The 70,639-nt window shown below is 46.6% G+C and overlaps 5 protein-coding genes across 5 annotated transcripts in view; 3 read left to right on the top strand and 2 right to left on the bottom strand.

The window, feature by feature from the left end:
- LOC142905380 (uncharacterized) overlaps positions 1 to 1,146 on the top strand; it is a 2,578-nt gene extending 1,432 nt beyond the window's left edge. Inside the window, exon 3 of the mRNA XM_076051938.1 lies at positions 567 to 1,146. Within this exon, the coding sequence (XP_075908053.1) occupies positions 567 to 970 (404 nt within the window). The 3' untranslated portion in view covers positions 971 to 1,146. The remainder of the gene's footprint in view (positions 1 to 566) is intronic.
- Positions 1,147 to 13,317: 12,171 nt separating this feature from the next.
- Positions 13,318 to 26,749, top strand: LOC116953831 (tRNA methyltransferase 6 non-catalytic subunit). The gene is made up of 12 exons (XM_032974081.2): positions 13,318 to 13,705; positions 15,568 to 15,698; positions 17,207 to 17,319; positions 17,750 to 17,841; positions 19,154 to 19,237; positions 20,210 to 20,334; positions 20,765 to 21,318; positions 21,565 to 21,641; positions 22,599 to 22,701; positions 24,192 to 24,278; positions 25,069 to 25,132; positions 26,009 to 26,749. The coding sequence occupies exons 1-12, from the start codon at positions 13,602 to 13,604 to the stop codon at positions 26,377 to 26,379; spliced, it is 1,905 nt and encodes a 634-aa protein (XP_032829972.2). The 5' UTR covers positions 13,318 to 13,601; the 3' UTR covers positions 26,380 to 26,749.
- A 1,913-nt stretch (positions 26,750 to 28,662) lies between these two features.
- LOC116953968 (thioredoxin-related transmembrane protein 1) lies at positions 28,663 to 44,935 on the bottom strand. The gene is made up of 8 exons (XM_076051937.1): positions 44,629 to 44,935; positions 40,853 to 40,968; positions 36,612 to 36,657; positions 36,323 to 36,451; positions 34,707 to 34,752; positions 33,260 to 33,361; positions 32,132 to 32,192; positions 28,663 to 31,282 (listed from the first exon to the last, which is right to left on the bottom strand). The coding sequence occupies exons 1-8, from the start codon at positions 44,775 to 44,777 to the stop codon at positions 31,098 to 31,100; spliced, it is 834 nt and encodes a 277-aa protein (XP_075908052.1). The 5' UTR covers positions 44,778 to 44,935; the 3' UTR covers positions 28,663 to 31,097.
- Positions 44,936 to 49,213: 4,278 nt separating this feature from the next.
- STYX (serine/threonine/tyrosine interacting protein) lies at positions 49,214 to 62,238 on the bottom strand. Its single transcript, XM_032974312.2, has 12 exons — positions 61,983 to 62,238; positions 60,735 to 60,767; positions 59,211 to 59,264; positions 59,019 to 59,116; positions 58,328 to 58,388; positions 57,035 to 57,071; positions 56,712 to 56,751; positions 55,947 to 55,997; positions 54,770 to 54,842; positions 54,440 to 54,518; positions 53,248 to 53,308; positions 49,214 to 49,836 (listed from the first exon to the last, which is right to left on the bottom strand). Exons 1-12 carry the CDS (start codon positions 62,040 to 62,042, stop codon positions 49,812 to 49,814), a joined length of 672 nt encoding a protein of 223 aa, XP_032830203.1. The 5' UTR covers positions 62,043 to 62,238; the 3' UTR covers positions 49,214 to 49,811.
- A 563-nt stretch (positions 62,239 to 62,801) lies between these two features.
- Positions 62,802 to 70,319, top strand: NDUFAF1 (NADH:ubiquinone oxidoreductase complex assembly factor 1). Its single transcript, XM_032974210.2, has 5 exons — positions 62,802 to 63,696; positions 65,772 to 65,942; positions 67,369 to 67,554; positions 68,230 to 68,304; positions 69,326 to 70,319. Exons 1-5 carry the CDS (start codon positions 63,352 to 63,354, stop codon positions 69,470 to 69,472), a joined length of 924 nt encoding a protein of 307 aa, XP_032830101.2. The 5' UTR covers positions 62,802 to 63,351; the 3' UTR covers positions 69,473 to 70,319.
- Positions 70,320 to 70,639: the final 320 nt, after the last annotated feature.

Raw genomic sequence — 70,639 nt, 5'->3', positions numbered from 1 at the left:
GAAAAGCACAGTGACGAAGAGTATAACCCTTCCCATGACTTTCGTGGCATGGGGGAGGTATTTTTCAATAAGTAATGGATTGACAAAGGGCTGTATATTTCTTATTACTTATCTTACAACACTTAAGCACAAGATCATAAGATAGTGCAACAGAGTGTGCAAAGAAGGATGAAGGTAGTTTGTCCTCTAATATGATGAGTGTGTATGGTCGAGCTCAGGAAACGGTCAACCAAGTAAATTGAGTCCTTGACATTAGCAGATGTATCCAGATGTAACATTTATGACAACTATGGCCGTGGTAATAACTATGCATTAGTGATGAGGAAGCCAATGAATGACAGGATGGCTTGCATGAATCAATGAGTGCCGCAGCATCAATCACTCAATCAAAGTGCTTCATGGTGGATCCATTGAGCAGGGTTGTGTAGGAATTAGGTAACCTTACCAAAGAAAATTCCAACGTTTACCAAAAGCTATTTTGAACATCGATGCAATCAACGCTCGGCGCTTGTGTTTCCAATATTGACCCCTGTCGGTTTCTTCCCTCTCTGCTCTGTCTACCACAGTGCCCGCTGTGAAGCTGTACGCACCAACCAGCAGGTGGACTCTCCAAAGCCACCTACTGTACAAGAGCAGCCGTGCAGTCCTCGAGCAACAGGATCTCAAAGAATATGCACAGTGGCAATATCAGCAGCAGCAGGAGCATATTCAGCGCAGCTCTTTGAGACAGGAGCGGGCACAGGAGCGGGCGCAGGAGCGGGCGCAGGAGCGGGCGCAGGAGCGGGCACAGGAGCGGGCGCAGGAGCCGGCGCAGGAGCCGTCGCAGGAGCGGACACAGGAGCGGACACAGGAGCGGGCGCAGGAGCCGGCGCAGGAGCCGGCGCAGGAGCGGGCACAGGAGCCGATCGCCGCCAAGATCCACAAGAAGAGAGGCCTCTGGAAGCGACTTAGGACATTCTTCTGCTGTTGAATATAATTTTTTACAGAGACCTCTTCGCATCTGAAATGGATGTGGATACAGCCACATTTGTCGATGTGATTTGTAAATATTTTTCATAATGTATCAAGAGTTAAGATTATAATGTACATTTTTTTATTGAGGTACTGTTTGTTGCGAATGTAAATAAATATTCTGATTCTGACTTACCGTGAGTCCTGATGCTGGCTTTATTGTCGGAAGGGGTGCAATCAGTCAACACAATTGTACACACGGGGCAGGCATGCACACGCACACATAAAGAGATACACGGGGCACGCGCGTACAAATACCCGCCATTCGCCACTAAGTGACGGTGATGTCACCACGCTGCCTGTGGTATGCCAGGTGCATTTTGAGTCCACGTGAAGTGTCGAAGGCTCACTAACAGTGGGTCATGGTATAGACTCAGGTACAATGGGTTGACTGAGATGACTGGCAGATGCACCACCTGTGCCCCCTGCTGTGCCATCTTTCTGTGCTTTAGCCGCCTGGCTCTCCGCTCGTCGTGAGCGTCGCTCCTTTTCCCTCTCTTGTTGTTGGAAGGCGACTGCATCCAACTGCCCGGTGGCGTCCTTCACGAGTCTCCTCCAGAGGCCGATCTTGACACCACTCGTAGCAGTCTGGCAAGTCCACTCAGCTCCATAACCTCCTGTACTGCATCGGTCCATCTCTTCTCTAACCCGTACCATGACCGTTAATCCCCCTTTATCCAGCAAAAAGAAGCCTGGTTAAGCCCATGATGGATCATAGGCAGGCCAGCCTGAATCTTTCTAATCGGCGCAGATGTTCCATTAGAGGGGTCCACGTTTCACAAGCATAGAAAAGGGATGGAATGACTGGCAGAGAAGACGGGAAGCTTCGTGTGTAGCGACAGATCAGGGTTGTGATCAAATCCACGACCTCCTTGCATCGCAGATGAGGTAGTTGGCATCTCGTCACCAGAGCTGGCATTGCTAAACACCACTTAACGGTTTTGTTTTTCACGCTGTGAGACGTTTCATGATTAATGTTATCTTCGCAATCATAATTGTTGCCTGTACGAGTACCTGCTTCTGTAAAACCTAATAAAAGTGGGTGTCACCCCGCTCCACGTGTACCAAGCCTACGCCTTGTTTATTTTACTTAAAATGTAGCGTATTCATGTAGTGGTGTAGAAAATACACATGGGTGAATTGGCCATATACAGTACATACAAACAGTGTGGGTCATGTAAGGTCGGGCAGGTGATGAAGTCATGGGTGGCGTAAACAAGCCAAAGTAATTAAGGGAGTCAAGGGACGAGGGCTGTGATTGGTCGAGAGGCTGTTAGCGTTAAGTGGCGGCGTCACGGAGTCTGGGCCGTTGGATAGGTGCGGAGCTGGCGGGAAAATGCCAGCGAGGCACGTGGCAATTAAGGCTGATTGGAAAAGGGATAAAAACGCTAGGTGATTTGGTCGGCGAGGGAGTTGGCGAGAATTGGAGACAGCAGCGGGTAGAGAGAGATGCGAAGAGTGGAAGCCGGTAAGTGTTAGTGGGAAATAGATTGAGAGCCGAACCCAGAGGACAATAAATAGCGATAGCGAGAGTTAGCGTTAGCAGAGTGGAGATTACGGTATAGGTAGGTGCAGGGAGAGTTAGCGATAGACAAGTCACTGTGTAAATTTTGATTTAAAGCTTTCGTGACTGCAGTAATTCATATTCTTAGTTTTTTCGGTAAAGTCACGTTGAAGAGAAACAACAAAATAACAAAATATATATAAAACAATAAAAAATTCTCACGACGTTTCGACCATAACTCAAACGGTCATCATCAGGTGTGTTGGTTTGCATACATTTATTTTTAAACGGCACATTTATTTATTTAAAAAATTTCGTCTCCCCCCTCCTCTTTTCAAAAAAAATAGATGGACTAGTCCTGGGCAAACTGCCAATCGCTGCGCGTGACGCCAACGTTTTTTTAATAAATAAATAAATGTGCCGTTTAAAAATACATTTATGCAAACCAACACACCTGATGATGACCGTTTGAGTTATGGTCGAAACGTCGTGAGAATTTTTTATTGTTTTATATATATTTTGTTATTTTGTTGTTTCTCTTCAACGTGACTTTACCGAAAAAACTAAGAATATGAATAAGTCACTGTGTGTGACGAGATAGACAAGTCACTGTGTGTGAAGAGACAGACAAGTCACTGTATGTGACGAGATAGACAAGTCACTGTGTGTGAAGAGACAGAGAAGAAGAGACTGTGTGGGGAGACAAGGAATATGAGCGGACGGTGCTGAGGGGAATTCGAGTGTTCGAGTTGGCGCAGTGCGGAGAGGAGAAATTATATAGTGTGTGTGTGTGAAATTATATATAGTGTGTGTGTGTGTGCAGAACGATGGAAATAAAAGTGACGGTGGAAGAGAGGCGATTGTCGTTCGAGTGAATCCAAGGCACTACATTCACATAAAACTTGTAAAATGCACCAATTCCGTTATGAACGCTTTGTCATGGAATTTATTGGGCCAACATTTTTGGTCAACAGTGCCACAAAGTGTTCCATTGGTCCGTTTATTACATCGCGTTTTTGAAAACGTATTTATTGACAGAATTGTCAGGACAGATCATCAGGAAAACATTGTTAAGAAACATTTAATTTACATGCGTTCACAGCGCAGGATTGTGATGAGGGTTCAAGCAACTAAAAAGTTTATGGCCCCAAACAGCTCGAGGGGTCCTGGATGCATCATGGAAAAAAAATTACAGCAGAGCTGTGCCAAATATCTCAATTCACATCCTGATAGCAATTCAAAAGCTCACCATTACAATGGCAGCCTTTGTTTCGTGCAAATTTGTACTATTCTGTAAACTGAGTTAATATTAATTTAAATGTATAAAGCGCACCTTAATCAATCGTTCTCAGGGCGCTATGCATGGGAAGTTGGAAAACAGTTTAACGTCAACCAAGGAAAAGAAGTGAGAAAGACGTTTCAAAATAACCAAATCGTTTTTAGCCCAAATTTGAAGATTTTTGTCTAGGAAGTCCTGACCTCAAAGGGGCAACGAGTTCCAGAGTTTAGGTGCCGCAATTGCCAAGGCACCGTCACCACCCAAGTGTGACGCCTAGACCGTGGGACAATGAGCAATGCACAGTCTGAGAATTTTAATGATCTTGATTAAATGTCTGAAGGAGGTCCTGAATGTGGGGAGGAGAAAGTCAATTTCAACTGCTCCGCTTGTAGTCACGTGATGCACCCAAAAGAAATGTGTCCGCTTAGGGCCCCCAATGGACCCGCACCGCCGCTGCCCATTCCACATTCTCAGTATCGTGGTGTGCTCCGGTGTGGGTAGCTTGTAGGGAGCATCGCAACATGCAGGCACACCGGCGTCAGCAAGCAGCAAGCTTCCTAGGTTGAAGCTTAGGGTTAGTACAGTTGCAACACCACAGAGGCTATCAGATGTTTACTCCCTCGCCTGGTATACGGGAGGTCATGGGTTCGATCCCGACGCTGACGCCTGCTGTATATTTGGAGTTTGTACATTCTCCCCGTGGTCGCTTGGATTTTTGTCCGGTTTTTCCCTCCACATTTAAATTCTGGCGTTTAGAGTATTTGACTTCTATCAATTTCCGCGTGATAAGCCACTTTGTTGTTGAGCTATCATTTATGGCCAGGTCGCTTCTAAAAATGAGTTCTAATAATAGTTCAGTGAGGCCTTACCTGGTGAAATCATTTAGCTTTTAGAGTTTAGTTAGTTAATAGGGCAGACGAGACATCATCCCAGCGTCGCCACGACGCTTCTGAAAACGCTTCTCCTCGTCTACGTTGGGCTGTGGGACAAATTCGCACTCGACTTGTCCGGGCGTATTGTCTGGACAATGTGCATTGTTGATTGACGTATTAAATCTGCAACACTCTTAAAAAGGATTTGACGAGGCACTCTCTCCTCATTATCTCAAATGCCCCTTTGTTTTGGCGCCTCGAGATGTTCTTCAGAGGAAGCCTAGGCGTATGAAGAATACATTATGATGATGATCATGATGTATGATGATAATGGCCCCATCGCCATCATCACGATAGTTATAAGAACTTGGGAACATAGATGATGGGAGGCGATTACAAAACTGAGCAGTGTGAGTGTAGAAGTGCCAAGAGAAGTGCTGTGACCTACAGGAACGGTGATTGGAATATGATGTCCCTAACTTGCGTTTGCTCTCCGATCCTTGCATTGCTCTCTCCGTGTAGATCTAAATTCCCATAATTATAGGTACAAACAACAACAAACAACAACTCAAAATCGTTCACCAATAATGCCGCCGTAAAAAAAGAGCAAAAAATATGGCCAGTGATGTTTCGGGCAATAGCCCTTCTTCATTGATTGATGTGTTATGAAGAAATTTCGCCAATGATATATTCGTCATAAAGTTAGCGGCGTTATTGAGGAACAAAGACGGCCACTGCATCGCACGCTTTCAGATGGGCTTCGCCGGCCGTCTGGAACGCTCTTCCTTGCGACATTACTCATTATCTTTAGAACTGCCCCCCCCCGCCTCAGCTTGGTTGCCTACGTACATTGCGAAAGAAGATCAACAGACATACTGTCACAACGCAGCAGCATCAACCACTAAATAATTTGTCAAATTCCGTACGGCGCAGCACCGGACAGAGAGTGCGCGCTCGTAACGCACCGATGGAGGCGGTAACGGGTGGCGAAGTGAGTGGGCCAAACGGGATCGGGCAGACGTTGTCATGACGCGTGAGTCACGGGAAATTACAACCCGAGCTGTCAGACCGCACGGGGCTTCTCAGGGTGGAGTGGGTGCTGAATGGCGTCTGAATGGCGCAAGATATAGATGTGCCATGAGAGATGTGAGCACCCGCGCTCCTAGCCCAACAACACGTACAACCTGCCGATCGACTTAACTGTGGTTGTACTGGGGCTAAACGATGAATCGATTTCAAATCGCAATTTGAAACAATGCCGTTAGCAAATCGCAAAGGCTGCCATTGTTTGCGATTTCAAAAGTCCTATTGCTTTCTTATTGGAATTGGTTATTATAACTTTATTTATTTAACTTAACAATTGTTCTATGCTTGATTGTTCTATTTCAGTTCAAACATTTTAATAAATACATGTTGGAAGCAATTAATATATTTTAAGTTCTCATCCTTGCATTAGAATATATAGAGCAGTTCGTATTTTGATGGTATCAAGTTGTAATGCTCCATCCATCACATGTTTTAAATCTATTACACAGTGAATATTGAACTGAAGCTTGACTTAAACATGTTTTATCGCAAATCAAATCGCAATCGCAATATCTGTCAGAAAAATCGCAATTAGATATTTTCCCCAAATCGCTCAGCCCTAGGTTGTACCCATCTCTACTCCTGGTGAGCAGAGACAAAGAGGAATTCACAAACTTGCATTGCTTTAACTGCTGCACCGCAAGATGGACTCGAACTGGGCCCGCTCTGGATTGCAAGATCCCTGTGCTAACCATGAAACCACATCAGCTTCACTTTATTGGCCGACTGAGAACGGCTGGAATTCATTTGTATTTAACACACAGCCTTACACCCATGATCCGGCATATGCTTGTTATTAAATAACGGATCTGGAGAGAAGAAACAATGAATGAGTGTAAGTGGAATTCGAAGGCACGGTTGCAAACATCACAACAGGGCGATTGTTTGTGCTGCAGCAGCAACAGCAGTTTCTCGCTTGGATCATAGCGCATTTATTGAACTCCTGTATGGAAACACGCTTTCACTATGCAGTGGCTTAATGTGCTCAAACATATCCCCGAACGACGAGAGTACACTGGGGCAATAACAATGATTTTAACTTGTACAGCGCGCAGTATTCACTCGGCTCTCAAAGAGAATGACTCAGACGCGCGAGGTATCAGACACGCGGGAATGTTTACACATGTGGGAGGAACAAACCAAAAGACTCGGAGAAAGCCCACGCGTGCTAGGGGGAAACACTCTATCCCATACAGAGGGAACAGATGGAAGTCACATGTTCAATCCCAAATTCTGCTGACGAGCCAGGGTATGTATGGCTTTATCTTCGACGCCCACGGGAAGGGAATTTAATTACATTTGTGCATACTCTTTGGTTCTTTCGGTAAAGTCACGCAGGTATCAAATAAAATGAATCACGACGTTTCGGGCGCAGCACAAGCGTCCGTCATCAGGTGGGAAAGCATGGTCTGCTGCTGAGGCAGACTGTTTTAAAGGGTTTGAAATGGGTGTAGCCCAAGGGTCATAAAGAAGTGTCCGGGGCAAGTGATGTTAATGTGAGGAATTAGCGTGTCACTGTAAGATAGGAGAGCGGCCTCCTGGACGAGGGAGTGCAACCCAACGGGTGCAATCCAAGGGGCATGCGAGTATGAGAGTGATTGCGCCCGAAACGTCGTCAGTTATTTTATTTTATACCTACGTGATTTTACCGCAAGAACCAACGAGTATGGATTCCTGCAGTCACGAAAGCTTAAAATCTACATTTGTGCAGTGATCCACTAACCCTCACCTCCACAGAGCAGGATCACAGGCATAGGCGGGGTCATGCCGGGCTGTCTCCAAATATTGTTAATGTTCAACTGCCTCCAATGCTGTATTAATAACATGAATGGCAGAATAGCAGTGTGGTGCTACAAATGATATGTTACGCTACTCGTACATTATAGAAGAAACGATCAAGGATTAACTTATTTGAACTTATTTGAAGGCCAATGTAGACAAATTATTATCGAGGCTTCACTCCCCACCCCCCGTTTCCTATGCGTACGTACATTGTCAGTAGACCCCCCCATACACAAGCGTACGCATTTGGGTTAACCCTCCCCCCTCTATGCGTACGTACTAAATGGATGTCCCCTAAAGGGATGTGAGGGGTAGGATTGTATATGGACGGTGGGTTAAGGGGCATGGAGAGGATTCCGGCTAAAAGGAGGGGGGCAGTCGAGCGGGAACAGTGGAAGGGGGTGGGGGGCTGGCGAGGAGATATAGGAGGAGGGTATTGGGGGGCATTGTGGCGTGGACGGATTGCGAGAGGGCTGTGGGAAAGTGTGGACTGGGGGGATGTAAAGGACTGCCCCCCCCCACCCCGCCGAACCTCGTGTCGGCTCTTCCGAATACTGCAACAGATTTCTCCTATCTCTTAAGTCTCTGAATGCATACCCCGTATCATATAATTTTTCCGAATAATCTCCCGTCTCCTTCATATATATACGTATAAGAATCAGAATATGTATTATACTGGAGGAATCCGATGAGCTATGAAGCTCTTTGACACTAATGTCCAGTAGTTGTTTTTTACAGATGTCCACAGATGCCTCGGTTAACATCATGTCTCTCTCCTATATACATCAAATACGTATCATATATATGTCTATGTGTTTTCTATTGTCATGGATAACGCCTGCTCTTTGTATCGACACGTCGGCTGGGTCCCATCAGCTCGCTCTCTCTCTCTCTCGCGCTGTCCACGTGAGAGCCACTTTGGGTCCTGAGAGCACGCGGAAAGCGCTCCCTACTGTTCAGTTTCAGTTTCATTTATTTTGGTAGAGCCCCTGTGAGCCATTCGGCTCTTGAATCGAGTGCAACCGTAACAAACAAACAAAAAAACAAAAACACGAACAAGAAAACAACTTAAAGTGACTATGTGTGACTGTGCAAAACAGAAAATCCAGGAAAAAACATCAAAATATTCCTGAAAAAGCACCGTACACCAACGCTGTGTGCAAAAAATCCCAGTGGGATGCAAGTCAAACAACAACCACAAGACAACTTTAGATTAAGGCCATCAGTCTAACTCCATACTACAACAAACAAAAACATGGCCAAACAAAAAACGTCTTCGAAATCACCAAAATAAAGCCATAATGCAATGTAACAGTGATCATTCGGGACTGTGACCGAATTTTTAACAATAAACTACACAAATAACATGTAACACCAAACCCTAGAGCCATAGCTGGCTGCATGAGTCACTCCACAACAACAGGAGCATCAGTCGGAGTATCACATTTTTCAATGCACCTTTAAGATCAGCACACTAAATCAAAATACAGATAATACTTTGCAGCGGTCATCCAGAGCGAAACATTTTATTTTATTTTAGGCCACTGAATAGAGCAGTAGATCTCATAGGTAGTGATTCAAGTTGCAGTTTATTGGCAATAGCATTCCAGACCCTGGGGGCATCAATAACAAAGGCCCTTCCTCCGGTTTTTGTACGGCAATAGGGAATGTGAAACTGGTAAATGAGCGAAGACCTGAGGTCAAATTTGTTCTTTGAAACAGAGAGGAGATCCAGCAGGTAGTCTGCGGATTTTTTTGTAAGTACATCGTGAATAAATAAGATCTGGTGCACAAGCCGTCGGACATTTAGAGATGTTAAGTTTGACCCAATGTAGAGATCACAGTGGTGAGTCCTATATGGCAGTTCAATGCAAACGTTAAGGCCGAGTGATAGATGGAATCAAACTTCTTCAGTACAGTACTTGGGGCTGATTTATACACGATATCACAGTAATCAAGTAGAGGCAGTATGGTAGCTTTTATCAATTCTAAACGGAACATACTGGATCCGGGTGTGGATCCCGAACCCCGCTCAGACACCAGCGCTCTCTCGCTTCTTGTTCTTCTTCTGCTGCTGCTTTTGTACGGCACGCCGATGTAGACGCAGGGACAACGACTGCAATTTCACATTCAGGGGTGGGGTGAAACCCTGCAGATGACCGCAAGCGGAGTTAGTCGTATCGCCGCTGTGATATCTACTTATTGGTATTTGTGAATCGGGGCAATGCGTTGTTACACGTTGTTACCGGTCTCTGTCCTGGATGACCCACAGTCGCACATTCCTGGAGAGGTTTTTTTTTTAAAGATTCCATTTGTGCATCAGGTATCCGCATCTACTGCTGCCACGGTCTGCGTAGTGGATGCGGTTTAGGGGTGGACCGTGAGCTTCGTGGAAGATGAAACCGAGGGATCTTTCTGTGTTGGGCGGTGTTTGTTCTCGAGTTCTCTTGAACGCCACTCAGCTCTCCGAGCCTAGTCGGGGTTGAACTCGCATCGTTGAAGGTGAAGCGCACGGGTCCTAAAGGGTGGTCATGTGACTTTAAGCGATGACGAAGGGATGTTATTACTTCACCAGCGCGGTGACGTACGGACGCCCCAGTCACCAGCGCGGTGACGCACGGGCGCTCCAGTCACCAGCGCTGTGACGTATGGGCGCTCCAGTCACCAGCGCGGTGACGTACGGACACCCCAGTCACCAGCGCGGTGACGTACTGACACTCCAGTCACCAGCACGGTGACGTACGGACACCCCAGTCACCAGCGCGGTGACGTACGGACGCCCCAGTCACCAGCGCGGTGACGTACGGACACTCCAGTCACCAGCGCGGTGACGTACGGACGCCCCAGTCACCAGCGCGGTGACGTACGGACACCCCAGTCACCAGCGCGGTGACGTACGGACGCTCCAGTCACCAGCGCGGTGACGTACGGACACCCCAGTCACCAGCGCGGTGACGTACGGACGCCCCAGTCACCAGCGCGGTGACGCACGGGCGCTCCAGTCACCAGCGCGGTGACGTACAGGCGCTCCAGTCACCAGCGCAGTGACGTACGGGCGCTCCAGTCACCAGCGCTGTGACGTACGGGCGCTCCAGTCACTAGCGCGGTGACGTACGGACACCCCAGTCACCAGCGCGGTGACGTACTGACACTCCAGTCACCAGCACGGTGATGTACGGACACTCCAGTCACCAGCGCGGTGACGTACGGGCGCTCCAGTCACCAGCGCGGTGACGTACGGGCGCTCCAGTCACCAGCGCGGTGACGTACAGGCGCTCCAGTCACCAGCGCAGTGACGTACGGGCGCTCCAGTCACCAGCGCTGTGACGTACGGGCGCTCCAGTCACTAGCGCGGTGACGTACGGACACCCCAGTCACCAGCGCGGTGACGTACTGACACTCCAGTCACCAGCACGGTGATGTACGGACACTCCAGTCACCAGCGCGGTGACGTACGGGCGCTCCAGTCACCAGCGCGGTGACGTACGGGCGCTCCAGTCACCAGCGCGGTGACGTACGGGCGCTCCAGTCACCAGCGCGGTGACGTACGGGCGCTCCAGTCACTAGCGCGGTGAAGTACGGGCACTCCAGTGACCAGCGCGGTGACGTACGGGCGCTCCAGTCACCAGCGCGGTGACGTACGGGTGCTCCAGTCACCAGCGCGGTGACGTACGGGTGCTCCAGTCACCAGCGCGGTGAAGTGCGGGCGCTCCAGTCACCAGCGTGGTGACGTACGGGCGCTCCAGTCACCAGCGCGGTGACGTACGGGCGCTCCAGTCACCAGCGCGGTGACGTACTGACGCTCCAGTCACCAGCGCGGTGACGTACGGACACTCCAGTCACCAGTGCGGTGACGTACGGGCGCTCCAGTCACCGCGGTGACGTATGGGCACTCCAGTCACCAGCGCGGTGACGTACGGACGCTCCAGTCACCAGCGTGGTGACGTGCGGACATCCAGCAGTGGATTGGCAAAGTGCTGCAAATTTGCCCATTCGGTTGCGATCACAATCCGCGATTGCAGAGCCCCAAAAAGCACATCACGGTAACATTGACTTGACATTGATCGTCTTCTCCGGATTATATGACGCACCTTATAGGCCATTTCTTGCCAGTATCAAAATATAATAATAGGTTTTTAGCCTTTCTGGCAATAAAACAGTTTGTGTTAAGACGTTGAAACACCAAACATAAACCTTTTGTCAGGAATCGTGTCTCCATTAACCACACGTGCTTGTGGTGAACACGCTAGCAAAAAACATTATCTGGTAATATAAGGGGCATTGTCTTTGAAACGTCCTCTGGTCTCACACTGGTAGTGAGACTCGGCTCTAAAGAAAGCTGTCTCTGGTGTGGACCAATCCGTTTCAAAGACAGTGCCATATATAATTATCAGAGCGTGTTTTAAGTTTGCATGTTCACAAGTACGTGTGGTTAATGTAGACTTTAATCCTTGCAAAATGTTTCTATTTTGTGATTGCACATCCTAACACAACTGTGTTTTTTTTTGCCAGAAAGGGTAAAAGCTATTTTTATTTATTCTATGGGTCTTCTTTATGCATCTTGGGGAGACCATAGAATCTAGGGGGTCTTGCAGCAGAAGGTTTTAGGGAGGGATGTTTAGTTAGTTCGATTAGGGAGGTCGAACTTGTGATGATCTTGTTGGTTTTTATAGTTAGGCTATTAGTAGGGTCATTTTTAATTTTTGAGTGACTTCCAAAAAAAGAAGGCACCCCACTACGACCAATCGTATCCACGATCAACTCCCTTACCTATAAGCTAGCACGTTTTCTGTCAGATACCTTGCTACCTTTCACTGGTAAGACCTCTTCAGCAGTACTTAACTCAGTCCAATTGGTCTCTATGGTCAAAGACGTTGTACTGTCCCCCGACGATATCCTTGTCAGCTTCGACGTGGTCTCTCTGTTTACCAAGGTCCCAGTACCTGATACCATTGAAATAATTGAAAATTTGGTACAACATGGACTAGACCCTGATTCACCTGCGCTGGTTAGACACTGCCTCACCAATACCTACTTTACTTGGAATGGCTCCTTCTACAAACAAAATGAGGGTACCCCCATGGGATCCCCCTTGTCACCAGTGATTGCCAATATTTTCATGGAGAAATTTGAATCAGACGCCATCCAGACTTCCACCCTCAGACCTTCCCTGTGGAAGAGATATGTAGACGACACTTTCGTCATTTGGCCACATGGCCTCCCAGCTTTGAACCTCTTCCTACACCACATCAATTCCAGACATCCCGCCATCAAATTCACCATGGAAGTGGAGAAAGATGGCAAGTTGCCGTTCTTGGATGTTCTGTTTGAGAGGAGACCTGATGGCTCATTGGGACATTCTGTCTACAGGAAACCCACCCACACAGATTCCTAGTGGTATTCCAAACTCCCAGGGTGGTGGATTATCATCTTGTGCTAATTCCAAGCTTTGTCAGTGGTGCGTTTCATGCTAATTTCCTTTGTAGGGCGTTTGCTGTTTGCCCCCTTCACAGCTTAAAGGGAGGCGACCAGCGCTTGGCTTTCTTCACTCCAACGCTGTCCGCAGGACAGGTTGGTCCCTTCACCTGATGAAGGCCGCTTGTGTTGTGGCCGAAACGTCGTGATTTTTGTTGTTTTATTTTTTTACCTACGTGACTTTACCGAATAGAACCAAAGAGTATGGATCCTTGCAGTCACGAAAGATTCAACTCCAGAATCTAATTGACAATTTTCGCTACGCGGTTTTTTTCTCCCCCCGCACTGCACTTTGCCGGCGCAGTGTCCGCAGCCGCGACCCGTAACACGAGGGCGGAAGTCGTTAGCCACGTGCGTTTTTTTTTTTGGCGCGCCTCAAGTTGCCATTGAAACCCGCGGTGACAGCAGTCGCATTAGCGACAGAAGCAGCAGCAGCAGAAACAGCTGCAGCAGGAGAGACAGCAGCAGTAGGAACAGTAGGAGAGACAGCAGCAGTAGGAACAGCAGCTACACTGACAATCAAACAACCACGGTGGCTTTAGCGACACTCATTGCACACTCTGGCGGCGCCGTCGTCAGCGGTGGCGACATCATGCAGGCGGACACCACCACCACCACCGTCATCATCCGGGAGGGCGACCGCGTCGTGCTGAAGCGAGAAGACGTGCTGAAGGCCGTGCGAGTGGAGAGACACCGGTACGGTGTGCGGCCTTCACACACACCACCTCTCCCCCCTCTCGTCTCTACCACGCCTCTCATCTCTCCCCCCTCTCATCTCCCCCCCCCTCATCTCCCCCCCCCTCATCTCCCCCCCCCTCATCTCCCCCCCCCCCTCATCTCCCCCCCCACCTCTCATCTCGCCCCCCTCTCATCTCGCCCCCTTCTCATCTCCCCCCCTCTCATCTCCCCTCTCATCTCGCCCCCCTCTCATCTCGCCCCCTCTCATCTCCCCCTCCTCTCATCTCGCCCCCCCCCTCTCATCTCCCCCCCCTCATCTCCCCCCCCTCTCATCTCGCCCCCCTCTCATCTCCCCCCTCTCATCTCCCCACCCCCCTCTCATCTCGCCTCCCCCCTCTCATCTCGCCCCCTCTCATCTCCCCCCCTCTCATCTCCCCCCCCCTCTCATCTCGCCCCCCCCCTCTCATCTCCCCTCCCCCCTCTCATCTCCCTTCCCCCCTCTCATCTCCCTCCCCCCTCTCATCTCCCCCCCCCTCTCATCTCGCCCCCCTCTCGTCTCCCCCCCTCTCATCTCGCCCCCCTCTCATCTCCCCCCCCCCCTCTCGTCTCCCAAAGCCGAGCGACATTTTAACTGACAGATGTTAACAGTGGTCCCGCCACAGGAATGTGGAATTTCCCACATTGGCTTTTAGGGCCCTGGTTTAGAGATGAATTGCTATTTTATCGACGTTCTCACAAAAACCAAACTCATTCGACTGAATCCCTTTCAAAGATTTTGTACAACGTGCATTTCAGACGCGCTTTATAGTTTCCGGTAATCGTCGGTATCGGATCTGACTGCGGCGTTTTCTTGAGCACCGCCTTGTCAACTGATATTGTCACGGCAATTCAAATATAAATAAAAACCGGCGTGTCGGACTCACTCGGGCGAGCTGACGTTTTCCCGGCATGGCGATGGTGCATTCTGTTGTCGAGTGTGTGTGTGTACATTTCGATTTAAAGCTTTCCTGACTGCAGGGATTCATATTCTTGGTTCTTTCGGTAAAGTCACGTAGAAGGGAAATAATAAAATAATAAAAATACAACTATAAAATTCTCACGACGTTTCGGCCACAACGCAAGCAGCCGTCCTCAGGTGAAGAACGGAGCTCTCCTCTCACCCAGCTTAAAATACGCTGCCAAGCTTAGCAGTGTTCATTAGGACGCTGTCTTTCCGACAGCTCTGTTCTTCACCTGAGGACGGCTGCTTGCGTTGTGGCCGAAACGTCGTGAGAATTTTATTTTATTATGTTTCATTATTTCCCTTCTACGTGACTTTACCGAAAGAACCAAGAAAAATTAGAGTGTGTGTGTGTGCACAAAGGAAAACCATTCACTTATCCCATACACAAGCCATATTTACAAAACAAGACACCCCGTAATGCAGTATATTATTCTGATTATGTTAAAATGATGGCTTTAAGGTGGCCGAATTTGTGAAACCGCCCCACAGCGAATGGGCAAGTCGCTGAACTGGCGAGATGTTAGCTACCTCGCCAGGTATACAGGAGGTCGTGGGTTCGATCCCTACCCTGACGCCTGCTGCTGTATATTTGGAGTTTGCGTGTCTCTCTCCTCGTGGTTGTGTGAATTGTTCTCCCGGTCCTCCGGTTTTCCCCTCCACATATGGAAACACGCGTTTAGAGTATTTATTTTTGCCTGCTGTACATTTCCACATGATAAGCCGCTTTGCTGAGCTATCATTTGTGGCCAGGTAGCTTCTGGAAAAGAGCTATATAGCTTTGTGGGCCTTACCGGGTAAAATAAAATACGGTAAAATGGTAACACGAAATGGGCAGATCGCTGTACTGACAGGCAAGGTCGTGCGATGCATCCCTCAGGAAGGTGAACTTCGAGAAGAAGTGGTTCTTCGTGGACAGTTTGATCGGCGCGAGGTACGGCACAACGTTTGACATCACGGGTGGAGGCGACCTACAGCCCCTGTGTCCGAGCAATGCGCTCAAGGCTGAAGGTGAGACGTTGTCACCCGATGTCAAGACGTTGTCAGGAGGGTCCACAATTGGGATGTTTGGCCACTTTCTTACCTGGTGTTAGTTCATCCTTTGCAGTACTTTGTACTCTTATGCTGGGCCTTCTTCACAGTCATTATCATCAACATTAGCCACCTTATTCTTTGGGTCTTTCGGTAAAGTTACGTAGATAGGTTCAAAGAAAATAACAACAAAAATGTAAGTGGTGTGCATTACCATTGGCTGCTGACATTTTGGCTATGCCCATTTCAAACCTTTATAAACAGTTTACCTTTAGAAGCTAACCCCCTCTTCTTGATGGAGGGTTCTGCTTTGGCCAATTTCATTCAAGATCGTTGGGATTCATGTCGATCGAAACGTTTTTTGTATTTTTTTGTAATTTTCTTTGAACCTACCTACGTGACTTTACCGAAAGACCCAAATAATATTTAATTCCTGCAGTCACAAAAGCTTTAAGTTAAGATTTAACATTAGCCACCGCTTGATGAAGGGCTTCGAAAGCCACTGCCGCCTCTGGACATCTGTGAAAAAGGGCTGCATAGCTCATCGGATTTCTCCAGGATAAATAAAGGTTCTGATCATCATTATTCTTAGATGCAAGATTCTGTCTGGCTCCTGCACGCAAGCTAATCTCATCGTTCAATATCCTCGGTGGATGTGCTTTTGTGCGTTTCCTCCCTGGGTAGCCGTTGTCCTTAGTCTGAACCGCTGACCATGACCCCTTCAAGTTACGTGTCCTGCCCAAGCCCACTTGTTTTCCTCCGCACTTTGTATGGTGGCTGGGGGAATTGGCCACTTCCAACCAAAGGATTTTCGCACTTTATAGCAAGAACAATTTGGCAGCCCCGACTGGAGGATGGTCTGACCATCCATCACCACCACCATACCTTAGCTGCTTTTGTCTCCACACAGTGCTGATATTTGCAAACTGTAGCATGTACTCAATTAAGGCTGTATCGATCACGCCTCAAATGAGGCTCCGATAAGAACGGTTGGCTATGTACAGTGCGAAAGAAGAAGTTCAACATACGGTACATACGTACGGTGCTGCTCAGAGATGCCTGCCCAATTGTTCTAAGGCAGGGGTCAGTTCAACACATGGATTATTAAATCCATCTGATGCAGAGCTTTGTGTGTTGTCCCCTTTTGTGTCGGTAATGGATATGCTCCGGGTACTCTGCTTACCTCCGACATGAATCCCAACGATCTTGAGTGAAATTGACCAAAGCAGAACCCTCCAGAAAACAGTCTCGAGTGTCAACGGGGCTTTGGGGCATTGGTATATAGCATTGGTATATACCACCACCACCACGAGAAATTCCTATGTCAGTCTCGTGTCCCAAACAATACAATTGCACAAGATAATTGTACGATAGAGTTTGGACTTGTAGGGTGTCTATGTGCAATCGCTTCTCGAAATGTCGCACCATCCTTTTTCCCCGTTGTGCCCCACACGGGTCGCCGTGCTGCTTGGTTGTCTCCCCGCCAGTCGCGGTGGCGGAGTCCGGAGTCGACAACCGCAACATCCAGAGCGACGGTTCGGCACAGAAGCTCACGCGGGACGACATCTCGGCTCTCAAGGAACAGGGCCTCAGGGGCACGGTAGGGCCCAGCTCCTCGCTAGCCCATCCCCAGGGGCACGGTAGGGCCCAGCTCCTTTACTGCCCCCCAGCCTCAGGGACACGGTAGGGCCCAGTTCCTCACTGGCCTAGCACGGAGAGATAGGGGCTGCATGTAAACGTTGAGCCCTGCAATTAAACTCAACTGTAAACAATTTTTTTTGTTTTACCCAGTAAAGCCCACTGAGCTATATAGCTCGTTTTCAGGAGCGACCTGGCCACAATTGTATGCATGTATGTTGTACATATTTTGTACCGTACGTAGCCAACCGTGCTAATCGATTGCTCGACAAACAACATCAAGCAAACCATGACGCCCTGCTTGATGAGAGGCTCTTAATGAATGGTATTATTTTGTTATTCGTATCGGAGGATTCCGTTGATTTTTCTCATCGGTGATTTGCGTTGAGCAGGAGATTGTGAGCCAGCTGGTGGAGAACAGCAGCACGTTCAAAGAAAAGACGGAGTTTTCTCAAGAGAAGTACATCAAGAGGAAGAAGAAGAAGTGAGTGGATCCGCAGTATGCGGAACAGCACCGCTGTCAGTCCGGTAGTGTGGTGGTTCACGCGTTGCGCTACGAACCTGGCGACCCGAGTTCGATTCTCGCTCACGGCCAACACCGGTGACGATTATCGAAACCGGTCCTGGGCCTCCCCTAGGTCGCCTCAAATGAGCACCTGGTGCGGTGTGTAAAAAACATTGCCACTGGGGAGACAAAGGCGTTCGGGCATGGTGCTGGGCACCGACTCTCTTGTGTGCCTTCTTACCCTTCATAGGTGCTCGCTTTATATGTTGAACTTATTTTGCACGGTACGTAGCCAGCCGTGCTCATCGGTGGTGCGGGGAAGAACAACAAACTCAACACAAAAAGTAGTTCTAAAGAAATTAGTTTTCAATCTAGATGATTTCAAAGTGCATGGCTCCAGTGGCTTTTTAATATCGGAAGGAAGAGTGTTCCAGACGGCCGCAGAAGCGCATCTCAAAGCATGCAATGCGGTGACAGTCTTTGTTCAATGGCGAGCCAAAAGCCGATGCTTAAAGGATGACCGGAGTTCACATGATGGTTTATGCTCCCCCGATGAGATCAGCCTGGTATTGTGGTTCATTTCTGGCAAGCACTTTGTGTACAACGAGTGCGACCTTGTAATGGACGAGGGCTTCCCTAGGCCGTGCGGGTCGTTTGACTATACTTCACCACTCGGTGAGAATTAACGATGGCAGAGAAGCATATTCTCATCTGAAGTGATATGTTCAGGAGCTAAATTCCGCTTTTGAGGTCCGCTAGCCACGACGAGAGGGTTTTAGGATGGAGTTTTGTGTAGTTTTGCTTGGGGAAGCAAGGACGTTGAAGTATCGTACAACAATTTAGTTTGTTTGCACGGTCCTCTTCACCTACATGGGTTTTTTTTTGTCCCAGGACTGTGGGACATTTGTTCTCCAGTATTACAACGATAACATAAATAATCTGCACGGTGTGTCCGCTCGCTCTCGACTCGGACGCGTGAGGAGGAACCACGGACAAGCGGGCAGGCAGCGGCTAGACCGCGTGAGCTGGCGCCAACGATCGGCCAAGCTCTGCGGTCCTCCGTATATATGCGAAGAGACGTCTTCGGACCATTGCACGTGCGAGAGGGAAAACGGGGGCCAAGGACTCGTCGGTCACGGCGGTTATTCGACCATACTTTGCCGCGCTGGTCAGCACGGGTTGGTTTAAGCCCCGGGAGCGTAGAAGTAGCGTTACGATTCATCGGTAGGGACGGCGGGGGAGTGCTGCGGTGACGCTGCGGTCACTGACGAAGGGCCGCGTGTGCGCGCAGGTACGAATCCCACATCACGGTGCTGAAGCCGAACGCACGCCTCCTGGCTACAATGTACCACTCGCGCGAGCCGGCCAAGATCTGGTAAGCGCTGCTCCTCCAAGAGCATGTGGCCCACCACTTTTGTCGCGAGAGCACCCTCCTCCGATTGTCGCGGTTGGCCGCGTGCGGTGCGAAAGAAGTTCAACGTACATGCGTGCATTTACCTGACAATGCCTGAGAGCAGCGGTCTGCCATATTGAATCAATTGTCTTAACGTAAAATTGTGTTTTAAGATTACATTTTTTGTTGTTAAAACGGTTGCTCGCAAAGGGGGGCAGCCAAAGAGCCGCATGCGGCTCCGGAGCTGCAGTTTGGCCGATGACCCCTGCCTTAGAACAATTGGGCAGGCATCTCTGAGCAGCACCGTACGTATGTACCGTATGTTGAACTTCTTCTTTCGCACCGTACGTAGCCAACCGTGCTTATCGGAGCCTCATTTGAGGCTGTGATCGACACAGCCTTAATTGAGTACATGCTACAGTTTGCAAACTTCAGCACTGTGTGGAGACAAAGGCAGCTAGGTGTGGTGGTGATGGATGGTCAGATCATCCTCCAGTTGGGGCTGCCAAATTGTTTTTGCTAATAAGTGCCCGAAATTTTTTGGTTGGGAAGTGGCCGAAAGTGGCCAAAAGTGCCCAATTTGAGCTTACAAAAATTGACATTTTACTGTAATTTTTTTGTTTAAATATTTCAAATGAATGTGTGCCCAGGTGTAAAATTTAATGATTTAGAGACAGTTGATGGTGTATGTACGTATGCTGAACTTCTTTCACACACCATACGTAGCCAACCGTGCTCATCGGAGGTGCGGGGGGAGAAGGACGACGAACTAATACACAAAAATCAGAATGAGTTTTCAATCTCGACAGAGATCCGGTGAGGTTGTCCGTGCGCGCGAGAAGCGGGGCGAGGGGGGGGGGATGGGTGCTGACCCCCCCCACCCCCCCCGGCTCCGGGTGCTGCCGGCGGGGTTTTTGTGCTGTAACCCCACGACGCCCCGCTCGCTCGTGCCAGCCACCTCCGCGTGGACTCGCTGTCGCAGCTGCTGGCGTCCGGGAACGTGCGCGCCAGCGGCAAGACGATCGTCGTGGAGAGCTGCTCGGGGCTTGTGCTGGGCGCCGTCATGGAGCGCATGGGAGGTGAGCGCGGCCGGCACGCGCGTACGTGCGGGCAGCGGTGGCGCAGCGGGTTAGCGCGCCATGCCACGAACCCCGGCAACCCCGGTTCGATTCCCGTTCGCGGTCGACACGGGTGACGGTTATATGAACCGCGTCTCGTCTAGGTGGACTCTCGTGCGGTGCGTAAACATCGCCACTCGAGACGCGAAGACGGTCAAGTGTGGTGCTAGCCACCCACCGCCCCCTTGGCAGGCAATCGGTAACAGCACTTGCCCAAACAATCTGTTAAGACTATACAGGGGGGGGGGGGGGTCGTCTTTGTGTGTGATGGTGCTCGTGCGATCTTTGCATCCGTCCGTCTGTTGCCCCCCCCCCCCAACCCCGTTTCGTCCATCTGGCCGTCCATTCTCCCGTGAGTAACCCGTCCGTCCGTCTGTCCACGCCTCCACAGGGCACGGCACGATCCTAAACGTCCACGCTGGCGCCATGGCCAACACCACGGCCACGGAGCACTTCGGCTTCCCCGAGCGCTTCTTCGCGCGCGTCTTCTCCGTCCCCCTCGACCGGATCGGCGCCATCGCCCAGCAGTGCTGCGACGGCGCTGCCGCTAGCAACACAGACGCTGTTGTCATTAGCAACACCGACGCGGTCGTCGTTAGCAACACCGGAGCCGCCGCTAACAACACCGCCGCCGCTAGCAACAACACCGCCGCCGCTAGCAACAACACCACCGCCGCTAGCAACAACGCCGTCGTCGCTAGCAACACCGCCACCGTGGTCTCCGCAGAGCGCGCTGGCCTCCCAGAGGGATGCTCGGACGGATGTGCGGACGACTCTGGTATGGGCACGGAGGCGCCAGCTGCCGGGAATGTGGAGCAACCGGAGCAGGATTCTCAGCAGGCGGAACTGGATTCCATTGCGGGAGAGCAGGCTGGCAAGAGGCAAGGAGATGTCTGGACCGAGAGTGAGACTGGCATGGCCAACGTCAAGGACCTCAAATCTCAGGTGAAGGGAATATATGTTTTTGGCGAAAGTAATTTTTCTGCTTACATTTTTTTATTCTATACCGCTAGCAAGAAACACGTTTTCAACACTTTTCTATACTGAGGTTGGAAAAGCGTTGATGCGTTGGCTCGGCGATCGTTGGACTGATGCGGTCGGATCTTGCGGTAACCGTCGCGACTCGTGCCAGAGAATTGTGTACACGCCACAGCTGAGCGTCGGTGCGTTGCCTGCCGCCGCTGTCCACAGAAGGAGGCGCGGCAGGAGGAAAGGAAGCGGTGCGCAGACATTGGCGCAACGGAGCTCGCGCGGAGAGATGCCGATGGGTGAGTCTTCCCATCAAGTTATTGCCTCAATTGTGTAAACAGCGTTACTCGCACATAATGCGCTGACAGTGATCTTGGTTATGCACGAGTTATTAAATTCGTTAACTTGCGCGAGTTATTAAATGTGTTTACTTGAAACATGAACACCGTTGCGGCCTAGTGCCGCCCCCAGCCTGCCTCGCTTGGTTTTGGTGCCCAGGTCCTTAGCCCCTTGCCTGGCAAGGCAGGCCAGACTGGGGGGGGTTAGACTCATGTCACTCATCAGGGTGTGACATCGTTGGCCATTGCACGTGTAATCACGCAATGGCTTTAGCGTACGCTTTAGGCCTGGGTGTAGCTGTAAGTCCTGTGTAACTTGGGAGGGGCCGGTCGATGGAGGAAGCCGGTTACTGGCACGGCCATTGGGGAGGTCTCTACAAGAGTCCGGTGACAATGGGGTACGAGAAGGCCGAGGAGCAGCAGACGGTGGTGGGGGGGAGTCTGTTAGGGGCAGACCTCGAAGGCCGCTGTGCTTGTACGGCGCAGCAGCTGCGGGATCTCTGGTGGGTTGTGGGGTGGTGACAACAGCTTTGGCCCGGCGGACGACATTGATTGTTTTTTTGTTAGTATGCATTTAGGATTGAGCATAATTTCCGGTTGAGTATGTATGCATGTTAAACGTCTTTCTCACGTACATAGCCAACCGTGCTAATCGGAGGTGCGGCGGGATAACTCGACATTTACTACAACTTTAGGTTTTGCATACGCTGCAACTTCAGCTTGGGGGCTGCTCATCGCCATCTCCGCGGCAGTTTCATTCCGCCTTTTAAATCCCCGCAGAAGTCGCTGGGTTGGTGAGGAGCATGACGACCGTGGAAGGTCACGATACGTACTTCGTGGCGTGACGTTGCCGGCGCAACGGCTTTAACCCCCCACCAACCCCCCCCCCCCAACCTCGCTCGCCTGCTGTCTCGTCAGCCTGATCATCGCCTGCAAGTTCCAGCCGTGGCCGATTCTCGAGGGGCTCCTCGACTTCGTCTCCCCCTCGCGACCTTTCGTCGTCTTTTGCCAGCACAGGGAGGTGCGTGTGTACCTGTGCATGTGCGTGCATGTGCGTGTGCTTTCATACCGGCACGTGTACCTATGTGGCTGGGTCATGTAGCCCGCATGCCCAGCCACCGCATGCCTAAGGAGCTTTTGTTCGGCCGGATAGAGGGTGCTAAACGGGCGCGGCACGGGCTCGAGAAGAGATGGAGTGATGTGGTACAAGAGGATGTGGAGCAGAGTGGACTTGCCGATGACTGGTACCAGCGGTGTCAAGATCGGCCTCTGTGGAGGAGGCTCGTGAAGGATGCTACTGGGCAGTTGGGAGGCAGTCGCCCTCCAACAACGGAGGGCGGAGGAGCGACGCTCACAACAATGAGCGGAGCGCCGGGTGGCACAGTAGGGGGCACAGGTGGTGCATCAGCCAGTCATCTCAGTCGACCCGTGGCACCTGGGTCTGCCCCGTGACCTGCCAGCGGGCGTTCGACACTTCACGTGGCCTCAACGTGCACATAGCCTGGCACAAGCGCAAATGTTGTTGTTTGTGCATGTACCTGCGTGTGCACGTCTGCCTAGGTCTGTACCTTCGTGTATACCTGCGTGCGTACCCGCGTGCGTGCGTTTGCACAGGTGCGTACGGTGCGAAAAAACTTCAACATACATGTGTGGATATATATACACGATGCGTGTGCACGATGCGTGTACCCGGTGTGTGTGTGTGTGATGTGTTTGCAGTGTGTGTATATGCGACATGTGCACGGTGTGTGTGTAATGTGATGTGTGCGCGGTGTGCATGCTGTGTGTGTACATGCGATGTGTGTGTACCCGGTGTGTGATGTGTTTGTATGTGCGCTCTTGTGTGTGTGTATATATATGCGATGTGTGTGTGTATATATGCGACATGTGCACAGTTGGTGTGTGTGTAATGTGATGTACGCGTGGTGTGTGTACACGCTGTGTGTGTACATGCGATGCGTGTGATGTTTGTATGTGTGCTGTGTGTTTGTATATATGCGATGTGTGTGTGTATATATGCGACAAGTGCACAGTTGGTGTGTGTGTAATGTGATGTACGCGCGGTGTGTGTACACGCTGTGTGTGTACATGCGATGCGTGTGATGTTTGTATGTGCGCTCTGTGTGTGTGTGTGTATATGCGATGTGTGTGCACGATGCGTGCGATGCGTGTCATGTGTTTGTATGTGTGCTGTGTGTGTGTGTATATGCGATGTGTGTGCACGATGCGTGCGATGCGTGTCATGTGTTTGTATGTGTGCTGTGTGTGTGTGTATATGCGATGTGTGTGCACGATGCGTGCGATGCGTGTCATGTGTTTGTATGTGTGCTGTGTGTGTGTATATGCGATGTGTGTGCACGATGCGTGCAATGCGTGTGATGTGTTTGTATGTGTGCTGTGTGTGTGTATATGCGATGTGTGTGCACGATGCGTGCAATGCGTGTGATGTGTTTGTATGTGTGCTGTGTGTGTGTATATGCGATGTGTGTGCACGATGCGTGTCGTGTGCAGCCGCTGCTGGAATGCTACACCAACCTGAAGGAGCGCGGGAACGCGGTGAGCCTCCACCTCACAGAGTCCTGGCTCCGCTTCTACCAGGTGAGGCTCGTCATCATCTATGATCTATCCACTGCTGGATGAAGATCTCGCCAAGCCGCCAGCATCTCGCGCTCCTATGATGCAGCAATATGTCTGGCGCCTGGGTGCGAACTTTATGGCTCCATCTCCACGGTTAGCGGCCTCTTGGGTGTTTTCTCCCCTTTGGCAGCCGCTCCGTCATCATCATCACCATCATGAGCCATGGATAGATCTAGACTGATGATGATGGTGATGATTAGATTGGTAGACAGTCTCTTTGTCATTCCATTGATGGGCTAAAGTGTCCACATGCCATGTCAGTCTTGGGGGTCATTTGACCATACTTCACTCTTCCGGTCAATGCAGGTTGGTGATGGATAGAGGTTGATGGGGTGAGGGTGGGTAGCAAGATGACTACCTCGCCTGGTATACAGGAGGTCGTGGGTTCGATCCCGACTGACACCTGTATATTTGTTCTCCCTGTGGCCGTGTGGATTTTTCTCCAAGTCCTCCTGTTTTTCCATCCACATTTAGAATCAACGTGCTATACATTGTTGAAAGAGGTCGTTTCTGAAAGAGCTATATAGCTAAGTGGGCCTTACTTGGTAAAATGAAAATATTTAAATAGTTCGGGTGGGGCGGGGGGGGGTAAAGGGGGAAGACTCGGGACCGGTTCACGTATCGACTGCCACCGATGTTGGCACCGGTCGGGAATCAAACTGATGTTGCGAGATTGAGGGAGAGAGCGCGGCGTGCTAACCGCTGCGCCGCTGGTGCGTGCATGTGTGTGCATTTTTATTTTGTCGTCGAGGTTTTGCCGAACCGCACTCATCCGCTCATGAGCACAAGCGCCTCCGGGGGATACCTGCTCGCAGGTAAGAGGCTGCTCCCCCCTCCCCCGTAGCGGCAGGGACCGGTGCAGCTGAACTCCGTAGTCTTGTCGGTGGCGAGATCTTAACCACCTCGCCTGGTGTACAGGATGCCGTGGGTTCGATCCCGACCCTGACGCCTGCTGTATATTTGGAGTTTGCGTGTCTCTCTCTCTCTCCGTGGTCACGTGGGTTTTTCTCGGGGTCCTCCGGTTTTTCACTCCATATTTAGAAACACGCCGTTTGAGTATTTTCCTGGTGTACATTTCCACGTGGTTAGTCACTTCTTGAGCTATCATTTGTGGCCAGGTCACTTCTGCAAAACAGCTACATAGCTCATTGGGGTCTTACCTGGCAAAATAAAATGTTTCGTTTTTACAGTTTATAGTTTAGTCCCAGCACGACCTCTCCTCCTCAACCGCCGCCACCTCCACCACGCACTTTCTACTCCCAGCTTGCGTCGCCTTGGCCGAGCCGCGAAAGGGGAATTTCTCCAGTAGAAATAAATACAGTAATACCTTGGATTGCGATCCGTCGATTTTCCTTTCGTCGTTACCTTCAGCCTCCTCTTGCGCAAGGCGCCGTCGCCACCTCTTGCGGACTCGTGCCGCAACGGTCCGTCGGGCTCCTTGCACGCGAGTTTATCTCCTTTGGCTGCCTCTCCACCCTTAGTCTCGGCCACTGGGCTATCGTTCCGTCCAGATAATGTGTCCCGTCTGATCCAGACTTAACTCACTCCTCTGGGCATGTTTCCTCTTCCAGTTTCCAAGTGGCTTACGTGAAGTTTGAAATAAAATAAACTCGAAACGGTGTCGATTGACGGTGGATTACCTTTTGATGGCATTATGATTTACAACGGGGGATGGATTGTCCCTATTGCAGGCATTACGGTGGCGCCTGATGCTGGCTCTGCGGCGCGGCCTGTGGCGGAGAAGCCCACGACGGAGCAACCTGTGGCGGAGAAGCCCACGGCGGAGCAACCTGTGGCGGAGAAGCCCACGGCGGAGCGACCTGTGGCGGAGAAGCCCACGGCGGAGCGACCTGTGGCGGAGAAGCCCACGGCGGAGGGACTCTTGTTGGAGAAGCCTGTGGCAGAGGAGGAGTCCTCAGCAGATGGGCCCGTGACGGAGGAGGAGCCCATGGCGATGCAGGAGCCTGTGACTGAGAAGCCCACGACAGCCGCGGAGGAACGTGAAGAGGAGGAAGGGCCGAAAGCCAAGCGAGCCAAGACTGACGGGGATCGGGATTCCTAGGTTGTGCCCGCAGAGCTGGGCAAAGCACGATCGCTCACTCGGTAGTGGTCGTGATTCACAGCAAGAAGGGGCCTGGGTTCGATTACAAACTCGGGTGCTCTTCTGTGTGGGGTTTGTTACCCCTGTTGTGCACGGGTTCTCCCGAGTATCGCACGCAGTACTCGCACTATAAGACGTTGTCCCAAGTCCAGCCGCTTCGCCGCATGTGGACTGAATTCAATACGCGTAACGTCACGAGTCTTGGGTATAGGTTCGCCGCATATACGGCGTGAAATCGCGCAAACTGAAACCGCGTCAAGCGATGGGAAACCTGTACAGCGAGACTAACGATGCACCGATTAATCGATTAAAAGACTTGTTAGGCTCCTGATGTATTCGTTGATTTTCCGGAAAGGATTGGTTATTTAATAATGGCGTTTCCGGGCCGTACCGCGAGTTGCTGAGGCACGCGTTGTCAGCTTGGCTCAACATGCTCGGGCGTTTCTTCAGCAACGCAAATTCAATTCTGAAAGACGGCTTCCAACAGGAGTGAAACGTCAAACATCGTGCCGAAAAACGCAAACACAAAGCTCTAAATCAGTGTTCTTCATTGCAAGGCCCACAGGTGGCCCCTGATGGCCTTTAGTGCGGACCCCGACAATACACAAATTTGAAGACGCCCCTCCATATCATCATCGTGCTGCTGTAAAAACCCTTAATGGTTTCAAATGTGGTGGCCCTCAACACATTGATGATGTCATATCGGAGAAAGTGGCCCCCCTCTGAAGAACACTGGTCTAAAAATATATTTTTTAAATTGTGCAACTCAAAATGTGGTTACATTCAGTTGCCGGAGTTGAACCATATAGTTAGTTTTTATTGTGGCTGTAGGAATTAGGTTGAACCACTCGCAACACAGCACGCCGTCACTATCGCCAGCCACAAAGCGGAAACGGTTAAACTTTCATTCAAAGTTAAGGATTTCTTTTAATCGGTTAGTTGATGCATTGTTATATGCCAATTTTTTTGTATTGTCGCGCTGCCACAGGATACCTTTGCAAAGTATTCATTTTGACCGTGTCTGGCCTTTAAAGCACAATGGTAACATCCACTGCGTCTCATGAATGGGCAGTGGCGATTAGAAAATTTTATTATTTGCTAATATATACGCGTGAGTATTGGACACTGATTAATGATAAATTCTGAGTGCTGTACGCAGGGCCGGATGTAAGGGGGGGGGGAAGTAGATAGGATATTTGTCAAGGTCCTAAACCTTACAAATGGGCCCAAGGACATAAATAACGAATAAGAACGTTTGCATTGTATAACCGTGTATTCGTATCCTTTTAACACGACTCGTATCATTCGTAGGAGCTTCCGTGATGTCATGTCGAGCACGCTCGACTTACAATCCGGAGGTGATAAGTTCAATTCCATCTCTCGGCACGGCCAAATACCATTTAAGAGCCCCCTCGAGTGGAGGCCCTTCCGCCAGCAGTCGCATGCAGTTGCAGGGCTGCACCTATACTACCTCGTAATAAGAGGAAATATTTCCTTTGTTGGTGTCACAGGTGCAAAAAAAAACATCTTCAATCCGGCGCCAGTCGTGCGTCGAGGTAAACGCTTGTGCCTTACGCGATGTTCACACCCCAGGTATTCACTCGACAGGGTGGTCCAGATGTCTTGACCTCCCCCCCCCCCCCCCAATTCCATTCTGTAATAAAACTTAATATTTTTTAAGGTTTATTTAAAACAAATAAATATGCAAGGTGGTATGTTAATTTGGTGAGGGGTCACGACATCTTGCCCACCCTGTAAATACTTTCCACCCCTGCGATTGATGTGTGCACTCCCACTGTGGAGTCGGGGTCGGCCACGCTGGATTACAAGACGCTTTGCTGTGCCTCGAGTGTGAACGCGGTGGCCGTCGGCGTAAACATTCAGAGTTCAAATCACAACGTGGCGCGTGGTTACGTTGTGGGCAGTGCAGGGCAGCAGAATCTACAGCTCCCACTGCTCCCATTGCTCAAGCTCTTTTGTTTCCTAAGGGTAGCCCCCTCACTGGGATGTGGACGGGCTAGTGAAAGGAGGATTCCGAAAAGCGAAACCTTGAAAGTCGAAAATGGAAGAGCTCTCCGTGTTCACCAAGCTGCGCTGACCAGCATGGTGAAGTATGGTTAAACAACCACCCCCACGGAGGCATACGGTGCGGGAGAGGACCCTCGGCCAAGCAGTGGCCCGACCACAGGACGATACTTGTACACTCTGCGTTCTTAAAACGTCCAAACATCGGGAAGAACGGCATTCGATGTGACAGCACACCCACGCGCGCCAGCCGTTTTATTTGGTTTGAACGCTTGCTTCGTCACCCCTTCCAAACAGCAGCAATGTCAAAGGGAAACGAGCAATCGCCATGATTAATCAAGTGCAAGGAAGAAGTGTAAATGCATTGTTCCATCAGCTGCATAGTCAAGTGTTCCCCCGCAACAACAAAAAACACATTTATTTTTCACCCCATGTGTGGGTTTGCAGTGACCCCTTGCCCCACTTGGAGTGATCCACGTACAGAACCTCCACTAAAAAAAAAATATCTGGGGTACATTGAGAAAGTAACCTTTCATTCACACCTCCCAAACTCAATACAACTCATTCAGCCTTTTAGCACTCACTCCTTTCTCAAGATATGGAGGGGTGGATTGAACATTCAATCGGGCGTTGTGGGAGGGGGGGGGGTGTTAAATATCAAGTTGTGTAAACAAGGATCACCATTTTAACACGTAGGCTTTCGCGACCAATATCCATAACAGGTTTTTTGGGGGGGTTAGATCAAATCTGGCTGCCACCTAATGATGCCGGTTGTAATTACCGGTGAAACGGCGTACTCTTGATTGTAAATGGTGTGGATTTGCTCTCCCAACACACCAGTGGTGTTGTACGAGTAACGAATTGGCATGTTACGTTTACGCTGCATACTTTATTAATTGGCTATCGGGCACTGGGTGCTTTAACGAGACATTAAGATTTACACGATCCAACCTAAAAAGAAATCTGTTATGAAGGATCACCCTGTATACATTGTAATGAACATGATTGCTTTTAGGCACATTAAGCATTTCAACCACACCTATATTATAACATGGTCGCAGGTTCCGTATGCTACCTTTGTGGCAATAAAATAAAAATCAGAGGCTGCGTAACTTCGTGTGAGTTTCCCCCTCCCCCCCCCCCATCGTAAAGGTGTGCAGGATGGGAGCAGAGGATCATTAAAGTGACAGGAAAACGAGCTCAACTGGATCTGTTCATCAGTGAGAATGTTCTCTGCAATTAATGTATTGAAATCCACAACAACCCCTCTCCCGTTCCAGACCGCACCAATATTACCCACGCTAAACACCCTGGGTCTGTCATTAGCTCCACGGCATGAAGGAACGCGAGCAGAACAGCATTCCAAAGTTTATTTTAAACTTTTGCTGCCGATAACATTACCAGCGGTGTATTGGCACAAAAAAGCCACAACTCAAAAGTTTGTCAACAACACCGCCTTAAAAGAAAGACATTTCAAGCAATGGCCATTCTCAATTTGGCCCTTCGATAAAGGGCCACTGCCCGAACATCGCCTATTATATCAGCCCCCCACCCCTTTTTTGGGCAGTCTCATTGACGGATGCGTTGAATTTAAGTTTACTTTGGACTAAACAAAAACCCCGAAGCAAATTAATTTCAATCGGGATCACAACTGGCTCTTGTGTGCAGATGTTACGTGCTGCTTTGCGTTACCGCTAAAATTGGCGGTGGCTTGGGGAGGCGCTTCATCCAGCATGGGCCCCGACCCCCCCCACACCCATGCTGGATGTTGGCCATGGTTGACAAAAGGCGATGATGGAGAATATGAAAATGTGGGATTTTAACGGACGAGATGAGCGGGAATGCCGTATGACACGTGCACAGCATTCCTCCCGTTCCACAGACACTCATTCCCTGCGAGCGTGTTTTTTTTTTGTCAGGCCGAGTTTTTTGCGCTGTCAAGTTAAAAGAACCCCATCGACACGAAGGGTAAACGCAAAACGACACGGTGAAAATTCCTGCAACTAAAGAATAGAAAAAAAGACGGCACAAACAAAGCAAAACGATCCTTTGAAGAAAAACAGACACCGCAATGGTTATGTTTTCTGCGTAATTGGAAATGTTAGCATGCTGCTAGAAAGGAGCGCATTGTGTAACCAGTGCAAGACCACCCCCCACCCCCCCCCCCCCCCCACAAGTATAACTTTAGACGGGGGGACACTGGGTCGTCATTTGGATTGTTCGGCGAAATGTGCCGAGCTCGCGCACGGTGCGATGCAGTGGAATTACGTTTGATGGAACACATCGGCGGCATAAATAATTCATCCAAAAGGCTGGGTTTCCCCATTGACAAACAAAAGGTCATATTCTTGGTTATTTCGGTAAAGTCACGTTGAAGGGATAACAATAAAATATATATAACAATATTTTATTGTTATCCCTTCAACGTGACTTTACCGAAAGAAGCAAGAATATGAATCGCTGCAGTCACGAAAGCTTTAAATCAAAACAAAAGGTCATTAAACGTAAAGTGACCGATAATAAAAAAAAAACAACATTCCAAACTGAAAGAACTTATAAAAAAAAAATCAAGAGTGACAGAAATTGCTGTATTTTCCCACAAAGTGAAAACAATTCACAGAGACTCTCTCTCTCTCGCGCTGTGGGATGCTACTTCAGCCCTCCTCCGTCGGGTGGACTTGCCGTTGACGGAGCTCGCTTCCGTCCGTAAACAACGCGTCCGAGATTCTCCCCACAGGCTCCGTCTCCTCTGCGCTTGTCCCCACTTCTGGCCGTCCCTGCGCCTGCCCTACGGTGGCCCTGGCAGGTGCGGGCGCGTGACGGCCGCCCAGGGCCTCCACTGCAAACAGACGGGGGGAGGAGCACAGAGAGGAGGAGCAAGAAGCGAAAGAAGAGCGAGAATGATTGGTTTTTACACGAAATGCTGTTTTGTCACTTAAGGATAACGCGATTTGCGTTCATTCGGGCGTTTAAATGCCTCGGCTACTCGACGTGCCTTGCACAGCAAAATGTCGTCGGGGAGCATAAACCATCATCGCGGTCATCATCACAGCAGCAGAGGCTTTTGGCTAGCCATCGAACAAAGATGGTAACGCATAGCGTGCTTTCAGATGTGCTTCTGCAGCCGTCTGGAACGCTCTTCCAATATTAGGAAGCCACTGGGGAGCTATGCACTTATAAATCTCGATTGAAAACTGCTTTTTGCGTTTAGTTTGTTGTCCTTCCCCCGCACCTCCGATTAGCACGGTGGCTATTGTACGGTGCGAAATAATTTCGACGCACATACTGATGTAGTCTAGCGAAGGGCACACTCAGTGGCAGCTGTCCCTGTGCAGCACAAGGTGAACGTAGCACCCGGCTTGCAAGTGGGAATTACTCTGCCACAGGAGAGGAAGGGGGGAGGATGTTGCTACAGGACTTTTTCCCCAATTAAAACAAGTTGCGAGTAATGTATCAAAACTTGCACCGTTCTTTTTTCAATCCCGTGCGTTAACAGGACAAGTAAAATTACAAAAAGCAAGTATCGTGATTTGTGGGTCTGTGTCCAGGGATGTCCAAAGGGAGTTTGAATCTTCGTCAGTTGACCAGACTTTAAGCCGACTCTAAGGATGACAACTTTAGTTACGTGGATCAATGGACATGCAGTAAATAGTGGGCCTCATGTTACAATGGCATAAATGCTTCGTACCTAGCTTGACAGACGGATGTCGTTTTGGAGGACACACGCGGTCAATCACCAGCACAAAGACCTGCAAGAGAGCACGCCACGTGTGGGTTAAAGTGAAGTCTACAGCTGGGCTTGCGCAGATGAGGCTGAAGCACTTAACAACACATTCCTGCAGAGGGAGCTGGTAGGAACGTTGGGTTGCTCGGTCAATGGCCAGGGTCAACGGCGGCGTGGTGTAGTCTGCAAATATGCCGACTGCGAGGGCGGGCACAAGCCGGCGTGAGTAGGTTAAACGTTGAGTTTTATAAGGGCACCACGGGGTGACCAGCCCCTCCCTACCCAGCCTCACCCAACCCCTCCCCACCCTCCCCACCCAGCCCCTCCCCACCCCTCCCATTTTTGGATGCACGACGGACGGACGGACACAATAATCCCCTGTGGGCTTGTTTAACCAGAGGTTCCTACCAGTAAAATATACTTCCTAAACTAACTTTTTATTTTGCCAGGTAAGGCCCACTGAGCTATATAGCTCTTTTTCAGAAGTGACCTGGTCACAAATCAAAGCTCAACTTCGTGGCTTATAATGTTGAAATGTATAGCAGCCAAATGCTCTAAACGCATGTTTCAAAATGTGGAGGAAAAAATCGGAGGACCAGGAGAAAAATCCACGAGACCATGGGGTGAACACGCACACTCCAAATATACAAGCATCGGGGGTCTGGATCGAACTCAGAGCCTCCTACATACCGGGCGAAGTAGTCTAACATCTCACCACCGTGGTGCCCCAATCTGAAGACCGTGTATTAAACGTTTAACTGAGAAGTCGACTGGGCACCCCATGAAACCGGGGGATGATAAAATAACTCCACAATTTTAAAGAAAGACAGTAAGTGGTAATAAATACTGCAATTTCAGCCATCTGTCCCTTAGGCTTCTCACGCGAGCGATCTCGCTCCAATAACCAGGTCCGTTCGTCAGGTCACGCTCTTCGAGGAACAAAATTAGCGTTTCTGAAAGGCGTTTTCTTTGCAGAGTTTTTACGCCTTGCTCATTCTTGAACTACTTTCGATTATTGAGAAAACCCCCACGCATGCAGAGCAGGAGGGGGGGGAGGGGTGATGTGTAAGAGTGGGAGACGTGTGAACATACCGCTCCGAGGAGAAGGCCCACGAGGATGGTTGCCAGAGAGAAGAGCAGGTAAGAGACCCACACAGGGATGCCGAGCTGCTCAGTGAGGTAGGCATGGGTGTTCTGGGAAATGGTCGGAGGGGGGGGAAGGGTGGGAAATTCAGTCATCTGTCATTAGACACGGAATGACGGTGGCTGAAATGCAGCTTAAACAATCAGGGGCGGAGCCAGGGGGGTGACAGGGTAGACAATTGTCACCCCCGAAAAAAAATAAAAAAATCGAAAATCTGAAACATTCTGCATATAAGTGTACGACACTCGGTCTGGCGGACTCCGTGCAACTGCATTGTCAGAGTGTGTCGCCAACCGATGGCGTCTAGTTCAACAGCTTGACTCTCTAATCATTCTTGAAATTAAAATTTGGTGAATGTCACCCCGGGCTGAAAATCCTGGCTCCGCCCCTGTAAACAATTGTTTTAATCTTTTAGTGTTTAGTTTGCCATCCTTCCCCACACCTCCGATTAGCACGGTTGGCTTTGTCGGTTGGCTACGTAGTTCAACATACATATGAAAAGGCAGAGAACGTGCAAATGCGTTTCACGTTCTGAAAGCTCCTTCTTTAGCCCGAGGGCAAAACGCGCGCGCTGAAAATACAGCCTTGTAGTTTCTCGCTGCTGACGTTACAAAGTGGAGCGTGTCCTCTGCTCTGCAGAACCCGTGATACGTGTCCGTCTAGTGTAGCACAGCAAGTGGGTTTATGAAGGCTGTCTTGCTCCGAGTTTAAGCGTTCTCCTCTCTGTTACTTATGGATGTTCTCCAGTCACTTGTTTCATTTTACATACAAAATTACTGAAAAAATAATAAATCAATTATTAAATGGCAGGACTCAAAAGATCTTCCAGCGATTTAACAATTCGTCAATTCGAATAAGATTAATCCTTCCAATAAAATGGAACAAAAGGAAGTGGCACTTTGTCAATCCACTGCTCGATGAGGCACTCTGCACACTACGCTGGTCAGGGGGGGGAATCGTAATGCTACATTTTTTTAAATTAACGATTTTCCAATTGTGCACCACGATAGACTCTAGGTTCATACTGCGAGGGTCACGGTTACAGACTATAGCCTCCGTCTCATGAGATGGTGGACATCTCATAGCCTCTTCCAGAAGCTGTCTGCTGCCACCAGAAGACTCTTACACGTCGACTTCTATCTAGAGGCAATGGCTGTCAACGTGATTGATTTACTTACTCTATGCATTTATTTATTTATTATATCTCTGCCGTCTATTCCAGGACTACTAAAGCTAAACTCTTTTTTATTTTACCAAGTTAAAGCCCACCGAGCGATTACCTTATTTTTCAGACGCGTCCTAGGCCACAAATGATAGCTCAACGAAGTGGCTTAACACGTGCGTACATATATAGCAGCCAAATAATCTAAATAAACGCAGTAAAACCGGACCTACCTTGATCCAGTGAGAGAAGTCCATCAACGCAGACATCCCAGACATCCTGATAAAAAAAAAACAAGCACCAGCAGTGAGGCACGACGATTAGACAGTGACACACCGTAGCTAGTGACACAAATATACAAAGAAAACATTAATCCTTATTCGGGTCGGTACGAATAGGATGGTCTGACCATCCATCACCACCACACCTAGCTGCATTCATCTCCACAGTGCTGATGTTTGCACATTAGTGTATGTACAGCGACACCTTGACTTTCGTCGCTTCGCTCTTTCGGACGTTTGCAATTATAACCACATTTCAAATTTCGTCCACGCGGCTTTCCTCTTTCATGCGATTTCATCCCAAACCTTCCACGACGTTCGGGCCACGCGCCGTCTTTTTCATTCAGTCTTTGAAGAGAAGTCGTTCAGTGAGCATCTCTTATATTTTTGTTTATTCATGTATTATTAATACTGTACTTATTTATGTGATTATACTGTTAACAATTCAGTTATTTTCGCGATAACAATATAATACTACAGTGTTTACTTACGCAATAATAAAAAAAAGATTTCAAGATATCATTGTTGATTTAGTTAGTTGTTTATTTTTTTCTTCTATTTCTGTTTATTTAAGGTTTCCGCGCATGCATTATATAGTTATTGTAGTTATTTCCATGTACGGTTTTTTTGCCGGCCAAAATTAATTTGCAAGCTAAATAAAGGCTCTGCTTTGAAATTCGTCCATTTTTGACATTCGTCCATGCTTTGGTCCCTAACCAGACGAAAGTGAAAGGTATTCCTGTACTCATTTAAGGCTGTGTTGATCACAGCCTCAAACGAGGCTGATTAGCACGGTTGGATACGTATGGTGCGAAATAAGTTCAACATGCATACATAGACGACCTGTTCAGTGTCGCCTGCCACTGATGTTAGCTGTGGCCAGGAATCGAACTCAGGTTGCTGGGTTCAGCGCGGGGTGCAAAGCACGATGCCACTGCTCCCCGAACATACTGTCCTCCCGCACCTCTGGTTAGCATGGTTGGCTACGGACGGTGCGAAAGAAGTTCAACATATATACTTAAAAACATCCCCCGTTTAGACTTCAGACTGATGGGATAAAGTGATATGCGTAAGAACCAATTAAGCCTTGCAGTGCACACAAGGAGTGCTGTAGCCAGCACTATCACATTTAACCCACACACTTACAAACTTAAGCACACGCACACACCACAAACACCCATAACACAGCAAACACACACACACACACATTTAGACACTCACAGCCCATAAAAAAATACAAACACCCCGCATATCCATTGACAGACTGTTGTCCGGGACAAGTGCTATTAGCGAGCACCTATGAAGGCCAGCACGGCGCATAATAGGGTGGGAGGCCAACACCAACAAACCTTCGTCTCCCCAGCACTGATGTTTTACACACCACACCAGGTCATCATTTAAGGTTGAGTCGACCTTGGGGAGGCCCAAAGTCGGGTCAAACATTCACACCAGGTATTGGTCATGAGCGGGAATTGAACTAATTTGTCGCCGGATTCGTGGCCGCTCCCCACACAGACCATAACACAATGCTATACTCGTTTGCTCGCGCACACCCAATGGATTCTTACGCGAGCGAGTTGGGGTCCACCCAGGAGGAGACTGGCTTCACCCCCAGCCATTTCTTATCCTCGATGAAGCTCAGGAAGTCCTTCTCGAGACGCGATCCCTCGTACTGGCGGAACACCCCCTCGTGTATGCTGTTGCAGAGAGAGAGAGAGAGTGGAGGGCCGTGTTACACGGAGGAAAGCGTTCGGCCTCCGCTTAGCGATTGGGTTGGGGTTTTTTTGGAAGTTAAATCCAGCGCGGTGAAGTCACGGTCAACGCACGAACGGCTTGCCGAGTGCCGGGGGTACTCACTGGTAAATCGTAGGCAGGGAGGTAATTAGGAATCGACCACTGAGACCTGAAAGAAGAAGTAGAGTGGTGTTGGTGTCAGCACCTGTGCAAGCTACAACACGAAACAGCGTAGGGGGCATGTGGCTAGGGCTAATCCGGTCATGCCCCCCCCTCAAAACCAATTCACCCCTCCCCCCCCCCCCCCCCCCGGCAAGCTGCGATTACAAATGTTTATTTCTAAGTTGGCGCTCAGTTACTTCCGCAGTATTTAAAATGTACATATGACAATATGATACACTTTAAGCATTTGCAGGTGTGGAGTTTGAATGGCAATATCTCAAAGCATATCTAACAAATACATTGCATATTCTCAGCTCTTTCGGTAAAGTCACGTTGAAGGGAAACAATAAAATAATAAAATATATATAAAACAATAACATTCTCACGACGTTTCGACCATAACACAAACGGTCGTCATCACACCATAACACAAACGGTCGTCATCACACCTGATGACGACCGTTTGTGTTATGGTCGAAACGTCGTGAGAATTTTTATTGTTTTATATATATTTTATTATTTCCCTTCAATGTGACTTTACCGAAATAGCTAAGAATATGAATTACTGCAGTCACGAAAGCTTTAAATCAAAATACATTGCACCTCAGAGTGAGATTTCATTGCAAAAATGCAAAAGTCGATTTCCAAACCAAGTGGCAAAACTTAGTTCTGCTTTTAAAGTCTACACTGGAATTTCTGCCTGGGCAATAACGGTCATCACTGTACACAGAGGAATCTGACTGGAGAATATAACACCAGCCCTGCCTCTCACCGATTTACAAGATGCCATTCATTCTTAATTATTAACTACTATAAGCATTGGGGGTTGAGTGGTGGTGCAGTGGTTAGCGCACTGCACTATGAACCCAGAAGCATGAGACTGTTTCCCGGCCACGGCAAAAATCGTTGGCGAGCGATGTCTCAATAGGTTCAGTTAATTTCAGTTCATTTATATGGTATAGCCCTGTGAGCCATTCGGCTCTTGAATCGGGTGCAACCACAACAAACAAAAAACATGAACAAGAAAACATCTTAAAGTGACTATGTGACTGTGCAAAACATAAAATCCAGGAAAAAACATCAAAATATTACTGAAAAAGCACCGTACACCAACGCTGTGTTTAAAAATCCCAGTGCGATGCAAGTCAAACAACACCACCACAAGACAACTTAGATTAAGGCCATCAGTCTAACTCCGTACTACAACAAACTAAAACATGGGCAAACTAATTTTTTTTTCGAAATCACCAAAATAAAGCCATATATGCAATGTAGGGACTGTGACCGAATTTTTAACAATAAACTACATAAATAACATGTAACACCAAACCCGAGAGCCATAGCTGGTGCTTACTTCACTAACTCACACTGGCCAGAACGGTGAAGTATGGTCAAATAACCCCCCATTCACCAACTTGACACAGCACTGGCAGGCACTTCAACCAGCAGTGGCTTGACAAAGCCACGTCATTCACGATTATTATTTGCTATTATTAAGCACCAGCGAGCCTGTAGACTATGCACATAGTGTGACAACACCCCTAAAATTATATACCAAGCACAAATCTCCCACCACAAGCTCATGCTATGGTCAGGCTTCCGGCCGCAGTTAAAATATTTTTATATTTTATTCCTCCTCCCGTGAATGCATAAGCGTGTGCTTCCCCGTGGTTCGAAGGCAATAATAAGGGCGAATCGTCCCCCTATGCAAGTTGAACTTTCGCACCGTACATAGCCAACCGTGCTAATCAGAGATGTGTGTATAGCTGCATCTATGAAGATGCAGCAACAGAAATCAGCTACCCTCCCCCTTATTAATGTTTCACTTTCCTTGCTCGTTATGTATATACATTGAACTTCTTTCACCACTGTACGTAGCCGTCCATGCTAATAGTTCAGCCGTTTTTTTGCTAAAGACAAAAATGGCTAAACAATACCCCAAAACGGTAAAATGTACATACAGTGAGGGAAAAAGTATTTGATCCCCTGCTGATTTTGTACGTTTGCCCACTGATAAAAAAAATGATCAGTCTATAATTTTAATGGTAGGTATATTTGAAAAGTGAGAGACAGAATAACAACAACAAAATCCAGAAAAACGCATGTCAAAAATGTAATAAATTGATTTGCATTTAAATGAGGGAAATAAGTATGTGACCCCCTCTGAATCAGAAAGATTTCTGGCTTCCAGGTGTCTTTTATACAGGTAACGAGCTGAGATTAGGAGCACTCTTAAAGGGAGTGCTCCTAATCTCAGCTTGTTACCTGTATAAAAGACACCTGTCCACAGAAGCAATCAATCAGATTCCAAACTCTCCACTATGGCCAAGACCAAACAGCTCTGCAAGGATGTTAGGGACTAGATTGTCGACCTACACAAGGCTGGAATGGGCTACAAGACCATTGCCAAGCAGCTTGGTGCGAAGGTGACAACAGTTGGTGTGATTATTCGCAAATGGAAGAAACACAAAAAACTGTCAATCTCCCTCGGCCTGGGGCTCCATGTGGAGTTGCAATGATCATGATAACGGTGAGGAATCAGCCCAGAACTACACGAGAGGATCTTGTCAATGATCTCAAGGCAGCTGGGAACATAGGCACCAAGAAAACTATTGGTAACACACTACGCCGTGAAGGACTGAAATCCTGCAGCGCCCGCAAGGTCCCCCTGGTCAAGAAAGCCCATATTCATGCCCGTCTGAAGTTTGCCAATTAACATCTGAATGATTCAGAGGACAACTGGGTGAAAGTGTTGTGGTCAGATGAGACCAAAATGGAGCTCTTTGGCATCAACTCAAATTGCCGTGTTTGGAGGAGGAGGAATGCTGCCTATGACCCCAAGAACACAATCCCCACCGTCAAACTTGGAGGTGGAAACATCATGCTTTGGGGGTGTTTTTCTGCTAAGGGGACAGGACAACTTCACCGCATCAAAGGGATGATGGACGGGGCCATGTACCGTCAAATCTTGGGTGAGAACCTCCTTCCCTCAGCCAGGGCATTGAAAATGGGTCGTGGATGGGTATTCCAGCATGACAATGACCCAAAACACACGGCCAAGGCAACAAAGGAGTGGCTCAAGAAGAAGCACATTAAGGTCCTGGAGTGGCCTAGCCAGTCTCCAGACCTTAATCCCATAGAAAATCTGTGGAGGGAGCTGAAGGTTCGAGTTGCCAAACGTCAGCCTCGAAACCTTAATGACTTGGAGAAGATCTGCAAAGAGGAGTGGGACAAAATCTCTCCTGAGATGTGTGCAAACCTGGTGGCCAACTACAAGAAACGTCTGACCTCTGTGATTGCCAACAAGGTTTTGCCAAGTTCTAAGTCATGTTTTGCAGAGGGGTCAAATATTTATTTTTCTGGATTTTGTTGTTGTTATTCTGTCTCTCACTGTTCAAATAAACCCACCATTAAAATTATAGACTGATCATTTCTTTATTCTTAGTTCTTTCGGTAAAGTCACGTTGAAGGGAAACAACAAAATAATAAAATATATAACAATAAAAAATAAATATATTTTATTATTTTGTTGTTTCCCTTCAACGTGACTTTACCGAAAGAACTAAGAATATGAATTACTGCAGTCACGAAAGCTCTAAATCAAAATTTGATCATTTCTTTGTCAGTGGGCAAACGTACAAGATCTGCAGGGGATCAAATACTTTTTTTCCCTCACTGTACCTACATTATGTATGTTGATTAACTGTGAATAACCCCACCAATAATAGATATCTAATGTAATTTATATGACTTTAACCCCCCCTACCCCCCTATGGTCTTCACACCTGATTGGCTCACAAGTGACGACATCACATTTACCCCCTCTATTTAAGACCGAAACCGCACGAGGATTTCTCCACAATTCTGGGTGTTGCCTGACGGGGCTGGTTATTAACGGCGAAACATCGTACTCGAATTGTAAATGTTGTGGGTTTACTCTTCCAACACACCGGTGTGCTGAATTAGTAACGAATTGGCCACGTTTTCTTTACGTGCCAAACCTTGCTTATTGACTGCGTCCGGTGGTGGCGGGTTTAACGACACCTTTACACTTGCAAAGTTTTAAGTCAAAATTTACATTTACGTGATCCAACCCCCCCCCCAAAAAAACCTCTACTTTGGATAATACCCCGGGGGGGGGGCGTGGGGGGGGGGGGGGACGACAACGACAGTGGGTTCTCCTGTGTCGTGCGACGTGGCACCTGTCTGTAACGTGATGTCCACCTTGCCAACCCTGATGTTCAGGTCCTTGCTCCAGCCGGCCAACTTCACCCACTCGGGCTGCAGCTGTTGGCAGGCCGGACACCATGGCGCGTAGCTGCAAGGGATAAACACGCACGTGCACCGTCGTCCGTGTGTTCACACGGAGAACATTGCCTCCGATTCAAACACGATCAAACGTATGTACGTACGTACACAGGAACTTCTTCTGCGCCGTACGTAGCCGACCTCGCGAATTGGAGGTGCGGGAAATGGTCAAGGCGGCGGAGGTCATCACGGCCCGCTCGCCATCAATTGTGGAATCCCCTTCCTCTGTCCATTAGGGATTTCTGAGTCGGTTTCACTTTTAAATCACGTCTTAAGACTCACCTAATTTGTACTGCAGGCCTTCCCCGTAGCTTAATATAACAAAAAAAATTGTCCGATTGGATTACTCTGCAATTATTATTATTCGTTTGTATCACAGTTCTTCATTTTATTGGAATTTTTAGAGTAGTTATCGAGATTGCTATTGTCATCTTTCTATTTCGTTTAGATTGTATCTACGCTTATGAATGTCGTACGGCGCTTTGATAGGCGCTTTATAAAATAGGTGATTATTATTATAAATGTGACCACCAACATCGCCATGCTATCATCACCACTACGTGGCTAAGTCTTCCCTTTCTTACATGGTCAACATGTCCTTCAAGGACCACTCTTGCAGTCTCCATCACCACCACATTAGGAAGCCACTGGAGCTATGCCCTTTTAAATCTAAATTGAACAATAATTTCTTTAAAACTGCTTTTTTGTTTTCAGTTTTGTTGTTTTTATCCCCCACACCACCTCCGATTAGCGCGGCTGGCTACGTACGGTTTTGAAAAAAAGTTCAACATACATACACCATCTCCTAGCTCTAAATAAAAAAAAAATGTGGAAGAAATACACGTGGGCTCACATTCATTTGAAATATAAAAAAAAGTGTCCACTTTTTGTAAGCTCGAATTTTGTCCACTTCCAGCCCAAACTGTTTTTTTTGCCACTTCACAGCAAAAACTATTCGGCAGCCCCGACCGCACTGCACTTGGTCACACAATGTAGCTGGACCCCAGGTCGTCTCCTTCTCCACAAAGAGTGACTGCAAACATGCACTACTTGTACTGTGTGCAGTACTTGTAGATTGTGCACTACTTGTACTGTGTGCACTGCTTGTACTGTGTGCACTACTTGTACTGTGTGCACTACTTGTACTGTGTGCACTACTTGTACTGTGTGCAGTACTGTGTACTGTGTGCAGTACTGTGTACTGTGTGCAGTACTTGTACTGTGTGCAGTACTTGTACTGTGTGCACTGCTTGTACTGTGTGCAGTGCTTGTACTGTGTGCACTGCTTGTACTGTGTGCACAACTTGTACTGTGTGCAGTACTTGTACTGTGTGCAGTACTTGTACTGTGTGCAGTACTTGTACTGTGTGCACTGCTTGTACTGTGTGCACTACTGTGTACTGTGTGCAGTACTGTGTACTGTGTGCAGTACTTGTACTGTGTGCACTGCTTGTACTGTGTGCACTACTTGTACTGTGTGCAGTACTGTGCACGTGAGCAGTACTGTGCATGTGAACACTACTTGTACTGTGTGCACTACTTGTACTGTGTGCACTACTTGTACTGTGTGCACTGCTTGTACTGTGTGCACTACTTGTACTGTGTGCACTACTTGTACTGTGTGCACTACTTGTACTGTGTGCAGTACTGTGCACAGTACTGTGCTGTATAGTGCAGCACTGTATACAGTGTGGTACTGTGCACAGTACTGTGCTGCACAGTGCAGCACTGTATACAGTGCAGTACAGTGTACAGTGCTGTGTACAGAACGGGGCAGCGTACAGTCGTGTACAGTGCAGTACCGCGAGTAGCTGGCGCTGTACGGTGTACAGTGCAGTGATAATTTTATTGTGTTATTTTATTAACTTATTATTTTATTCTCATTCTACGTGACTTTACCGAAAGAACCAAAGAAGAAAAAAGTGCAGTACTTGTCCAGTGTAATACAGTGTACAGTACTTCACTGTACACAGCGCAGTACTGTACAGAGTGCTGTGTACGGGGCAGCATGCAGTAGTGTACAGTGCAGCACTACGAGTAGCTGGCGGTGTACAGTGCAGTACTTGTACAGTGTAATACTGTATACAGTACAGTCTACAGCGCAGAGTGCAGCGCTGCGCTTGGGTACGGCGTACAGTGCACTGTACCCGCGCCATATACTGTACTGCACACTGTACTGTACAGCGTATGGCAAAAACGTTTTTTTTGCCGAGATAAACAAAGTCTCCCTTTTTTTAAGTAGCGACAATAAAATGTCATCGTCACACTCGCACGAACAGCGTGAGTTCACAGGCGGGCAAATCTCATCAATCCACCGCTGGATGAAGGCCCTCAATCAACATTCCGTGCTGGTCCAGAATGCGGTTATTACATTCGAACACACTTCACGTTTCGTTTTAAAGCTTTCGTGACCGCAGGGATTCGTGTTAGTTGGTTCTTTCGGTAAAGTCACCACCACGTAGAAGGGAAACAATAAAATAATAAAAATATATTTTTAAATATTTTTTTATTATTTTTATAAAATTTAAAATAATTTTATTGTTTTATATTTTTATTGTTTCCCTTCTACGTGACTTTACCGAAAGAACCAAAGGACATACTTCAAGTTGGTCAATCGGTGAGTGTTGGTGACGGGGGGGGGGCAGCATAGATGTACAGTCCAACAAATGAATTCTGATGCTGTGCAAGGTTAATAATGTCTCGTGTAGCACCATCACAGCTGTCTCAACCCATACGGTGTAACCCCGGATTATTAAAAGACATGGAAATTGAGTTAAGGTCCATACGGGCGCACAAATCGTCTTATTTTTGTGTTGCGTTTCTCCCCTTTGTTGATGCGATTTATAAGGGGGGCACGGGGTGACCAATAAAGGTCTGTATTAGTCTGTAATAAGGCACTGATAAGTGGTTGACAAGTTTGTATTGCAATGTATTTACACTACGATGTATAATTAAACGTCTGTACGAAACGTTGGTCATTGTGCGTTGTATCGCAGAAGGCACGGTAACGTGGTAACGCCGTGTTTAATTTTACGACTTAAAAAGAAGGCTATAACAAGGCCTTAAAGACCAATGTCATAATGAATCCTGGATTACAAATTATTCCATCAATTACAAACAAACAAAAAACCACACACAACATTCATCCGACGCTAGTGCACAGTACAAGACACATCTTCAGCACAAATGTTAGGGCTGCCCGTGACACCATCAATAAGCCACGGCCCAAATCCACTGCTGGATTAAATTGTTTTTTTTTATTTTTAATAAATAAATCCCCCAAAGTCACCGCCACCTTACGACGATTTTGTCCGCTTAATTTCCTTCCGCGGGTTGTCTCGGTCCAGCAGTGGATCGAACATGATAATTTCATTGTCCGGCCACTGCCACCATTGCTCTCCGTTGCCTTTCGTCAATCCATCATCTTCATCGTCATCATCATCGTCGTCGTCATCATCATCGTCGTCGTCGTCGTCATCATCGTCGTCGTCGTCAAATCCACTGCTGGCTGACCTCCCCGACGTGCAGATTACGAGTTCTCGCTTACACCACACTGCACCATGCATCGCTCGCTACAGCACAACAAGACAACCACCATCATCACCACCACCATCATCAGAGAGAGAGAGAGCAGCAGCAGCAGCTCCGTCCACCCATAAACCGCACTCACAATTCCACCATCCACTCCCCTTCCAGGATCTTCCTCCAGTCGCCATCTGCCACCACCTCCACGCCGCCCTTCGTTGCGACCGCCGCCGCCGCCACAAGCAGCAGCAGCAGCAGCGTGCCCAGAGACGCCACCGAACGCCGGCTCGCCATCACTGCCACGATTTTGTTCGTGGCAGGAGATTGTTAAGTTATTGCTTTGTTGAAACCCCACCGCCACGGCCACGGCAAGACTGTGCCAAGGGATAGCTGCTGCTGCTTACTTGCTGCAGGAAGTGATGGCGTGGTGGTGGGGGGTGGTGGTGGTGCTCTTATCGTGGTCAACGCCACCCAGTGGATCACAGCGGCATTGCTGTGACGGCAGTGGATTGGTGATGTGGGCAGATATGATTGGTAACATGTACAGATGTGTGATTGATTTGTAACATGTACAGATATGATTGGTAACATGTACAGATGTGTGATTGATTTGTAACATGTACAGATATGATTGGTAACATGTACAGATGTGTGATGTGTACAGATATGATTGGTAACATGTACAGATGTGTGATTGATTTGTAACATGTACAGATGGGTGATTGATTGGTAACATGCACAGATGTGTGATTGATTGGTAACATGTACAGATGTGTGATATGTACAGATATGATTGGTAACATGTACAGATGTGTGATTGATTTGTAACATGTACAGATATGATTGGTAACATTTACAGATGTGTGATGTGTACAGATATGATTGGTAACATGTACAGCTCTGTGATTGATTGGTAACGTGTACAGATGTGTGATGTGTACAGATATGATTGGTAACATGTACAGATGTGTGATTGATTGGTAACATGTACAGATGTGTGATTGATTGGTAACATGCACAGATGTGTGATTGATTGGTAACATGTACAGATGTGTGATATGTACAGATACGATTGGTAACATGTACAGCTGTGACTTGATTTGAAGCTTTCGTGACTGCAGGAATTACTCTTTGTTTTTTTCGGTAAAGTCACGTATAAATAAGAAATAATAAAATAACATAGCGTACGACGTTTCGGTTGCAACACAAGCAGCCATCATCAGGTACAGAAGAGCTAAATTTATGAGAGAGGGGAAACACATAACCCCAGATGTATATACAGACACCCAAGTAGGGGGAACTAACACATACACAACAGGGGACACAGAGAGAGAAGCATACCAGACAAACAGGGTTTAGCAAAATTTTGGAAGCCATGTAAAGCAACACAGACGGTCGGTCAAAACACAACGCATAGTCCAAAAATTTGCTAAACCCTGTTTGTCTGGTATGCTTCTCTCTCTGTGTCCCCTGTTGTATCTGTGTTAGTTCCACATACTTGGGTGTCTGTAGAACATCTGAGGTTATATGTTTCCCCTCTCTCATAAATTTAGCTCTTCTGTACCTGATGATGGCTGCTTGTGTTGCCACCGAAACGTCGTACGCTATTATGTTATTTTATTATTTCTTATTTATACGTGACTTTACCGAAAAAAACAAAGAGGAATGTACAGCTGTGTAATTGATTGGTAACATGTGCAGATGTGTGATGTGTACAGATATGATTGGTAACATGTACAGATGTGTGATTGATTGGGAACGTGTACAGATGTGTGATGTGTACAGATATGATTGGTAACATGTACAGATGTGTGATTGATTGGTAACATGTGCAGATGTGTGATGTGTACAGATATGATTGGTAACATGTACAGGTGTGATTGGGAACGTGCACATATATGTCATTGGTGATATGTACAGATATGTCATTGGTAGTATTACAAATGTGCGATTGGTGATATATACAGATGTGATTGGTGATGTGTACATATTATTGATTGTTGATATGTACAGGTATGCGCTTGATTAGTAACTTGTACAGATACCAGCGTGGCATTGGTGAAATGTGCAAATATGTAATTGGTAATATCCAAATTATTGATTGGTTATATGCACATGTCATCGGTGATACGTACGGATATGCCATTGGTGATGTACAAATTGATTGGTGAAATGTAATTGCTGGTATGTAGAGATGTGAACATATCACCAATCAAATGCTCTCACTGCAGAGCATCTTGAAATACCATTAAACATATGCACTCCCTTTGTCAATCCACAGCTGGAGAAGAGACTCTCCCAACACCATGCAAGCTGTCGGGTTATTCCTCCATACTTCACCATTTTGGTCAGTGCGAGTTGGCAAAGGCAGCAAGGAGCATAGATGTGGGAGCATAGTACCGTACAACCACCATTGTATTCACTGCATATGAGCATTGCTTTCAAGTGCTGGCTTTATAATTATAAAATCAGTGCATATTTTCAGGTTTGCCATACATGAAAACAAATGGAAGATGAATAAAGGGGAACCAACGATGGGAAGCCTGCAAAGACGCACGGAGAGATGCACTTCTGAGAGATTACAATGCGAGAATGGAATATGCGGGTCAAGGAACTATATACAGATCAAGACTTTAAATTGACTCCAGAAACGTGGGCCCCTGCAGGAGACATCACGACACTTGAGGTTGGCCGATGGTTGAGACTGGTGAGAGAATGGCAGTCAAAGGAGTGAATCACTCGAGGCCGACCACCGCGGATGGAGTGATGACACCAGCTCAGACGCTGGAGGTAAGTTGTGGAATTGCAAGACCGTGACGAATAGCGAATTTAGTGCATCCCACTGGGAATTTTTGCACACAGCGTTGATACACGGTGCTTTTTCTGGAAGACTTTGCTGTTTTTTCCTGGATTTTTCTGTTGCGCGTAGTCACTTTAAGATGTTTCTTTGTTCATGTTTTTGTTTGTTGCGGTTGCACCCGATTCAAGAGCTGCATGGCTCACAGGGCTATACCTAATCAATGAATTGAACTGAACATCCATCAATGTATGTTTAAAATTTAGCTCCCCATCAGGCACCTTCGTTAAATAATCATAGCTTGACTTGAGGATGTCCTTCGAAGTTCACTGCCAGGCAGGGTTTGCAGGCATTAGCCATCAAGGAGTTCTAGGCAGATGAAAACCTAAGCGGTCTCTCACCACAAAAAATTACAGCATTGCGAAAAAAGGTTGCGGTTATCTCCAAGGTCACTTGACTTTAGGATGCACAGATTGCCCTTGAATGTCCGCACGTATTAAGCGTAAAAGATTAATAGGGCACAATGATTGTCAGCAGAGTGCATCCTTGAAAATACTGCGCCAATTCAGGGGTGGGGTACCATGGTATATGCATTTTATTCACAGAACCCCAGAATTTCTATGACGACAAAATTTAGCCAACGATTTAGTGTTAGATTACCTAAATATAACTAGCAATATAAAATAGGTAAAAAAAACAACAAAAGAAATTACACCATTTCTGGAACACAATCCAATGCTACATTAGTTACTGTATATAAATTTCGATTTAAAGCTTTCGTGACTGCAATGATTCATCTTCTTTGGTTCTTTCGGTAAAGTCACGTAGAATGAGAATATTATTGTGTTATTTTATTTTATCAATTTATTATTTTATTCTCATTCTACGTGACTTTACCGAAAGAACCAAAGAAGATTACTGTATATACCTTTGATTTCTTGCGAGTGGAGTCTCTGCGCAGCATGGAGACGCAGACAAACACGTCAGCAGCACTGCTCAGCTTTTTGAGCTTATGTAGTGCGATTTTAAATTGTTTTCCACGTTGTTTTGAATGAGGGGTTCCAGAAACCTCCCATTATATGCACGACACTGTTATATATTTGTCCATGCTATTGTGGACACGCTACATGTTGAAATCTGTGGTGGACACAGCCAGGCGGTGGTGGTTCTGGCTGAGCACATGGCCTGCAATCCAGCTCTCAAAGCGACGAGGGTTGGTGCATCACCGCACAGATGTGAAACTTCCTTTCCGTGAGCATCTAGGTGCCGTACCCTGGCTCACCAGCAGGCGGTACGGAAAGTGGACGAATCGGCATCCGTTTCCATCTGTACGGGGATAGGGTGTTGCCCCCTCACTCAACGCGCGAGTTTTCTCCGGGTGCTCCAGTTTCTTCCCACTCATCAGTATTTGGCCGAAAACATCTTACAAGTATAAATCCAGTGCAACATAAACATTCAATGTGGCAGGACCCTTCTGAAAAAAGTCCTACAACTCAATGCGGATTTCCTGGATAAGCAAATTATAATCATTCCACCGAGAGAAAGAATCGACCTGTGTTCATTCAAACATTTGACAATTCTGCTGCGTTGGCAGTGGTGGACAATAAAAACTGACATTCGTCAATAACACTACCTTGTGCACCGAAGGGCCATTGCCCAAAGATCCATTTCTTTCCAACTGCTTTTTGCGCTTTAGTTTGTCCTTCCCCCGCACCTCAGATTATCGTGGTTGTTCAACATACATACAAAACGTCACCTATTACATACTTTCTTTTTAAGGCATGTAAGCACCGTATGTGCTGTGTTCATTCACGCAACTTTTGTACTGACGGTGCTGGATTCAACTTCCGAGAAACACTGAACGAGTCCCGGAGATGCAAATGCTTTAAAGCGAGCACTCAAAAAGACAATCAATAGCAGGAAACAATTGGAATTTCATTTGCTTTGTTTTACCATTTTATTTTATATTTTTTACAACATAAACACAAAACAATTGACACGCATCAATGCTATAGGCAGTTATTCTGGCTCATTTGCATAACAGCACAAATTAAATGCCACACTACAGTAAACGCCACTACAGTAACACCAATGTCTAACTCCTGACATCTATGCAATGCAAAATCCTAAGAAATGTGTTTTTGTTGTTTTTATCCTTTTTTTTAGGTTTAGTTTTTTTAAAAACGCAAATATTAAAATAAATATTTTAAACTTCAAAACAGCATATTTTTTCTCTCTTAAATTTGTTTCTTTTTTGCATCTCAAGTTAATCCTTTTCCTCTTTAAAATCAAATTTCATTTGAAGGACATGTAGCATGACTGGTGGTAACTGTGTCGACAACGAAAACTATATTACAATACCAATGTTTTATGTTGTTCAAACTATACAGAGCCATGTCACATTAGTACGAGGATACGTTACTGGATATTCGATCTGCCGAGGCTCCAGATAATGTTGGTGGCCTGTATAATTAAAAGTGATGTGCTGCTGCCGGGTTTGACCCGACTTAGAATTATCAGATGGAGATATTTCATTTTGAAACAGTTCCACAGATTCTACACACATACAATACACGCACGCACGAAAGTGGTGATCAAATAGAATTTAGACATTACATTTTAGAAGTGTACACAGACTTAACGGATTACTGTAAATGTTACAATGATTAGTGTATTTCGTAAAATGAGGTTAATTATATATTTCATGTTTGTTAGCTCACATTTTTAATGCCCTGTGGGTGCGGACGTAATGCATGCATGTCCGCTGACATTTGTATTTTTGATCATAGGTTAATAATTGTGTTTCCACACATGAAAAATAAACCAGGTATAACACAGTTTGCAAAACGATTATTTAAAATGGACAATTATACGGAAATTATTTGTTTAACAGAGGGTTGACATTACGTTCTTGGTATTGCCAACACATTTAGTCCAAGTCATGCCACATGCCTTTTAACATCCATTCAATTCAAAAATTAAGTCATTGATATATATAATTTAAAAATTGTAAACAAAGGTAGCAGTTTAAAAAAAGTGTTCCGTTTTTAGATTAATCAAAAAATATTGCGTGTCATAAGAGTTGTTGGGAAATATTTTCTCAAAAAAATATAAAACAGTCAAATTATATTTGTAAGCGTCTCCCTTGCAATGAGTAAATTTTTCCTTTCGTCTCGTATGACATTCCTCACATGGGGGTTAAATAACCTCATTATTTTGCCCCGTGGAAATTTATATAATCGTCGCTCGTCAAACATAGCAGCAGTGAGCCAATTCAAAATCTATGTAGGTAATGTGTAATTTTAGTTTCGAATGGAAATGCGCTCATTGACTGTCACATTCCAGGTTAAATGCAGCATTCACAACATTTCAACTCGACCAAATGTGTTTTTTACAAACCACTTGGGCATGTTGTGCTCATTTCTTTCAGTCTCGACTAAATGGGCTTGACAGTTAATTTTCCCTACATTTGTTTTTAGTTACATAACACAACGTGGCATCTTATACTGAATCTTTAGCACCAGTTGAACACTTGGGACAGGGGGAAATATAGAATTGAGCGGGTCAAAACTAATTAGGAATCAGATTATCGAAACGTGCTGGCAAACTTAATGCAAGTTACGTATCACCACGTTGCCACCATGTAGCCCGATTGCACTTTAAAGGAATGGCCCAAACAATTTGAAATACTGCATGGAAATCGAAGCTGCATTTGGCTTAGTTTTTTTTTTAATGCGTTAACAGAATTTGAAAGAAACCTAAATGACAATGGTCATAGTACTCTTATGACCAATTCTTCCCAGTGTTTCTGCTGTACGCATCACTCGTGCAGATTTAAACGAGACGGAACGTAGCCACGTCAACGGCAGCTCACAAAAAGTGGTTAGAAACAAAACTCTTTACGCAACTGCAGCCCCACACCTTGTATTAGGTTTAAAAAAAAAAAGGAAATGATACGTTCGGGAGAAACAACAACTTCCTTTAACAAAATTTCATATATTTTTTGGGAGAAAGACATAGCACCTTTATTTAAATTCAGGCAAACATGTGCATTCATCGTTATTGTTACTTTGCAAGTCTCCGCAACCCTCTCCCTCCCCCCACCCCCCCGACTTTTTTTCTTACAGTACTAGAAAACGGAAATAAATTTTGTTAAAGGCACAGTCCACATCACATGAGAGAAAAAATGTTTCTGTACCGAGAGACTGCTTGGCCGAGTTGAATTTCTGAACAAATGACGGGGCACCGTAACAAAAAGTCGAACGTGGTGTGTAACGTATTCTCCAGAATACAAGATGCACTTGTTCCTTGTGTCCTTAAAATCCCGGGATAATTTGTGGGTGGAGGTGCCCCAGTATGTACCGTTTTCTTAACAAATTCCGAAAATTTCAAAGGATTACCACATTTTACCCATTAACAGCTTTAAATGTCACTTTGTATTGCTTTTTATATTAAAAATCTAAAAAGCAAAGCAAAGCAACAAAAAAAACAGCACCGAAACTGGGACAGCACTGCACTGGCATTTCTGTGCCGCATCGAGACACAGCAAGAGGATCTCTACATAAATCTGGCTGTCGCCTGACGAAGCTAGTTGTAATTACTGGCAGAACATCGTACTCAGATTGTAAATGTTTTGCTCTCCAACACAACGGTGTGCTGTACTAGTAACGAATTGGCATGTTCTGTTTATGTGACAAACCTTACTTAATTGGCTGTTTCGGGTGGTGGCGGATTAAACGACAATTATATATTTATGAGACCTAACCCCAAAAAAATACCTGTATTATGGATATTGGTCACGAAAGCCTACGTGTCAAACCAGATAACGAGTCAGTATAACTCTGCATGCCATTTAGTTTTGGAGCTTTGGGGGTGCCGATTTTTACTTTTTCCCCAATGTTTTGCAATTCTGAGGGGTTAAACGACAATTATATATTTATGAGACCTAACCCCAAAAAAATACCTGTATTATGGATATTGGTCACGAAAGCCTACGTGTCAAACCAGATAACGAGTCAGTATAACTCTGCATGCCATTTAGTTTTGGAGCTTTGGGGGTGCCGATTTTTACTTTTTCCCCAATGTTTTGCAATTCTGAGGGGTTAAACGACAATTATATATTTATGAGACCTAACCCCAAAAAAATACCTGTATTATGGATATTGGTCACGAAAGCCTACGTGTCAAACCAGATAACGAGTCAGTATAACTCTGCATGCCATTTAGTTTTGGAGCTTTGGGGGTGCCGATTTTTACTTTTTCCCCAATGTTTTGCAATTCTGAGGGGTACCCAAAAGCCAACTGCCCACATCATTCGAGGACCCTCCGTGTGCGTTTTTATTGCAGTGTGCCAGGTTGATTTGGAGGCCTCGTGTTGTGCAGCTATCCCACTCCCTTTGTTTTTTGGCTGCAGATTTACACTAAACTGTAATATCTTAAATTTCGATTTAAAGCTTTCGTGGCTGCAGGGATTCATCTTCTTGGTTCTTTCGGTAAAGTCACGTAGCAGGGAAATAATAAAGTAATAAAAATAAAACATAATTATTTTATTATGGTTCATTATTTTATTATTTCCCCTTCTACGTGACTTTACCGAAAGAACCAAGAAGATGTCACATCTTAGGCGAGCCGAGACTACAATTGGGAACAACTTCCTGCCAATTTTGTAAACTCTACAGCTATGGCGCGACCTCAACCCACAAAACCGTCACCTCCCCCCCCCCAGCCAAGATAATTTCGGCAACCATTTTCAAAATTCGATTCTAGCAACAACTGCAGGGTCCCTCTGGCGATCCGTGGAGTCCAATGGTGTTGTGAAAAAAAAAAGTAAATAAACCCACCACCCCCGAACGAAAGACACGGAAGCCCATGGTGGAGAACCGCACGACAGATCCCCCTCCACCCCCCCCCCCCCAACGAGCACCCCCGCCCTGTATTGCTTGGCCCATGCAGGCATGCGGGGGTCACCTGTTGTGCAACGAGGGGGCATCGGTCTCTTCATCCTCCTCCAGCATCCTCTTGCCGGACCCTGTGCTCACAGACAAAGACCGCCCCCCACCCCCATATAGCCTTAACGGACCGTTGGGGCAAGCACTGCTAGCGAGTACCTATGAAGGCCGACCAGCACGGCACATGAAGGGGTGGGTAGCCAGCACCATGCCTAGTCACCTTTGTCTCCCTAGTGGCGATGTTTACACACCGCATCAGGTACTCATTTGAGGCTTGAGTTGACTTCAGGGAGGCCCAGGACTGGTTCCAATAATCGTCACTGGTGATGGCCGTGAGCGGAAATCGAACCCAGGTTGCCGGGTTCATAGCAGTGCGCTAACCACTGCACCACCGCTCACACACAGTGTGGTACCCTGAGCAATACAATATGTATCCTGCACCTTGAGCCCATAACCCATGGGCTCACCATGAGCGACGATGGCAGCTTGGCTGGGCAATGGAATGCAGTGACAGTTTTCTCTAGACAATTAAGCCTTGATAAAAAGTGTGTATGTTAAACAATGATTAATCTAAGGTCTGTGAATGAACCAGTTGATTAGAGATGGGGTAGACCTAGGTACTATCCTCTAGTTAGGTGACAGTCATTCCTTTATGCAGCCAACTGTTGACAGTTAAGCCAGTCACTCACTCAATACAATATTTTATAAGAAAAAAAATCCTATCAAAAGGCGTTCTGCTCCATCAGTCGAGATCACACTCACGCTGTAATTGGAAGCTGCCATTTTTTTCACACGTGATGTCTGGATGTTGAACTTTTTGCACCGTACGTAGCCAAACGCGCTAATCGGAGGCGATGTCTGGCAGTCGCGTGTGCGCCATCTACAATCCGATTGTAAATTTACATACCGTTGTTCAGTAGGGGGCAGCTCGAGCAAGAATTGTTCAAATTTGGGGCAGAGATTATCTGACAATAGGACACACTTTGGCAAAGATATTGCTCTGGGGCAACGACAGTGGATCATGTCCTTAAATCTCACAGCACGGCAGGGAAACAGACGAGAAGTCACTGAACTGTCAGTAATTCATAACAGGCATCAGCCTTGGTCAATCCACTGCTGAATGAAGGACTCCGCCAAATCGCCACCACCTCTCATGGCCGTGCGATGCAACAATTCACCTGACTATCTGAACAAGCAGAGGTGCGTCTCACCATGTGCGTGCGCAGGTTTAATGTCGTAAGGAGAGAGCTTCTTTATGGTAAGACGCGCCAGGTAAATCGCTTCATACTCCTGTTGCCGACCATACACACACAGAATGCATTTTTAAAAGGCGCTTTAATTTTTTATCTGGAGAATAAGCGTTTCCAACGTTTACCTACCATAAAAAGACTTAGGTCAATCAGAAACTCCGCTTTAATCATGAATAATGGCAGCAATACCGAATCCTGGATAGTGATTTGATTGATCCTGGGATCAGTACCCTAGGAATGCCTAAAAATATTTACCACTTAATAGAGAGATGTTACTCATGGACAACGTACCTGTAGCTGGTTCACAAATCCAACGTTTGGATTAATACAGAATCTTCTTTGCTGCAAGTAAACAAACGCATCCCTAGCAAGGAAACACGAGGCGAGAAATTAAAACTCACGACCGGAGGAAAGTTGTGCCAGGTTATAATGTGGGAGTCACGTATACAAGATGAGATTAATTGAGCCCGATTACAAAACTGCTTTCCCACTTTTAAGCCTAAAAGACTATCACGATTTCGATGTTGGGCAATTTGTGATTGACATGCAAAGTGCCACTTCGTAAAGCGATGACAATGCACTTGCTGATGGCTTTTAGTTTATAGAGAATTTGGTAGAAACTATAATGAAATATGCTTATTCGTAGTAATAAAGGATTTAGCACTCGATGTCAATCCACTGCTGGATGAAAGATTTCCCAAGTCATGTATGCTCTTTAACAATACCTTCAGTACATTGATTAGTGGGGGTTGGGGAATGGAGGAGCCCAGGACTGGTTCAGATATCACGCGCCACTGATGTTAGCCGTGGACAACAATCAAACAAAATTTTTTCCAAGTATATAGTGTAGTGGGCTAACCAATGTGCACACCATTGCACCAATTGAAAGTAACAGTCCTAAAATTGATTACACCAATCCCTATATACTCAATGTTTTCAATTGATCATACCATGAAGCTAGAAAAAAAACATTAAAGGTAACAATAAAAATCTAGTTCTTGTTAAAACTGTATAAAAGCATAAAACAGATTATGCAGATGAGATATGAAACAGGATGAAAAATGGCAAAACATGGAATGCACAAGAATATAAAAAGTGAGAAAAATTAATCAGAATAAAAATAAAAAAGCATACCATGAAGATGCCATAAGCAGGAGAACCATACAAACAGTAAATATGGAAGATAACGATATGTAGTTCACAAACGATAGTCGTTATATACAACCATAATGCACAATAGACGAGAGATAAACTTAGTTGAGACATTTGAAGGAATGGTAACCACACGAGGGAACGCATTAGAGGCCATCCATTGCGAAGATGGAGCCGAGATCGGGTAGCGTGCAGGAGCAAGGTGGATTGTGGCATGTCGGGGACAATGAGTAGTTGTAGGAGGCGTCAACGCAGCAGTGGATAGCTCATGACTCATGCTGATTATGACGAAAGTGACAACTGAATTCGAACCAACCTGTATTTGAGTCCAAATGTTTCCATAATATAAGCGATCACAAGGGCAGCACTGCAAAAACAATAAACAGAAATGAATGAAAAACACATCTAAATATAAATCTGGCATCTATTTTTAAAAGAGCAACTCAAAGACATAAGCTTTAGAGGACATCACACCACAGTACGCGCTTTCAGATGCGCTTCTGCAGCAGTCTGGAATGCTCTTCCTTCCGATGTTAGGAAGCAGCTGGATCTATGCAATTAAAAAATCTCGATTGAAAACTCATTTCTTAGAACTCCATTTTTTGTTCAGTTTGTTGCCTTCCGCCGTACCTCCGATTCGTACGGTTGGCTATGTACTGTGCGAAACAGGTGTACATATACGAGGAACTGGGAGGGTGTGTTGTCACTGGGAAATTATCCTGCATTTGGGAGAATATCCTACATTATTGTAACTTAAACTATCCGGCCAGGTGGCTTGATGGCAGAGCGAGCCGCTCGCAATCGGAAGGTTGCGAGTTCCAAACCTGGTCGGGGTGGGGTGGACACTCATCACGCCTTCCAGGGGGGAATAAAATAAGTACCACTTTGTAGGGGCAAGTCAACAGTAATTGTCATATAGGAATGTATAACCGCCATTACCGGCTCAGGGCTGTAAAGAGGTAATAAACATTTGAGCAAGAAATTACTGACTTTTTTTTACTTAAATCTGAAGTCGTGACTATTTTACTAGGGTGTCCCACATTCATTGTTTTTCAATTACTGCAACAAAATGCTTAAATACCTTCTTGAGATGCCAGCATTTCCATGCACAAGAACTTTCCCTGATCCCACAAAAGAGACAGACAAGAGTTAAACCGCACTGTCAACAGTGGCTATAAAGAAAACTCATCGGAGAGTAAAAACAAGAAAGTGACTCCTATTTGAGTTGTGGCAAAGGTTAACAACTCCTCAAAAGGAACACAGCCTTATGAGCCACTTGCCACCTTAGAATCGAACACTTATCCAAGTGTACAACGTAAAACAAAGCAATTGCAAGCAAAAAATAAGTCAATGTGCAGATTGTGTTTGATTGGTGCTTAAGGGTTTGGCGGCTGGCTGCCTTACCTCCACTTTGCAAACATCCGTCAATAAAATCTTTTGTCTGAAACGCAATCATCATGGGCACACAAACACGAAGAAAAATAAGCATTATGGAACATATTTTCAAGAATGAAATAGAATACACAATTTTTCAAAGTTTTTTTGTTTTATAAACGCGAAATATTAACACACAAAAACCATCCACAACAAAGACCCCCCCCCTAAATCCTTAAGAGACTATTGGGGCAAGTACTGTTAGCGAGCCCTAAGGCGGTTAAGCACGTACTTATGTTTAACTATTTTTACACCGTACGTGTGGATGGAGGCTGCCAACATGCCCTGCCACCTTTGTCTGCCCAGTGCTGATGTTCACACACCGCACCAGGTACTCATTAAAGGCTGAGTTGACATGGGGGAGTGTCAGGGACCAGTTAAAATATTCACCCCTGTTATTGGTCGTGAGCAGGAATTGAACTCAGGTTGCAGGATTCTTAACACTGTGGGTCAACCAATGAGCCACTGCTCCCCAACACGCATCTTATTCCACATAGCAATGGTGCCCAAAACATTTTAACTAAACAAATTCAACTGCACCTAGCTACTTACCGATTCACCACTCCGCCTCATAGCTACGTATAAAAATGCACGTATAACATTTTAAAAGTTGCAATGTTGACATAATGTAGTCAATCCACGATTGCTTTTGACAGCAACTTGTACATAGATGCATACATGTAACATTATCAACGGTTGGAAGAGGGACATCCCTTTGCCGTTCAAGTCGTGGGGTTTATTTGACCATACTTCACCACACTGGTCAGTGCAGGCTGGTAAAGGGTGGGCAGCAGACTTGAGAGCAAAGAAATACAAGACAATGGATTTTTCTGCTGCCCATAATGTAACTTTGCAAGATACAACAACCTGCCTTATAATTTTCTACATAAAGGCCCAGTAGCTAGTTACGTAAAATACCTTCAGTAAAAAAAAGTCCCATTTTGACATTGCAAACCAAGGAGAAAATATAACTTAACATTTCATGCAATTGGCGACAGAATAATGCATTGCTGAAACTGAAATACTTCACCCATGGCAACATGCCATATTGTTAATGAAAACAAAGTTATAGTTTTACCAAAAAATCATGTGACAATGAACATTCGCCAAGAGATTATTCAGTCCCATGGAGATTAAAGTTGTATCACTAAAAAATAATTTTTATAAAGACTTTCCAGAACAAAAATTTAAACGATCAAGCCCAAAAGGGGTTAAGCACCCAAGTATAAAATTCAAGTCCAAAGCTATTGTCAAAGTACTCACCATTGGGAAGTATCGGATGATGTTATCCACAGGACTGTCAGCTATGTTCAGAACCAAGTAACTGCACACAAACCAAATGCGTTGTAATATTTTGTAAGCTGGGAAAATCAACGACAACTTTTTTCACGTAACCAAACACTGCCATTTAAAAGCTTTTGCAAGCCAAACAAGAGTATATCTGCACACAACTTAAGACCAATGACAAATACTGTATGCAGGAAAATAAATAAAGGTTACCAAGCAAAGATGGGAATGTTTATTGCAGCTGTATAACAGTGGTCAATAATTTACTGTACTTACACTGTATTAATGTTGTTCAAAAATAATTTAGATTTTAAGTATGTGACATTCAATAAACGCTGAGTCATAGTAAAATGTGGATAGTCCTGCAAATTAAGATGTAAATTTAAGACACTTTTATAGACAAATTACTTTTTTCAACCACGCTTGGATTGGCAATTGTAATTTGAGTTTCGTTTACAGGTCCAATCATTGACCTACTGCATAAGCCATATTTTCCAAAGCTAAACAACGTGACCTTCAAAATGACAGCTGATATGCATTATAGGATGATTGACACTTTCACTCAGAGAGTGCCCAACTTGTGTAATTGCCTATGAACAAATAATGCATCGTGAAGATAACACCAGCATACATTAGCATTATTATGAAACGAAAAAAATCGACTTACCGTACACAATCAGGGAAGTTTGGCTTGATAAAGTTGGCTTCTATGTCTTGCCGGACACACACGATGTGCGTTATTCCTCGGCTTTCCAAGATTGGCCACTAGGAAATGCAAGAAAGACGCATATTGCGCGTAAGAACAGCCACATCTATGAAAATCAATATTCAAGACATGATCAACATTTCCACGAGTCACCTTGCTTCTCATGGCAGCAGAGAAGGGTCCCAGATACAAGCCCGGTAAGATCTCCTGAAAGACAGAACAAAATTATGAATTGTAAATTATCATTGCAGCGAACACGTTTCCCTGGCATGATTCTTTGATTGTACACCGTGAAAATTAATGCTTAGAAAACTGAGAGTATTTCCTGCTCATAACTTTGTATGAACAGAGCTGTCTCATCTTGGTTCTTACTAACCAACATGTTATTTTATTATTAGTATGTATCCTTTATCAACCATAACTGGTAAAATTACAATGCAGTAATGTATTGACTTGAATTTGTGGCTCACATAACACTACCTTATTCACCTTATGCATACTGCCAGGAATTTTACATTTGCAGGGTTAAAAATCTACACCATCCCTGAAGTGTTAATGTAGCCACGACTACCTAACATGAACAATAACCCAAACCACCTGTAGCGTGTTGGATAGTTGGCTCAATATACTTATCCATAGTCAAGTAATGCAAACATTAAAAACACACAACCAGAAAGTGATCCTATCACTAGCCACTTAAGTTGTATGTAAAGTACACACAAATGTCAGCAGTAGGTCGGTCGATCTTTACAAACCTGCTGAATTCAAAGCCTAAAGCTTTGCTCACAACACCAAAGCATGCCCAATCAAGCACTGTTTTTTTTGTATATGCGACAACTCTGTTGGGTTGCAGACAGCTTATTGACGAAAACCATGCCCCGGATCCCATCCTCCAGTGGGGGAATCTGGACACCGAGAATAAACTTTCTTGGCCACGAGACGGATGCGTGATGCCTCTATTCTTGGCAGGAGTGCCGCGTGTCAATATCAAACATGGGCGACCATTAAAAATGTCTCGAACAGTGATTTCATGTGCTGACAAACCTTGGCTTGAGAAGCGAGGATGCTAATAACCACGAGGAACACATATGGAGCATGACCAACCTTCCTCTCAAGTTATAACGTCTAAGAAAATTGACAAATAATTTAGGTTTCGATTTAAAGCTATCGTGACTGCAGGGATTCATCTTCTTGGTTCTAAGTGACTTTACCGAAAGAACCAAGAAGATAAATAATTTAAGCTCATGGGCCCACAATCTGCTATTATATCCAAGTTTCCAGGTGGGCTACAGTGGCCCCAGAGGCCTCCTTTGACACGCCGGGGGAGCTGCAGGAGCCCCAGAAGCCTTCGGCAGCCCTCCAGGGGGGCTGAGGGGGCTCTAGAGGCATTATAAGGCCCTAATTCGTACAAATAAAAAATGCACATGCTAATTGTATCACAATTGTAGCATTGACATGATCCTATCAGACAAAATACACCTATTGCACCCATTGTTAAAGCAGATAACTTTGGTGGAAATGGTGGCCAATATCCAAAGGTGCTTTAATTATTCAGTTAAACTGGAAATGGTCAATGTGTATAAATATACTGGGATGGGCCCACTATGATAGATGCTCGCCAATTTAGTTGGGTCTGGACACGAAGACAAAATTGGCAGACAAGTCGAAGACACGAACCTGCATTTCTCTTCTCATGGTGTAAGTCCAGTCCTGAAAATATATAAACACAGCAGTGTTGTTAACGTCCAACAAGTCCACAGTTACTTTTATCGCAACATTTACAATTTGTCCTCATGCATTTGATTATTTTGCGTTTTGTTTAAAAGACCCAAATCAAAAGGTACGAGCGCTCATCTCCACAGAGAAAGAGATTATCACCAGCCAGTGTTATTCACAGATTAATACAAACACCTTACAGTATCCGTAACAGGTATTTGTTTGGTTTAGATCGCGTAAATATATAAAAGTGTCGTGAAACCCGCCACCACCCGACAGAGCCAATTAGTAAGATTTGTCACGTAAACAGAACATGCCAATTCGTTACTAGTACAGTACACCGGTGCGTTGGAGAGAAAATCCACAACATTTACAATCCGAGTACGACGTTTCGCCAGTAATACCTTACAGTATTTAGGATCAAGTGAAGCAGCTCGCCTTATGGGGGGGGGGGGCTGATGATGGTGGTCATGACAATATGGTTAGTGGCAATGGCAGTGATTTTGTTGATCATGTTGGTTATGACGGTGAATATGGTTATGATGGTAGTGAATAGTGATGGACAGCTATCATACTAATTCAAATTTATAATGCGCATTCCATCCTAGGATCTCAATGCTATGGCAGTAATATTAAAGATTGTTGTCATGGTGGTGGTAATAATAATTATTACGATGGTGGTAGTGATGGTTATAAGGGTGATGGTTATAACAGTTGGTTAGTGGTGAGTATTTGATGTGATGTGGACGGTGCGGATAACAATGACGGGGCTTAACGGACCTGAAAAGATCATTTAACTTGTATTCAGACAGAGCTTGCTCGGTCTTAGTCTGAACTCAACATCACAACAGTCATCGTGTCTCTGCTGAAGGAAATTGGGCCAGTGGCGTCAAACCCACATTCCTATGGTGTTGGTCGGCATGACCATTGCATTAATCCCGTTCCAATGACAAAGGATATACTAATTTTACCCACCTTGAACAAAAAACGGGCTTGTTCTCCCCCAGTGATTAGTTAAACATCGCGCTCTTTAACTGGCGCCGACTTCTAAGGAAAACTGGGGTTTTTTAAAAAGTAAATAAAGTATTAACTAAACGAAAGACTAATACAATACGCGCGGGCCCAAACATTCGACACCATCCCCGACCTGGCCTAGAGTCCCCTACCGCTCGCGACGCGCCTCCCTCGGTAGGGGAAAACCGTACGCACCCCGGTCTCCTCGGCCTTTGCGGCGGGCAACGCCGGGAAGTCGAGGCGAACGGTGTCCATCCCTTAACTGAGGGAGATGTTTGTCCGTTGATGTTGTTAATGATGTTACTGATGTTGCTGTTGCTCGGGACACGTTCACGCGGCGAGCATCGCGGGAGCGGCGGCTGTTCACGGTCCGCGGAGGAGAAGGAAGGAGCGCCGGCCCGGGGCGGCTGCCATGTCGGACATGCCGACTCGCTCTCTCGATTCTCGACTCCGACTATTTATAATCCTACGGAATCGATTTTAACCAAACGTTCAACCCGTTTACGATTTGAAAAAATCGATTGCAGCTGCTTGTAATTGAAGGCAAACTCTTCGATTCCTGTTGTGAAACCGACAGTAAAACAAATCGATTTCTGGCAGGTGCAAAGGGGCGTGTGCGCTGTAAGCATTTGTGGTTGGAGGTCTCTGTCGCCATCTTAGGTAGGGGTGGTGGTGGTTGGGGGCACGGCCAAGCCCCACCAACGCAACATCACACCTGATGACTGCTTGTTTTGCAGTCGAAACGTCGTGAGAATTTTTTATTGTTTCATATATATTATTATTTTATTGTTTCCCTTCAACGTTACTTTACCGAAAGAACCAAGAATATATACCTGCAGGTTTATTGCCAGAAAAAAAGGGAAAAAACCCCTATTATTATTAGTTAGAGGTCTCTACTGCCATCTTAGGTAGGGGTATCGGGCAGGATGGGGAGAGGGGACAGTCAGGCCCCACAACGAAACTGGTTGCAAGGCCTACGTGGCCATCTTAGGTAGGGGTGGTGGGGGAGGCACGGCAAGACCCCGCAACGCAACTGACGGCGGCACGTTTGTGGGCGACTCCATCGCAAACGTTCCACTTCACCCCCCCCTACCCCCACCTAAGATGGCGTACGCGGCGTCGGCGATGTTATAGGAAAAAAAAAACCCCAGCCCCATCCATGTCGAGTCGGCTGGCTCCATTGGTCGAGAGGATCGGCCCCCAGAGGTCGACGTTCACGTGCGGATGAGACCCCGCAAGACCTCACCCACCCACACAGCAGGGAGGACGCCCCGGTTGTTTAGTGTGAGGATACGCGGACGTGTTCGTTCTTTGAATTGCGCGTGTAACTTATTTCCTTCCCGTCGTACGTAGCCAAACTCGTGTTCATCGGAGGTGCGCGATGAGGAGGGGTGGATGGGTGGGTAAAGCACAACAAACTAAACGCAGCAAAAAGCCAGCTCAAAATAAATTAAGTTTCCCATCTCGAGCTAGTAGCTCCAGCGCCTGGCCCCGATATCGGAGGAGCGTTCCAGACGGACGCAGAAGCGCATCTGAAAGCGCGCCGTATTTGTCATCTTAAGACATGTTGTTTGGTTCGTGTCCGTCAAAAGTCGTGCCGAGAAGCGCGTGGCTTCGGCCTCTCCGTTACGCGAGCTTCATCGCTCGAAGCATCGCAACGTCAACAGCCTCATCATCATCATCCTCATCATCGTCGTCTTCGTCTTCTGGAGCTGGCAATGTCGGCTTCCCTCTTTCTCCTCCGCGCTCCACCTGGGAGAGAGGGATGTGCGGCGTGAGGCAGCAGCTGGGCGCCCTGAAGGAGCACCTGCGGGGCAAGGTGTTGGGGCCGGACGGAGTGCCGCTGGGCACCTACATGTGCCAGCAGAGCCACGTGCCCTGGGCCTGCAGAGGCCCCGAATGCCTCGAGGTACACGCCAATTCACACTTGCTACACCCTCCGCCTCCCTCCTCCCACCCCGCCGCCTCCCACCCCGCGCGTTGTGGTGGCCTCATCCACGGCTGGTCCCACGTACGGTGCGAAAGAAGTTCCAACGTGCACGCATAACGTGCAAAACACGTGGGTTTTCGTGGCCAACACAATGGTGAATTCTAGAGTTGAAGCTTTCCGTGACTGCAAGGATCCATGCTGTTTGGTTCTATTCGGTAAAGTCACGTAGTAGGTTAAAAAAATAAAACAACAATGGTGAATGTTTTTTTTTGGGGGGGGGTTAGGGGGGGTTAGGGACCGTCCATAAATGACGTCACGCACCTGGGGGGAGGGGGGGGTCAGACATTTGTGACGATGTGTGACGAGGGGGGGGGGTGTTCAGAAATGTGACGTCACATCAAAATGAGCAACTTTAAATAAATATAGACAACACGTTCTGCTTAATTAAATATACTTTTTAATAAATGTTTTCTACCTACAACATCAGAGTGCAGCGCCACATTAAATACGCACGACAATGACAATACTTTAAAGCGATTTCAAGCATGTTTTATATATTCTTTTGGGGGGGGGGGCAGAGCTTTGTGACGTCACATTTGAGGGGGGGGGGTGTCTGACTTTTTGTGACGCCGTGTGACTAGGGGGGGGGGTCAAAAATCGCGTGACGTCATTTATGGACAGCCCCTTAGGACACGTACTACTAGACCAGGGGTCGTCACACTACCGACAAAAGCCATTTGTTTTTCGAATTCGATTAAAAAAAATTTAAACGCTTCAAGAGCGGCAATGCAATGCGAATAACAACAACAACAACAGATGTGAGTTGTTGTTGAGTTAAATGAAAGCGTGTAAATAATTTATCATTAACCCCACCACCGCCACGATCGGGCATGAGTAACACGCTTACAAAGATATAATTCTACGTGCACAGTCGATGCTTAGTGCTTGACGACATTGTCAAGTGGTGGGAAGGTTAATGACAAACACGTTGGCATAAACCAGGTGGCCTAAGCAACAACAACAACAAAACACACGGATAACCGTGGTTTACGTTTGGTTTGTAATAGTTAAGTGACAACCGGTAAACCTTTTTTTTATTTAAAGCTTTCGTGACTGCAGGGATTCATATTCTTGGTTCTTTTGTTTCCCTTCTAAATAAAATAATATATATTTTTTATTTTATTGTTTCCCTTCTACGTGACTTTACCGAAAGAACCAAGAATATGAACCGGTAAACCGGTAACCGTTTTCAGAATTGGTTACCGCTTCCAGTGGAAGTTGATGTGAATGCACTCATCAAAGAAAATTGCCAACCGTTTCAATAATTCGCCTTTTGGCGTTCTCTGATCTCACACCGGTGGTGAGACTAGGCCCTAAAGAAAGCTGTCTCTGGTGTGGACCAATCAGTTTCAAAGACAAATGCCGTCTATCACCAGAGCGTGTTTTTGTTTGTATGTTCACCACAAGTTCTGTGTGTGGTTAATGCAGACATGGTTCCTTGCAAAAGGTTTATGTTTGGTGTTTGAACCGCTTAATACCTCCTGTTTCATTTACCATACTTTGATACTGGCAAAAAAGGTCCGGTGTTATTGTTGTTAAGTTGCCGCGCAGGGACTTGGGGTCGAACCTGCGAAACGCTGGCTTGCTCGTTTTGGCATCTCGCTTGACAGCTTTGATGGACTTGCAGTGAAAATGTATGTTTTATTAAAACTTACGATACGTGTACCGTGGATTTGATAGGGTACAACATATGCATCGTAGTATTTCCTACCAGCAGAACCTGTACCCATTTCTAACAGGACCCTCGACTTAAACTTGTACAGTTCACCCGCAGTGGTTTAAGCCAGCTTGACCCCCGCTGATGAGACACCGAATGTTGAAAAATGTACAGAGTTTGCGCGCATTGGAGCCAAAACTGCTCCAAATACACACTTCCCAAGTGTCGTGTGGCCTATGGGTCGTATTAAAAACACTTTATATTTTTTTAATGCCGAAAAACAAATGCGGGAAAGTGGTGGGGGGCATTGTGTCTTCAACTGTTTTGTCACCTGCAGGATTGGCTCGTCTCGTCAGATGCTGAGATGGGCGGACGCAGCCGATCGTTTTTATCGCTGAGCAAGAACAACAAGACCCTGCTATTTCATGGCGAACTCGATAACTACATCCCTCGAGATGGCAAAACCAAGTACAGCGGGTACTGCACACTGAGGTCCAAGCCCCGGAAGGTGAGGGTCGAGAGATGGTTGTGAGAGGGTCATGGAGGGGTTTGTCGTGCAGGCAAAGGTTAATACGTGGAGCCGCACGATCGGCATTGTCAGCCGCGGTCTGTCCAAAAGGCTCGAAGGCGAGGGTGACGTGAGAATGGTTTCGTCTGTGTCGTGTGTACGTGTGTTTGTTGAACTTCTTTCACACCGTACGTAGCCAACCGCGCTAATCAGAGGTGCGAGACGGGAAGGACCGTGATGACCTTTTTGAAAAATATTTCGGTGCGTGATAATTGCCAGCCATTATTATTTTTGTTCAAATTACAAATGCCCGTTGCGGCCATCGACATGCAACACCGTTGAAGAGGCAAGACCTAGGAGCTGATGGTGGGATCCTGTCAGGCCGGATTTTGGAGGCTGCTTGTCTACTGTGCAGCAGCTGCGGGAACTGGCGGAGGGTTGGAAAGCTTTGGCGAGGTCTGGGGGCGTTGACAACTTTGGTCATATAATAGGGTTTTCCCCTTTTTTCTGGCAACAAAACTGAAACCTTTTTACAAGGATTCATGTCTGCATCAACCACAATACCTGCAGTCAAAATGCAATGCAGACGCCAAAAGGCCTTTTGGCGTCATCTGGTCGAGCACCAATTGGGTCGAGGCTCAAAAGAAAGCCGTCCCTTGATGTGGACCAATCAGTTTCAAGGACAATGCATATATTATCATAGTATGTTTTTTTGTTTGCATTTTGACTGCAGGTATTGTGGTTAATGCAGACATGAATCCTTGTAAAAAGGGTTCAATTTTGTTGCCAAAAAAAAGGGGAAAACCCCTATTACTACTTTTTGGTACTGGCAAAGGAGGTCTAATGATGTAAACTTTGGTCACGATGACATCTTGATCAGAGTTAATACGTTTCTCGAATAGAGTAAGGTTATAAGAGCGTTGAGAAAAGAGAGGCGGTGGAAATTATTTCCAAAGGCGAGCAATACGAGGGAAGAAGAAGCAAGAGAAGTGTTTTTTTTAGTGTGGTGTTATACGGTTGACTCTAAAGCAGGGGTAAGTAAACTGCGGCTCCCAAGCTGCATGCGTCTCTTTAAGGACTGCTTTGTGACGTTATTTATTAAGGACCACCGTCTCGATTTAAAGCTTTCGTGACTGCAAGGATTCATCTTTCTTATTCTCATTCTACGTGACTTTACCGAAAGAACCAAAGAAGAAGACCACCGTCTCGTATAAATATTGCGGTTTTTTATGGAATTCGAAAAAAAGGCTCTATTTTGGTTGCCAACCCTTGTTCCAGGGCATGGGATTGTGGAAATTATGCTGCTGGATAATTTACAGCCAGCAGTGTAAACAGGTTCCCCGCGGTCGATGGGCAGGTCGTGTGCATTGGGGCAAAGTCTGGGCGCTAACAACCTCTCACAAGTGCACACCTCCCTCGCCATCAGGGTTTCATGAACAAGAAGAAGGCCTTCGACTGGGGAGACATGAACGTGCTGTTCCTGCGAGTGAGAGGAGACGGGAGACCCTACATGATCAACATCAGCGTCGACAACTACTACACCCACATGCAGAACGACCTCTACCACTACTTCCTCTTCACCCGCGGAGGCCCTACCTGGCAGGACGTCAAGGTGAAATCCCGTCTTCTGCCTCTTGTGATATATACAGTATGTTAATAAATACTCATTTCTTTAGAACTGCTTTTTGTGCTTAGTTTGTTGGCCTTCCCCACACGAACCTCCAATTAGCACGGTTGGCTACGTATGGTGCGAAAGAAGTTCAACATACATACATTTAAGAATTGGGGTGGGGGAGGGGTTGCGAGTGGAGGTACTTGGGTATTCTCACGTGCAAAGGAGGATGCTGGTTGTGGTGAATGTAACTTTCAGTTGAAGATTGGTCCATTCACGAGTCGTGAGAATGTAAAGCTTTCAAACTGTAACACGCCGGACGGTATTCTCTCGATTCACTCGCTCGTGGGCACGTGAAACCGCAGACGAGAGGGAAGGCAGCCAGGCGATGAGTCGGCGCCAACAATTTATCTGCAGTCCTCTATAGATGAAGGTATTATCAGTCAATTAATGAGTGTTTCAGTGTGGGAGACAATTGAAGCACCTAGAGATAACCCATACATGCAAGTTGGCAACACTATCTTGAATAGATAGAATCCACTTTTTGCTGTACCTCCTCCCTGGCAACACATGCTATGGCTCCTCATCATGAACATCAGATGGAGAAATTCCCAAGGCACCGCCATGTCTCCGCGGTCTTGCGATGGCAACAACTTTTGAATATTTTTTTTTCAGATTCCATTTTCCAAGTTTTTCTTGGCATCTCGTGGCAGGATTAATGATGTACAGCATCCGATTTGGACAGACCGGGTAAGGCTGCACTTTCCATCGTCTGTGTGCACCACTTAATGCTCCAACTGATCTTGCTTCAGTTACCATGTTTGCCTAGACCACTTGTTTTTGTCCACAATGATGTGTAATAATAACAATAATTATGATAACATCTAAACATTCACCTGGGATTTAATAGATGTAATTTCCCTACTCAAACAAGTAGTCATGGTGTTCAGCAAAGGGCTGCCAACAGCTCTCTGTAGGTGGCCCTGGGCATGTGCTCCAAATTCCACATTCTCATGGCAGGGGGCCAGTTTTGTCTATAGAGCTACTCTTGAAACTTGATGTACGTAAATGTTACACCTTTGGTCATTCACCTCCTTATCGCTCTTCTATCGCTACTACCATGGTCACTGTTCCCATGAGCTTCACTCCTTCACCTGGACTCGGGTCTACCAGACTCACTGTTTCATCTCATCAACACTGTTCAGCCACCACAGTGTAGGGGTCACAACAACTCACTCAAGTACTCACTCACCAGCTTGCAGGTCACGACACTTTTCTCCGCTTCCCTTGCACTGCTCCACTCATCATCATCATCTCTCTCTCCCCACGCTCAAACTAAAATATCAAAAACAGTTAAACTAACACTATCACAGAAATTACCCCCCCTCTCTGGTTTTCACACCTGATAGGCTCACAGTGATGACATCACCTTTACTTAAGACTGAAACAGGAAGACTTATTCACAATTCTGGCTAATATACTGATGAAATCGGTTGCATTTACCAGCGAAATGTCGTACGCCAGTTGTCAATGTTGTGGGTTTACACAATTCCAACACACCGGGTGTGCTGAAGTAGTAACTAATCGGCACGTTTTGTTCACGTGACAAACCTTACTCATTGGCTTTGTCGGGTGGTGGCGGGTTTAACGAAGCATTCATATTTACGTGATCGAACCCAACAAAAACCTTTTATCATGGGCAAGAAGCCCGTTAACTCTCATCAGTTGCAACTCCGACCCGTGCCGTTTGTTGTTTGGCTGCACGCCGTAGGTGGGGACGCTGGGCTTCACTTTGGGCGAGCAGGCGGATGGGCCTTTCCAGCTCGAAATCGACTTCATCGGCGTCTACAAAGACCCCGCGCACAGCGAGGAGTTTGCGTACGAGACGTACAAGCGGAACCCCAACGCCAAGCGGTGACACAGTTGTCGCGAGCGGCACCGCCAGGGGCGGACGGGAGATGCGGCCTGTGCAGAGGCTGCACTGCACAGCTGCACTGCTGCACGAGCGTGCGTGAGAGCACGTGAATGAGTTATTTAAAGAACTAATTGTTATATATTATAGTTATATAGTTGAGCAGGAAGCTGCCGTAAGTGTAACGGTTCAGCACAATTAGACTCGCGGGCCAAAGATCGCCGGTTGCAACCCATCTCTCGGCATGGCAGTCAAACCTATGGGGCAAGTTTATTGAAATCCCTCTGTCCACTGAGCAGTCGAAATGGGTTTACCACAGTTGATGGGCAGACCGAGTGTGGTGGGATAAAGTGTGGCCACTCCCTCTGTTTCCAACACATGTGGTTAGAGTATGAGACTAGCGGATGCCCTTCTGGCAGTAGTGGCATGACAAAGCAATTTCAGAGACCCGTGTGTTGAACTTCTTTCGCACCATACGTAGCCAATTGTGCTAATCGGAACCTATGTTCAGGTTTCCCTCGCTTCGTGCGGGTTCGGTTTGTGCAGTTTTGAGTATACGCGGTTAATCTATTTGTAACCAAAAATTCGCTATGTGGTTTGAATTCACTCCACATGTGGTCTGGACATGGGACAACATTACACTATGTACTGTATGCGCTATTCAGCAGGTAGCTGTCTCTTACGGTTTTTCTTTGTACACATCTATCACATAAAGCGAGGGAAGCATGTATACTAAATTAATAGTTATGCAAAACGTGTAAAAACAAAGTGAGCAAAGATGTATTGTTATTAACAATAACAAAAAGCCACGTTTGAGATCCGAGTGTTAATAAATTACTTTTATTGCAAAACAGCCACCCGTTTGATAAGAGGTTGCATGAAAGAATTTCATGGGGAACATTCACCTCGAGCGCCCCGTGGAGTTGTGTTTAAGGAGAGGGCTTCACCAGCTCCACAGCTCTCCCCCCACAGTCCAAAAAGAGCAAAATCACCACTGGCCTATTTTTTGCTCAATGCTGTATTGTTACAATGACGTAACTCTTAAATTCACAAATGCACGGCTCTAAAGCAGCTTGCTCACAACACGCTTCCACGCAGCCCACCGCTGGTCAACAAGAAAGCACAATCACCACTGCCCTATTTTTTGCTCAATGCTGTATTGTTACAATGACG

This window comes from Petromyzon marinus, chromosome 53, assembly GCF_048934315.1.
Source record: "Petromyzon marinus isolate PM22_M1 ecotype Great Lakes invasive population chromosome 53, UKy_Petmar_22M1.pri1.0, whole genome shotgun sequence".
Classification (NCBI taxonomy): domain Eukaryota; kingdom Metazoa; phylum Chordata; class Hyperoartia; order Petromyzontiformes; family Petromyzontidae; genus Petromyzon; species Petromyzon marinus.
This window is presented reverse-complemented; position numbering and strand designations above follow the sequence as displayed.

What these genes read in the sequence shown, in the direction of transcription:
- LOC116953831 (XM_032974081.2), top strand. Translation starts at nt 13,602, where the DNA reads ATGCAGGCGGACACCACCACCACCACCGTCATCATCCGGGAGGGCGAC. An exon ending in ATCAAGAGGAAGAAGAAGAA is followed by an intron (nt 17,842 to 19,153) that starts GTGAGTGGATCC and finishes GTGTGCGCGCAG; the next exon opens with GTACGAATCCCACATCACGG. An exon ending in CCTGGCTCCGCTTCTACCAG is followed by an intron (nt 24,279 to 25,068) that starts GTGAGGCTCGTC and finishes TTTGTCGTCGAG; the next exon opens with GTTTTGCCGAACCGCACTCA.
- LOC116953968 (XM_076051937.1), bottom strand. Translation starts at nt 44,777, where the DNA reads ATGGCGAGCCGGCGTTCGGTGGCGTCTCTGGGCACGCTGCTGCTGCTG. An exon ending in GGGGAGTGGATGGTGGAATT is followed by an intron (nt 40,969 to 44,628) that starts GTGAGTGCGGTT and finishes TATCCCTTGCAG; the next exon opens with CTACGCGCCATGGTGTCCGG. An exon ending in GTGGACCCCAACTCGCTCGC is followed by an intron (nt 34,753 to 36,322) that starts GTAAGAATCCAT and finishes TTTTTTTATCAG; the next exon opens with GATGTCTGGGATGTCTGCGT.
- STYX (XM_032974312.2), bottom strand. Translation starts at nt 62,042, where the DNA reads ATGGACACCGTTCGCCTCGACTTCCCGGCGTTGCCCGCCGCAAAGGCC. An exon ending in CCATGAGAAGAGAAATGCAG is followed by an intron (nt 59,265 to 60,734) that starts GTTCGTGTCTTC and finishes TCTGTCTTTCAG; the next exon opens with GAGATCTTACCGGGCTTGTA. An exon ending in AATGCTGGCATCTCAAGAAG is followed by an intron (nt 55,998 to 56,711) that starts GTATTTAAGCAT and finishes TTGTTTTTGCAG; the next exon opens with TGCTGCCCTTGTGATCGCTT.
- NDUFAF1 (XM_032974210.2), top strand. Translation starts at nt 63,352, where the DNA reads ATGTTGTTTGGTTCGTGTCCGTCAAAAGTCGTGCCGAGAAGCGCGTGG. An exon ending in GAGGCCCCGAATGCCTCGAG is followed by an intron (nt 63,697 to 65,771) that starts GTACACGCCAAT and finishes TGTCACCTGCAG; the next exon opens with GATTGGCTCGTCTCGTCAGA. An exon ending in TGAGGTCCAAGCCCCGGAAG is followed by an intron (nt 65,943 to 67,368) that starts GTGAGGGTCGAG and finishes CCTCGCCATCAG; the next exon opens with GGTTTCATGAACAAGAAGAA.